The following is a 72089-nucleotide window of genomic DNA, read 5'->3' on the forward strand; positions in this document are numbered from 1 at the left end:
TCCTGCTTACTGGATACATTGAATTGCTCCCTCTAGAGGGTTGAAAGGTAACAGTTGCAATACAGACTGTAAAAAACAAGTCACTGGATTTTTCCATTCAAAAGCTGCTCCTGTGGGAACGACCTTGGGACATGAGCGGCTCAGCAGAAGAGATAGCAACAAGGTCTAAAGCTAAAGCCGCACAAAAGAAAAGGGGTTCAACATCAGGCATAACAGGAGCAGCTGGGCAGGAAAAAGGGATAGATATATTCATGGATTCAGTGACTCAGGCATTACTTAAAATAAATGAATCCTTAGAAAACTTGACAAAGCAGAGCACGGAAAATACCAAACAGCTGGCAGAACTTACAACAAAATTAGATTTGAACACCAAAAGCATTACATCCAACACAGAAACTATAGACAAATTGATTCAAGAAAATGCTACAATTCGAAAAATTGCTGAAGAAGCTAAATCCACTGCAGATACTACACAGGAAAAATTAGCACCAGTCTGTAAGAAGTTGGACGAGCATGAGGCCGCCTTGTCTTTGTGGGAGATGCAGAGGAAGGAGAGGAACCTAAGGCTAAGACTGGTCCCTGAAAGTGAAGGGGACAACCTAGTGGACTTTCTCACAAAAGAATTTTCAGAATTTTGGCAGGTAAACACAGAGGAAGAAGAATTTAAGATAACAGCTGCCTTCAGACTGGGTAGAAGGCAAAATAGAAAGATTCCAAGGGATTGTCTGATAACTTTGAGATCTAAAGAGGAAAGAGATAAAATATTAAATCTACATTACCAGAAAACTCTTGAGATTGAAGACGCTTTTGTGCAAATTTACAAGGACATCCCAAAATACATTCTGGAGGCAAGAACTCATTATAAGAACCTGGTTCACCTGCTGAAAAGGAACAACATACCTTTCAGGTGGGAATTTCCACAAGGTTTGTCCTTTAGTTACAAAGGAAAGAAAGTTAAAATAAGAACAGTACAAGATAAAGAGCAATTCCTGGATAGAAACGAGGAGGACCTGCAGAAAGGAGTGGTAGAATTGCCCTCTGAAACAGACCTTGGAAACCTGACATTTGGACTTAAATCACCAACGGAAGAAGAACAGCTGCTGGGAGCAGCAGGAGGCAACTAATTAAATAACAATGTCTCTGCGATTTATAAGTTGGAACTGTAATGGACTGAACCTTCCCAGAAAAAGGCGTGAGGTTTTTCACATTTTGAAAAAAGAACAGTTGGACTTGATTTGTTTACAAGAGACCCACGTGACAAGGGCTCACAGAAAATTGCTTATAAATAAAAGATTAGGACAGGAATTTATTTCATCGGACAAAGTCAAGAAAAGAGGTGTGGTGATCTATGCAAAGGAGAAATTGGCCCCAAAATTGATTTTTAAAGATGAACAAGGAAGATTTTTGGCAATTGAGATACAAATTCAAGGAGAAAAATTTTTGACAGTTGGTATTTATGCACCAAATGAAGGGAAGGCAGAATTCTTCAAGAAGTTGCACAAGACATTAATGGACTATCTGGACTACAATGTAATTTTATTAGGAGATATGAACGGCGTGGTTTCCACCAATATGGACAAAGCACAAAGACAGGTGGTCTCCAAGGATGGGAGATTACCTAAGACTTTTTTTGAAATGATCGAAAATATGGACCTGATCGATATTTGGAGAACAAGAAACCCTCTTGAGAGAGAGGGAGCGTTTTTCTCTGAGGCACAAATGACATGGACAAGAATAGACCAAATATGGATTACTAGTGGAATGGCTCCAAAGATAAAAAATGTGGAAATCTGCCCAAAGACATGCTCTGACCATAATGCTGTAAAGATGGAAATGAAATTAACAACAGCTGGTTCCTTCAGATGGAGAATGAATGACACCCTATTTAGAGATGATGAGATTTACAAAAAGGCCCAAAAAACTTTGAAGGACTATTTTGAGATAAATCTGAGGACAGACGTTGAAAAAAGAGTGATTTGGGACGCAAGTAAGGCCATGATGCGAGGTTTCCTAATACAACAGAATTCTTTAAAAAGGAAGAAACAAAATGAGAAGAAAGATAAGATCCTGGAAAAAATAAAAGAAGGAGAAAAGAAATTGAGATCGAAACCAAAGTCTCATGAGATTTTGAGAGAAATTAAGTTTTATCAGATGCAGTATATGGAATTGATGAATCAAGAGATAGAATGGAAAATCAAGCAAATGAGACAAAGGACATTTGAATCAGCAGATAAATGTGGGAAACTTCTTGCATGGCAACTGAAGAAGAGACAAAAATTGAATACAGTCACAAGTTTGGAGGTGGAAGGAAAGAACATTTCTAAACCAAATGAGATTAGCAACTGCTTTCAGAGTTATTTCAGAAGACTATATGCACAAGGGCCGGAGAACGAAGGAGATATAGAAGATTTTCTTAAGAAATATGGATTACAAAAAATTTCGCAACAAAGTATGTTGGTTTTGAATGAGAAAATAACAGATCAAGAAATAGAGGGTGCCATTCAAAATATGCAATTAGGTAAATCTCCAGGACCAGATGGATTAGCCTCCAGATACTACAAAGCCTTGAAGGAATGGTTAATACAACCGTTGAAGGAGGTCTGCAATGAAATACTAGAGGGGAAAAAGGCACCTGAATCGTGGAAAGAAGCTTTTATTACACTTATAGCAAAGACTGAAACTGAAAAAAATCAGATCAAGAACTACCGCCCTATATCATTACTTAATGTGGATTACAAAATATTTGCTGACATTTTAGCAAAAAGATTGAAGAGGGTGTTGGTGGAGGAGATTCATAAGGACCAGGCAGGCTTTCTCCCAGGAATTCCTTCCAGTAGCACCTTAAAGACCAACTAAGTCAGTTCTTGGTATGAGCTTTCGTGTGCATGCACACTTCTTCAGATACACTGAAACAGTGAACTTCGGCACCCCTGATGCCGCTCCGGAGCCTTTAAAAAGGCTCTTTTACAGTAAAGGGGGGCACAAATGGTGCCCACCGAGTCTCCTTGTTCACAGGCTTCCGCGCCTGTGATTTTAGGGGTCCCCGCTTCGCCGTAGCGGTCAGACCCAAACTCGTGAAGCAGTCCTCCTCCGGAGATCGAAGGGAGGACCGCCATTAAGCGCTGGCGCCGACCGGAGAGCCATCTTCAAATATCTAAAGGGCTGCCACATGGAGCAAGCTTATTTTCTCATGCTCCGGAGGGTAGGAATCGAACCCAATGGCTTCAAGTCACAAGAAAGGAGATTCCAGCTAAACATAAGGGAAAGCTTTCTGATGGTAAGAGCTGCTCAACAGTGGAGAATAGACTCCCTCAGAAGGTGGTAGACTCTCTTTCACTAGAGATTTTTAAGCAGAGGTTGGATAGCCATCTGTCTTGGATGGTTTAGTTGATATTCCTGCGTTGCAGGGTGTTTGGTGACTCTTCGGATCCCTTCCAGCTCTACAATTCTATGAATCAGATACGCCCCCCCCCCCCAATGCAGTAGGCTGCCATGGAAGAGGAAAATGGCTTTTTACAGCAGTCTGAACTGATTACTTGCAAAGGACTAAGGAAACTGGCACAGGACAAGTAAATACCTGGATCGATCTAGAAATATATTATTAAATAGCTCATCCTGCCCCCCCCACCCCTTTGAATATGTCTTATTAAACTACGAGTTTTTATTTTAAGCATTCATTCATCATAGTTAGAATGGGAAGGACTGTAGGTCAGGAATGCATTCTTTCTTTTGACCCGGGGTGGTGGTGGGCAGACATGGGGAAAAGATGCAGTTACCAGACCTGTGATGAAACATGCTGTGCTAGACTTTCTAATCCTTCTCTGGTTCACTTACAACAAATTAGGTTCAGAGTCAGCCAAAGATTGCGGCATTTTATCAGAATGAAATTTAAACTACACTCATAGCTGGAGCTGAAAAGGCAGGATTCCAGGGCTGACTTTAAATTGCATTGGCTGTTTGAATGTGGTCTGTTTCCCACTGTTTTCTTTGCGAGGTCAGATGGGGCCCCAGCGAACCAAGGCACAGTCTAGCCCCATATGTGGGACAGGTTTTTGTTTTAAAGGTGACACAATTGCTCTAGCAACAAGGGATGCTTATGATAGCACAGCAACACAGGTAAATTAATTTAATCTCTTGCCTCAAGTCTTACAGCTTGCTCACTCTGATTTGGAAGTACTGCTCCCTGTGACAGGGGGATGATAAGTTCTGTGGTTTTATTCAGTCATATAAATCCCTGCTTAACTAAAGCTCTCGGCTTTGCTGATTTCCTGCAGATTTGTGATCAGAACTGAGATTGTTCCACCATGGCTATGTATATCTTTTTTAAACAGGTAGGCTTTTCCTTATGCTCTGTATAGAATTAAAACAATTCAAAAGCAGAATATAGAAGATTAATCCTATGGCTTTTTCAAAAGCTTAGCAGAAGTACCAGAGATGCTATGTTGATCTACTCGTGTAAAAACACGCTGATTCCCGTACCATTCGCAGGCCGGATTTAGAAGGCGATTGGGCCGGATCCAGCTTCCAGGCCTTAGTTTGCTTACCCATGGTTTAAAGTGATGTCATAGTGCTTTAAATGTATGGTGTGGATGCGGCCTGTGACCACCAGTAAGTTCATGCAGACTCCATGTCTTTTCATACAACCACCACTGCCACTCCAAAATGTCCCCTCAACACCACAGTATAAAAAAGGGTGCAGAAGTTCAGGGAAGGACTTCAGCTCAGCCTTCTTCCACATTGCCATAGATAAGCCAAAAGGGGCATATCATTTCCCCTCTCATACGCATGGGCATGGGCAACCTTTGGAACTCTAGATATAGCTAGTATTGAAGATTAAAACAAAAAAAAAAAAACCTCACGCACATCTGGAGGTTACCAGGCTAAGGAAGGTTGTGCTAAAGCCTGGAGCTGTGTTGCTTCATAATAATGTTTAATATCTGAAATGTCAAGCCACCCTTTTCCTGTGACAAATTTGTGTCTGGTGGTTAACTCTCTGCTTTTTCTCACCAGAGCGAAAATATTCTTTTGGTTTCTGCCACTTACCCAATAACTGTTTCCTACAATAATGCAACGGTTTTCACTGCTTTATGCTTATGGCTAGGAAGGATTCTGAGAACTTTCTTCTCTTTTTTAGGAATAAAAAGATCCTGTAAGCAGGGATAGGGAACTTCGGGATGCTTCCATGCAGCTAGAATGTAGTCTACTGTGCAAGGTAGGATTTACATCCATTGCTCTGCCCATTTTTGCCTCTGACTCCACCCCTGTCAGAATGTGGCCTCTGGAAGGCTGCTCATGAGGGAATGTGGTCCTCAGGCAGAAAACAGTTCCACACCCCTGTTGAATGTAGTACATTACACAGCAAGGGCGGAGAAGCTGTGGGTTCCCATTGTTCTTAGATTCAAACTTCCACCAGCCCCAATCAGCATAGCCAATGGTCAGGGATGAAGAACCTGGTTGGGGAAGACTACCTTCATGGAACAGATTAAAGAAGGAAACAAACCAGCCAGGCATGTTTACAAGCAAGTAGATGCTGAAATGTTTCTTAAATATCTCCCACGGACGAGCTGGTGCATTAGGGAAACAGAGGGATATTATTGATCCTATTGCTTTAGCTCTTTTGAAATGGGAATCGTGTTTTTTTTTAAAAAGAGCCTCTGAACCATCTCAGCAGGATTCATTTTGCATGGATCCAGTGGGGTAATAATTGATGGAACTGGGGAACAAGTCCAACCACTTAGGCGGAAGGATATCTTGGGCTACCTACCTAAAAGATACTGGCTTGCGCTCAGAATTAAGGAGGCAAGAGAGGATGCAAAGGAGAATACAAAGGAGTAAAGATGGCTGGGGGGGGGCTCAGGATGTTACAGGGAAATGTTTTATGAAATAGTAACATGCCTTTATAAAATGCCTGATACACATTTTGTGGTGATACAGGAGCACGTCTTGAGGGTCTGTCCCAATCACTGTGTGTTCATTGTCTCCCTCTATGTGTGGGTGGGATGTGGCCTCATGGGCGCTGGTGCAGCTTCCAGGAACGCTGATGATGTGTCTGTCCTTATATCATACCTGTCTTTTCTGATTGTGTTTTTCCCTTCCTAGGTTGAATGCTGTCAAGCAAAGTGGCCGTGTGTACTCCCAACACTGTAATGTGAGTATTCAACTGCGCTCTCTCTCTCGCTCTCTCTCTCTCTCCTGTGTGTGTGTCTGTGTGTAGTCAACAAAATGAAGCAAATAACCAGCCTAAGTTTTTAAATGGTTAATGGATATTTTTAATCAATGTATTAGTACTGTTAATAAATTTCTATGGTATCCACGATGGGAATGCTGAATTTAATCATAATGAACCATGTGCTTTTAAACAAGTACTCCTCTCCCTGCACTATAGAGGGGAGTTGGCACCCCTTAGAGGGCTGAATTTGGCCCTGTGGCCTCTAGCTGCTATACCTCACCAATACAAGCCACTTAAATATCTCTCTTGTTCCTACCAAGAAGGTGTTGTTTGTCTTGTCATAAAATGAATTGCTATGAATTCCTAGCAAACTTCTTCAAATGGCAGCTATAACTGATTAAGCTGTCAGTTTCAGAAAGTAGAGTAACGAGGATTATTTGTATATATTTTCTCCATCATTTGACACAAGTAAACTTGGAAGTGTGCTCCTTAATCTTGTAAATGATGTGAACGAGAACGCTACTGACTGTCATTAGGGAACGCTTGACAGAATCCCCTGCTACTTAATGCCCAGCTACTACTGTTGAAATGGCAGATTACTTATGGTGCATTTAGGACATCGGTTTGGTGCCAACAGGAGGCCTGAATTTATGGAGAGCTTGTAGAGAAAATGGCAAGATCAGTCATGTATACAGCTGCTTATGCAAAGCTCTGCAGTTCATCATTTCAATGCAATGCACTCACAAGTTAAACATTTTATGGCCTTTTATTTTCATACTTGTTTTTTTTGCAGAGGGGGAGATATTTCATGGGGGAGGTTTTTTTGTAAGTGCACAGTAGAGTTAACTGTTTGATCTCTCTGTGGTTGCTTTGGTCTCTAACTGATTTTTTTTCTAAGGAAGAACATTGCTCCTTTACCCCACCATGCCTTGCTGCAATCTGCTGGTATACACACACACACACACACACACACACACACACACACACACAGCACCTATCACCCGTAGATGTGGAATCCTATACTTGAAGTCCGGCCAGCTGAGACTATATGATTTGGGGAGCATGTTTTCACCACTGACCCAAGTCTCCCTCTTCATCTCCTCAACAAAGTGGAGTTGGGGAAAAAAATGTGTATTATGATGCAAACACATGGATTTACATTTTTTAACACTTGCTCTTTCTTTGCATTATTCTATTGGCTAGGAAACACAAACACAACAACATCACATCAGATTCCCCCTGCCCAGCTACACACTCAAAGAGTTGTGGAGAGATGGGAAGCTGTGCTCATTTCATCCTCACTTTGTAATTTAATTGGCTGTGAAAAGGCAAAAGAATGCCATCTGATAGACACATACACACAAAATGTCAAACTATTTCATTAGCAGGTGACATTGTTTCATGCTGGAAAAGAGAGCTTTCATTTATAATAACAGGCAAGGTCACTGGTGCACCCATGAATCCCTAGAGCACAGAGTTGGGGTCTTATTAAACACTTTAGTAATTGCAATCATGTTTTGTAATTACATGCAAACAGTTTGTTCAAGGGCATAAATATTTGCATGCAATGTGACTAGTCGGAGGTGATTTGTTCTAGGCAGAGCCACCGTAGCTACAAAACTTAACTACTTCTTAAGAACTGCATGAGCCACACTATTTTTAGATATCTGCTGCCGCCTTAGCTATAGATCGGAACTGAAAACACATTTGAAGGCAAAGACAGTATTTCAAAGGGAAAAGCAATTAGCTTTAGTCAGATGCCAGACAACTGCTGTAAAATTTATCAACAATTGATTATGAAGACCATACATGGCCCGCCCTATTGTTGGGTAGAGTGAGATGACTGCCTCAAGCGGCAGATACGGGTGGGAGTTGCAACAAGGCATTGCAGAACAGAGTTGTTTGTACTGCATAGTGTGTCCTCAACCCCCTAAGTTGGCCTGCCACCCTCCAGTGTGGTGTAGGGATACTGTTTCATTGCCAGTCTTGAAGTAATGTTCATCTGCCAGTCTGCTTGGCTTCTGTACATGGAATACTGGCGGGGGCACAGACCTCCCTGTCATCATATCAGGGACAAGGGAAGGTTAGCAGAGCATTGCTGCATATGTCCAGACCATGCATGGCATCCAATAAATAGACCCATTATAATTAATGAAACTAAGTTAATCATGTCAATTAACTTGAATGGGTCTACTTTGAGTATGACTGACATTGGATCCAACCTCATGGATACAAATTTTTTAACTTAGCTGACAAGGGCAGTTAAAAACTGCTGAGTCTGTAGTTCAGCAGAGGCATCTCAGTCTCTACACAATTTGGGAGCGCGCACACACACACACACACACACACACACACCACAAACAGACACTCATGCCATCTCTCTCATTTTTTTTTAAACACCCATATTTCATTTCCTTGAACCTCCCATTTTAATTTGTGCACTATGCCCCTTATTCTCAGATTATACACCGTTTGGATCATTCTTTTTAAAAATCGTGTTCTATAAAGGTTCTAAATAAAAGGAAAAACTGACTTCCCATGAACCTTGAACCCAGTCTCTAGGTAACAAATTTGAGTCAACTGAAAATTAGCACATTAACAGCAAGAGTAAAAACAACAACAGCAAAAAATATTTTTCAGAACTAAGCTATGCAATTGGAGCCCAATTTTATCTGTATTTACTTAAAAGTAAACTGTCCCGAGTTCCATGAAAGTAACACTAACACGGGCACTTGGACTATATCCAGACTTGGTCACACTTATAGAACAATCCTAACTATAGAAAGCCGGTGTACGCTAGGGTGGCATAAATCACCCCATTTGAAACTCTGTCCAGGAGAAATTTGACTTGCACCTTGCTATGGCTGATGCAAATAAATATTCTTCTGTTTCTGACTTGCACCATTCTTTTTGTGGGTTACATTCCACAGGGTTGTTAGGTCCCATGACCAGACAGAAACGGGCCTGGAAGAGGTATAAGTTTTTCACGGTCCCATCCTCACCCCTTCCTGCCCCCGCCCTCAGAACACCCTTTTTGGGGAACTTAAATTACACTGTCTTAGGGTCCACCAGCTGAGCCAGGTTGATAGACTTATGCCAGCACATGTCTATCTCAGTCAAGTGAGGGACTTACATTGGCATAGCCCTGGCTGAGCAGAGAAAGTTCAAGTTCAGGTGACAATTATTTCCCGTCACTTAAAATTTAGCACAACATGGCAGCATATTGGTAAAAAAGCCACAGTTCCATAACACAACTGGTAAAAGAAATGTTCGACGCTGGCATTTCCAGAACCACTAACTTTATAACCAGCAAAACTAACACAACAAGCCCCATGTCTGAATGCAGCCAGTGTAATTATTTCTACAGCTTGGTTGTAGGGTTTGAATCTTTTGTCTTGGAATTATTTTGTGGACTAAATTGGCAGACAGACATTGACTTTAGCAATTGGTACCATGTAAGTATATCAGCTACTGACCTGTATCTAATCTGGAAAGCAATTCATCCTTCATCCGCAGCACTTAGGGGGACACCACTGTCATTTGAAGAATGCTGTATGGCAACCAGCAGCTCTTGACATGACTATGAACCTGCTGCTAATTATTCCTAGTTAATACAAAATATTGTTCCCTTGTGTCCGTCTGCAACAGCACATGTTAAATGACCTATTCAGCAGCTGCCATTTCAAAGAGATGGCTCTTTTCTCTTCTCAGTGAGATAAGCCTGCCTGTTTGTTTCCAGTTAAAGGCTCAGGGAACTGCTCAACTGATTCACACCCGCCATGTGTCAGTCAAAAGCCCATGGCATTTAGGCAAGGCTTATCCAGTTTAATTTAGCAACAGCTGCCCATCATATGTTGTATTCAAATTCTAACAGCTCGCAGTTACCTTTTAGCACTCAGTCGTGCAGTCATTCTGTGGCACCAATGATGAAGATTACAATGATGAAGAGGCCATATTTATTATGCTATCATGCCAGGAGCTGCTGGGGCTCAAACGTGGAAGCTTCAGGCCTGTGTGCAGCTGCCCTCTTTTGATAAGCCACTGAACAACAGGTTGCAGAATCCACCCAGGGAGCTATGTATCCTTAGGCCCTGGGCTGATCCTGCCCATCTGCACTGTCCATTGGACTCTTCTGCAGCAACAAGGCCTTTCTGAGCTCTGATATGGATATGCATCCTTCAGTTGCTCTTTGGTCCTGATTTTGGTGTCTGTTTTCTTGATCCTGTCTCCAGTTCATCTCAAACTGCTGTGCATGTCCCAATCCTGGCAGATCATGCTTTCAAAATCACTAGGTGGCCATTTGCTGCCAATCATGAGGCAAACAGCAACCTTGAGAGGAGATTATTTTCATTGGGAAAATGGAGCAGGGGGAAAGGTTAAATTGCTGTTCCCCCAGTGCCATGGTCCCGATCCTGTTTTTCCCCACCATCAGCTTCAGTGGTTAGAATAGACCATTTCCCTACCCAGTCAGATGCCAACCACCCCTTAGAAGGTTTGAAGAACGCCTCTCTTGACCTTGACTTGCTGCGTTTGGTAACTGGGGAGAAGGTCGAAGATGGAGAGGTTGGCTGCTGTGCCCAGCGGTCTGTGTAATCAAAGCAAAATAATCAGCCCAAGTGAACAAATTGATGTGACAGTTTTTTTATTGTAGTTTTCTTTACCAGCTTAGTTCATGCAGAGTATAATTATGAGGGAGAGAGAGGCAATCACAGTTCCCTGTCCACTCAGAAAATAGAAATAAAGGACAATATGTTTAATTTGTGGGTTAAGATGTGCAGCATTCTGTGCAATGCACTAGGGGCTACAAAGTTCTCTCCTTCCCCCACTGTACACCTAAGAATGTAATGCAAGAGACTGCCACAAATCTATTTGTGCAAATACATGTATTCTATTGCTCCCCATATTGAGTATACTGTCCGTGGGAAACCATGTTTTGGATTGCGCGGAATAGTCCTTGGAGACTGAAATTGAAAATTAAGCTTATGCAGTGCAGTGGCATGATCTGAATTCACAACGTCCCTTCCGTAGAGCACCACATAAAATAAATTTATGTAAAATAACATTTCCAATTATCTGAACTGTTCACTTTCCAAATGTATGAGGTGCACCCCACGTCATTGCAAAATAAGCAAAGGGTGAAATGTAATTGCATACAAAATCAAAGCAATTGACACCAAGCAATAGTTCTGCTTTAAAGGGAAATGGGAGAGATGATTTTTTTACATAGCTCTGGCAATGTCCTGAGAATGCTAATTGGTCACGAGAACTGTAGATCTTTTATGCCTGGCTTTGCATGATCCAGTGCCCAGGTAAAGAAGAGGGGAGGAACAAAGCAGATCTAAGAGGCGGCTGCTGAAACATGATGCTTAAGGGTGTGAGAGGGCAAGTCCTAAGTCATGAAATGGACTCATTTCAAGGGCCGGTAGCCCCTCTTCTTCTGATCCTGATGATTTGATCTTGCCCCCTTCAATCATATCTCAGACTAATCCACCATTTTGCCTAGCAGTGCATGCAACAATATTAGACTCTGATAGTCCAAGTTCATCTGAGGCTAGTTTATGACCTCTGAAGGTCTGAGGTGACAGTTTGTCCGCTAAAGGGACTAACATGCATTAGGAATGATATCATAAGGAAACAACTGCCCAATCTAAATAATTATGCTTAAGTACTCATCTATTCAGAGAAAGCAAATCCATTTTTTCCTGCAACTGTATTTAACTATCCAATGAATTATCAGCCCCTTGAAATGCTTGCTGTTTGTTCAAGGTACATTCCTTTTTAAAAAATTAATAATCTATCAATCTTTCACTTCAGTCAGGCAGTAGATGACTGTTTACAGCAATCATAGATTTGATGCAAAATGTCTGGAGCCGTCAGAGTTCTGAAAACTCAGAACATATGCATATATAACATATGCATGGCTTTGTGAAGGTTTTCAATTGCTCTCTGTCTTGTTTCACCCCCCTCCCAGTTGGAAATTCTTAAGAAAATATCTTAATATTTCTTAATAAAAAGACAACCAATTGCATCCAGCATGCAACTAGCAAATGTATGTGGGGGTGAGTAGTAATCATTTGAACTCTTGCCATGTATACGTTTGATATTTGTGTGCAATATCTGAATATATTTTGCATTTCCAATGGCTATGACGAAAGAGTCAAAGGGTGGGGTAGGGAGGGCAAAGAGGAAGAAGATTAAACCACCTATTTCATGTTGTAGCTTGTTGTACTTTTCCTGCAGATTCTGTGTGTTGCCTGTCTGTGGAATGCTTGCTGCAAAGAGGCTCGCTGGTTCCAAATTGGATATGATTTCAGTGCCAGCAAAAGACTTTTATATTTAGCTAGGTATGTAATCTAAGTTGAACTAGCTTTTGGTTTTATCCATTCTGATTAATTGCATGTTTTAATTGCTGCTTCGGCTGTTTTATTTTCGCAATATTTTATGTGTTTACTGAGAATCCTTACTGAAGGGTGGCATAGAAACATTTGTAAACAAACAAACAAATGCATGTGTTCCTCAGGACTGACCTATGACAAAGGACAAGATGGCACCCTGCCATGGCATATACAGAAGCCAACTTCAACGGACAGCATCCTTCGCTGTAACTAAGGACAACGGGGTAGTTTACCGGGTGAATGGGATGCTGCATGGCACAGACAGCTCTGTCCTCCAGCATCTCACTGCTATTCTTCAAATATTTAACTTTGCTGCCTGCCTCCACCAGCATCCAGTGCCTGAGATGGCTGCTTCACTCTGCCCAATGGTAGGGCTGGACTTGGTGATCCTCCAGGCTGGATCCAAAGTACAATGTGATTAGTTCTATGTGCCTAAGGAACTTGTCTTTCTCAAGCAGTAATGCCGAGTGCCTCTTGGCAAACATCTTTAGAAAATGAGTCTGTGATTTGGCATTTGAGGGGAGAGGTAGCAAATTATAGAGGCAGACCTAGGTTCTTCAGCGGCGTGCATGAAGGAGCTCTTTGGATTTCAGGGTCCCTATCTTATGGCATGATTGTGCCCCCCACAGTGTCTCAGTCTTGATAGTGTGGTAGACACACACACACACACACACAGAGAGAGAGAGAGAGAGAGAGAGAGAGAGAGAGAGATATTCTGTGCTGAATTCACACACACACATGCACAAACTTCTACCATGAACTAGGGAATAGATGTCAGCCCTGTGCTCAGTATTCCCTGAAGAGCAACTTTTTTCATTTTGTGAGGTCAACAGCTGCTTCAGAGTGATAACAGGCACCATAATGAATGCAATGTATTCATGCCAAGACTTCTGGGACAGCATGACAATCCACCATGTCTGTTCGAAGTTTGCTTAAGAGAACAGGCTGACTGTGCTTACTTGACTAGGAACTAAGAATAAAAGCAACACAGCAAGGTATAGAACCATATCTGGAAACAGTTATCTCTCTATAGTACCCATACTGCAGGAAATAATTTCAGACATGTTACCTGTATAAGCTGCTAAATTTGTGTGTGTGTGTGTTAGCATCTTTCTTTACAGTTACTCAAATAATTTAAAGATCACCGGTTGCCTACAAAACCAAATAAATAATACCATATACTATACAGTGGTACCTTGGGTTACAAACTTAATTTGTTCCGGAGGTCCATTCTTAACCTGAAACTGTTCTTAACCTGAGGTACCACTTTAGCTAATGGGGCCTCCCACTGCCGCTGCGCCGCCGGCGCACAATTTCTGTTCTCATCCTGGGGCAAAGTTCTTAACCCGAGATACTACTTCCAGGTTAGCGGAGTTTGTAACCCGAAGTGTTTGTAACCCGAGGTGTTTGTAACCCAGTTTACAACCACTGTATGCTTATAAGATTAAAATGTAGAGCACATAGAAAGCATGAAGCCCTCAAGCTCAGAAATGTTCCCTACCTCCTACTTAAAATATTCCACTAGAGGTGATGATTAAAACAATGAGAATAAGGGATCCAGTGATTTCTCTAATCTGACCTTCTTTCTTAGCACATGATTACATTCCTTGAAAACCTCAAAATACAACTAATACTGGGCATAACCTTTGGGTTTCATGTATGGGAGGAACTGTCAGCTCACAAGACAAATGTACTAGTTGTACTCCACACTTTTGCCTGTTTGGAATTTTTCTTTTATAATGTTTCTTGCTGAAGTGGATTGAAGGATGCAGTACATAGAAATATCTGGGAATTTGAACAGCGAAAGCATTAGGGAGATGTTTGGATAATGATCCCCACCCTCCACAAAAAACCTGAATGAATATAGTGTGGCTATTCCCCAGTAAATGCCTAGTGTGGAAGAATATTTCAAGTCCCGTTTCATGATAGAAAACAACAACAAACAACACAAAACTACTCTTGAGATCCTTTGTAAACAGAAGCCATCTGCTGAATTTTGTTCATCCCAATATGTTTTTGCACATTACTCAGGCGATGTTTTTGTCTCCCCAATTTGCTCTAAAGAAGCAGCATCTTTAACTGAACATCTATAAAGTTTGTGTGCAACTCTCTTGACTCCTGGGAGTTGAGTGTGTTGCCATTGGGATGATTTGTTTTAACATGCAGCATTGATAAGACTTAGAATGACAGGAAAATGACTCTGTGTGCTTGTCCAGGTAAAGATTTATGAAGAATAAAGTGCCACAGTAATGAAATGGTGACAGGTTAGCATTAGCAGTTGACACTGGTGGGCTGAAGAATGGAGAAACAATTGAACTGGAAGTGAAAAACAAAATAGCAATGCTTTAGTGTTGTCACCTTTACAAATGTGTTTAATGAAAAGTAAAGAAAAAAGGGCTGACACATTATGCTTTGCTGGACCACAATGGCTCACTGGGAGCTGTCCCTGGTCCTGAAAAGCCACACAAGTTTATTTGGTTCTGTAGTTCTATACCGCCTTTCACCAAAAATGGCCACAGGATAGTTTACAGAATTTTCTGTGGATTGTTTTTATTTACAGGGAACCAGGCAGAGGGCCTTCTCGGTAGTGGCGCCCTCCCTGTGGAATGCCCTCCCACCAGATGTCAAAGAGAACAACAACTACCAGACTTTTAGAAGACATCTGAAGGCAGCCCTGTTTAGGGATGCTTTTAATGTTTGATGTATCATAGTATTTTAATATTCTTTTGGAAGCTGCCCAGAGTGGCTGGGGAGGCCCAGCCAGATGGGCGGGGTATAAATAATAAATTATTATTATTATTATTATTATTACATGGCTTACAAATAAGATATTTAAGCAGTATATATAAAGGTCTTAAATAAATAAATATGGCTATATAAAACATGATACATCCTAAGCAGGAACATAATTTTTTTTTCTCATACAATGTATAACATAATTAGAAGGTATATAGAATCATAAAACTGTAGAGTTGGAAGGGAGAGTCTCATCCAGGTAGGATGATACAGGAGAAGAAGGCATTATTTCAGAAATGTTGTTTCTATGTCTGGCTCTCTCAGACTAGGGAACTCCTGTACTACTTTAGAAGCACTGGTGTTTAGGAGCACTAATGTCAGAAAGCTAAGCATGCTGCTGCTATCTATATAAATTCTTAAAAATCAAACCACCGTTACTTAAGCAAAACTAGTCTTCTCCCTAAAATGATACACATTTTCATAGACTCTTATGTGACTCTCAGAAAGTTGGCCCATATGTTCAAAATGTAATGTGAAAAGCGACTCTAGCAATATTTTGCTATGCCATTTTAAGTACATGTATATCTACGACAAAAATTCCTTAAGGCAAATATTAATGAAGTATTCAGGTATCATGCTGACTTGTGAGGCACAGAAACGGTTAATGCTGGACACTCTCCATTTTAAAACAAGTTCCTTCCTTCACAATACAGAAAAGATACACTTTGATAATAATTTTCTGTTTAATGATAAATGATTATGAGTTTTGGTCAGGAGAAGGAAGAGCCAGCGCTAAGTAAATGAGCTACCTCTCTCTGAAGGGCTGATAGGTTATAAACCATATCTAGCGGCTTGAGGGAGGTATAAATTGAAAACATTACAAGATTTGATTAGAAATCCTGAAGGCTCCAGCAATGACATAGCTTATTTGGAGAACTTTTCCTTCAAAGAGCGAGTGCAGAATGCTATATAAGCCATGGCTGAATTTAAAATGTGATCTATAAACTATGAAGAACACGAACCGCAACCAGGGCGGATCTACTATAAAACTAATGAAGCTTCAGCTTCAGGGCTTAAGTGACTTTGTAAAAACATTTCTCTAATTTTCACCCCCCACAATAGAATGACAGAATAGTTGGAAGGGACCACAAGGATCATCTAGTCTGACTATTTATCCCCGTGTGGGATTTGAACCCATGACCCTAAGATTAAGAGTCTCATGCTCTGAGCCAGTGTGGTGTAGTGGTCATCAACTGAGCCAGTGTGGTATAGTGGTTAAGAGCGGTAGACTCGTAATCTGGTGAACCGGGTTCGCATCTCTGCTCCTCCACATGCAGCTGCTGGGTGACCTTGGGCTAGTCACACTTCTTTGAAGTCTCTCAGCCCCACTCACCTCACAGAGTGTTTGTTGTGGGGGAGGAAGGGAAAGGAGAATGTTAGCCGCTTTGAGACTCCTTAGGGTTGTGATAAAGCGGGATATCAAATCCAAACTCCTCCTCCTTGTCATCATCGTCCTCCTCCTCCTCCTCTTCTTCTTCTATAACTCGAAAACTATAAAGCATAGGAAATTGTTGTTCACACCAGCGACTTTGACATGTGAGATAATCCAGTACAATAATTTTAATCAAAATCAGAGGAAGCAGCTATTTTTTAAAAAATGTGGTGCTCTGTTGTGGAACAAACCCACTCAATAAGATAACGGTCATTACCCAGACCTCATTGCTGGTTGCGAAGGGGCCTCCACAACAATTCAAGTTTCAGGGCACCCAAAATGTAGATCTGCCACTGACCACAACTCTGTCAAACATAATTCATTTTCCTGGACCTAGTTTGAATATCTGTAAATGGGAGCATAAGCTGTTCTCAGCACAACTTTAGACAGCTGTGAAAAGTTCTGAAGCTGTCTTACATAATTCTCTACAGTAGAACAGCATGCTTCTGAACATACAAATCGCACAAAGGTTTTTCTCATGTTGTGAGCCAACTAACACTTGTGCTTTTTATTTCCACTTCACATGATTGGCTACTGCACCAGGTGATGATACAACAGCATTGGTGGAAAGCATATTTATATTTTCATCAGACATTGGCTGCAGTCTGACATAATTATATATAACCATTTAGCATTATGAGGATGTGCTGCAGCAAGCCTCAGGCTAGCTTTGTCTTCCTCCCCTCTTCAAACACAGAGGAGATTTAAAGGGTCTAGATATAGTTTGTTACAAACTGCAGCTTCCCATTTCCTCTGGATATGGGAAATTGTAGTTTTACAAGCCCCAGTTAATTCACAGTGCAGGACAGCATACCAGGATGGTTTCACCTTTCAAATACATTTAAATAAGACCCAGTGAAATCAACATAAGCACTTAAACACACTAAATCTTTTCAAGGATTGCATTGAAGATGAAGTAAACCCACCTGTGCCTAAACAGATTATCCTCTCCCCTCTTCTTGTTGAATCCAAAGTAAATACTCAGCATGGACTGCCTGTCTTTAACATGCAAGTCTTCAATATCCAGCTGTGAACTAATCTGTCATTGAAAAAAATTAACATTCTGTGATCTCAAAGCTAATGACTCTGGATTTCCTAAGAGAAAACAGAAGAGGACAGTGCAGGAGAGGCTGCTGGCATTTGACTGAAAGCAGAGGCATATGAGCAAGGAGGTTGGAAAGGATTCTTGGCAATGGAATGAAGGCAGTGATTAAAGAGAAGCTGTGGAAATGGCTGCATGAAGATTTAATTACCTGTGGCTAAGGTAAGCTGGATTTGAGCACCTTCCAAAAACATATTGTGCTTGAAAAATACCCTAAGTGGTTATCCCTGATTTATCCCCCAATATTAAAACAACCTAGCAAAATCTGAACATGGTAGTCAATCTGACCTCACTGAAGGTCAACATCTGCAACACTGTAGTCAACAGGAAGGGGAAGAATCCTAGACAGAACCTAAAATGTAGCATCCAATTTCACACATAAGCCTAAAACAAATGCAAACTTCAGGCCTCATGCCCTAAATAGTTCTGCTATTTTAGCAAGGTATGTATGTCTGTTTGTGATGAGGTTATGGTCAGGAGAAGGGCAAGCAGAGCCACAATGTGCTGATACTCCTATGGTATTATTCTGGATAGGCCATCCTTGTTGGAGACTAGAGGCACCATACTATATCGCAGTGGTTCCACTTCTATCTGGATGGCCTGTTCTAGAAGGTGATGCTAAGAGGCCTACAGCTCAGCTCTATAACATTAATGCAATGGGACCGTGTTATTTAACATCTACATGTAACTGCTGAGTGAGAGAAATCATTTGGAAATTTGGGGCAAAGTGCCATCTGTATGTTAATGGTAACCAGTTCCGTTTCTCCTTTTCATCAGACTCCGGTAAAATGATGGAGAGTGCGGAATCGGTGTGTAGAAGCTGTAATGGATGGGAAGAGGGCCATCAAATGGAAGTTGATTCTAGGTAAGTCAGATGCCCTGGTGATAGGTGGTTCACCTGGCCGGCAGAGGGTGTGTGGTAGCCATGCTGTTATGAATGGGGTTGCCTTGACGGCTCAGCTTTTGTAGCTTATGGCTGCTGTTGAATCCCACATAAGATGGAACCAAGCCATTTCCACAGCACACAATGTCATTTATCTTCTTAGGCTGCTGCCTCTGGTTACATCCCTTCTCGCAGTTATAGTCTGGTCACTGTTATCCATGGGCTTAGAACTTTGAGGCTGGACTGCTGCAATACATTGGAGCTGCCTTTGAAGATTTCTTGGAAACATCAGTTGGTACACAGCGTAGGGTTAAGCTGGAACCAGTCACATTGAATGGATATCACCAGTTCTTAAACAGTTACACTAGTTCTAGAGTCTCTAGGCAAAATTTGAAGTGCTGGTCATTACCCATGAATGTCTTGGAACTCAGCTATTAGAAGGACCAACCTTTTCCACATGATCCTGCCTGAACCTTTCAGTGACCCACCCTCCAGCTCCCCACACCCTCAGTACCTGAGGCTAAGCAGGTGCTGACTAAGGAGAAGGCCCTAAGGAGAGTTGTGGTGACTCAGAGATTGTCTTTCCTGGTGAAGCTTGCTTGGCAAAACACTCAATGTCTTTTCAGTGCCAGGCAGTTATTCTTACTTTTAAAAAAATCTACCCGGGGCAATACAGTGTGTTCTATAAGGGATTTTAGTGTTGCTTCTATGATGCTGCTGGATTTTATGCCTTCTGCTCCTGTCCATTTAATGCAGCTCTGATTTTAAGTGGTTTGTGCTGTGGGATTCTTTTGGGCAGAAGGGCAGCCTCTAACAAGGCAGATGGATGGTCTCGATCAAATACATAAGCAAACAAGGAAGCTGCTCTCCAAACACAAGAGCAACAGTCTCACCAGCAGCTCAGTCAGCAGCAGCCTGGAGGCCAGCATGGGAACACAGCTCTTTCTCAGCTCTGAGAAACTAGCAATTTCCTATGTGGTTTTTGTGTGTGGTTCTGATTCTTTCCTACCAAGATTAGCAGCTCCCTGGTGATACTCAAGGGATTCTTTGCAGGGAATTCCATGTCCCCCTGCATCATTTTGTCCTATAGCACTATCCCATGCGAAGGAGCTATTTCAGGTGACCCATGGACCAGAGATACATGAGGCCATACAAATCTCTAGAACAGGGATCTAAGGAAGGAGATGCAGGTAGTTGACAACACACCAATTCAAAGAATTTGGTGGCCTCAGTGTCACTGACAGAGGAAGTTTGCTTGTCCAGCTCAGTTGGGAAGGCTTGATGAGGTGGGGCAGCCTGTTCCCTTGCTTTAGAAAGGCTCCTCTGGGCTGCCATATTCAGAGGCAGGTTGTCTCTAAATCTTTCTGGAGGCATCTGTCTGGTCATTGTGGAAAGCAGGATGCTGGACTGGGGTGGCCACTTGATCTTCTCAGAGAAGACTCTTCTTACATTAGGTGCATGACTTTGTGCACCTCTGCTACTAAAAGAAGGTGTTGCATTGTTGAAATTCAGAAATCTAAGTTAGTCATGTGTATTGACTTCAATAGGTTTGAGTAGAACTAGCACTGACTACCACCCATCCGGTCTATCAGTTCACTCCACTACAGGAGGATGTGGGGAACCAGACAGCTTCCTGCTATTCATCCCCCACTTTAATTTTTCTTTTTCCCCCCTTTCTCTTTTTTAAAAAAAACGCTTACTAGTTGAGTGGCTCCCGAGTAAGATATTTCACAGCCCCCAGAGAAATTAGAGACATTTATAAAATGTAGTAAAACCTTTAAAAGGTTCAGAAAACAATACAGAAATCTTCCATTCAAGAAGTGCTTGTGACACTTGAGCAACCAAATCCCACAAAGCAAGATGAAAGTGCTAGGAGTTATTCAAAATTAAATTATGATAATTACAATATATAAGCATGAAGCTGTTCGTATTTATTCTCTCTCTCTCTCTCTCTCTCTCTCTCTCTCTCTCTCTCTCTCTCTCTCTCTCTCTCTTCTCTCTCTCTCTCATAGTTATCTTTTGTCTCATTTGAGGCAATGGCTGCTGTTCCTGGCTGGCTGATACACCTTTCTGATTTAGTAGAATTTAACAAAGGGATCCAGCTTGTGGCAGACTCTGGTTTTTGAGAGCACGCTTTTGAGATTTGTTCAAAATCAAAGTACCCTTCAGTTTCAAGGCTTTTGAATAGCCAGTGCCTTTTGGAAGATGCATAGGATAAAAACAAAGGAATCGCTCTTATTTTATAAGACTTTCTGGGGCTACTAGTTGTAATGGCTATATGTTACCTGCAATATCGGAGGAAGCATGCCAGTTGTTGAGGACCATGAGTGGGATAGTTGTACCGCACTCAGGGCCTGCTTGCAGGCTTCCCAAAGGCATCTGGTTGGCCTCCATGAGAACAGGATGCTGGACTAGATGGGCTTTGGCATGGTCCAGCTGGGCTCTTCTTACTTCCTCCCATACATGCTGAACTGGAGCCCAGTCTAACAGAAAGGACCCATGCATACAGCAGTTGGAGTTGTACAGTACATTGTGGCTCTCCTTTGGTCTCCATTACTCTTGCATACTAAGGTGTGCATCTCCCATCTGGGGCCTCTGCTAGCTAGGCTGGGGCCAGTGATTTTGATGCTAGAACATATCACATATACTAACAGGAAACTTGACTCATTTGAGTGTTAATCCTTATGTGATCAAAATGGCACTAACTCTGCCACCAGGGGGGAGGTCTAAACAGGCCTGAAAGAATACCCAGTGTTTGCGGAAGTACAATAATCTTTAGAAAGCTAACTCTTAGAAGGAAAAGCCCCCCAACATCCCAATGAAAACTGAATGTGATCGGTAGGTATGCAATTCTGACTTTTTTTTTGAGGAGGAGAGAGAAATGGAATTCAGGATGAGGGGAAAGGCATGACACTCACATGCTAGCATTAAGGATTAGGGTTCAGTTGGTGAATCCTACTAGCAAAAGTCCACACAAGGACTTCCACTAGTGCAATGGGGCTTTGCCCCCTCTCCTCCCCCTCACACCCCACAAAATGCCTCTTGGAAGGTAGGAGAACACCCAGAACAGTGTGCAAGGGGAGGAGGAGGGGGGGTAATTGTTTTATCTGTCAAGCTGCAACGCTTGTGCTGAGGGACTAATTGCCACAGTGCTACATTGAATCCCTCCCTCTGTTGCAAGTCCCACTTGTTTTCCCCCTAATTCAGAGCACTGTAAAAGTGAAGAGCTAGGACAACAAGTGTCTCACGGTCAAAGTAAGACAGGCGAAAGAGAAGTGAGCAAAAATGGCCTGGAGTAGCTATGCACATACACATCTGCCAGCTTGCTGAAGAAAAGAAGGTACACAATCCCTCAATATAAGTCTTTGGATACATAATGGAGTTGCATTCATTTGGTAATTTTGTCATTTCCCACACACAGTAAGAAAGAAAGACAAACTACCTAAAATGAAAATGACTCACTCGTTCCCTTTTCTTCTCATTAGTTAATGACGCCATTATTAAGATGTCTCACACTTCGTCAAGCCAAGCAACATCATCTCCGGACCTCCCACCCAACCCCATTTCCCCCTTCACTAAAATAGATGTGAAATGCAAGGCAGCATCCCTGGTGAATTTCATTCACACGATGTCGGACTTGCTTGCGCCTTTCCCAGGGCTCGCAAATGCCTGCGATGATGACACGGAGGAAGTTGTGATGTTGTCCAAGTTCATAATGACCTGGATCAGAATACAAATTTGTACACCTGGTAATGCTAGGCCATATTAAGAATTGATCTACAGTGGACCCTCCAGATATGAATTAAATTCATTCTGGGGGTCTGTCCACAACCTGAAAAGTCCGTAGGCAGAGGCGTCGCTTCTGTGCATGCACACAGTGCGATTGAGCTCTTCTGCGCATGCACATGGGACAAAACCCGGAAGTATACTTCTGGGTTTGCCACGTTCCTAACCCGAAGTTACGTATCCAGAGTGGTACGTAACTAGAGGGTCTACTGTACTGTATTCTCAAATGAGACCCTGCACATTCACTGTTAGCACCCAGCAGACCAATCACTCAAGCCAGGTCTTTGTAGGCACACAGACTCAAGTTATTTGATTTTCATTCCTTCATGGTCCCTGAAACTCGCATCGATCGCTGTGATCCTCACTATCAAGACAGCCTCCTATGCTCATGCTCAGAAGATCTTTAATGCTAAGCCCCCAAATTGATTGGTGTGAAGTATGTGGCCAGCCCACTTCATCAACCACCCTTTTGTTATGTCCAGTTTATTTTGGCCCATCTATTATTTTGACCATTTCTTGAAAAAAAAATTATGTTGCGGTGGTTCCTCCATCTTCATCTGAAACTGTCTTGTTCCCCAGCGTGTTTGCAGAAGTGGCTGCTTGAGTTTCCAAGGAGCTGCCTGTCATGGCTTGTGCAGGCAATTTCAATTCCCAGGAAGCAGGTGGAAAGATACATGCATATGGCACCATCAGCATGTGTGTGCCAACATTACAAGCTAGGAGAGAACTTTTGGGAAATAGATTTTCCCCAGCCCTGAAAGCGTGCTAAAAAAACCTCGTGAATGGGTACATCTTTTTCCCAGGGACAGATTTCAATAAAGCGAGTGGCAGGCAGGAACACTTGTGGGAGTGAAAGTTTGATGAAATGACAGCACCATGGGAGATATATCCTGTTTCTTTTTCTACCACAATATGTACAAGAACCCAAAGTCTTAATTTTTAGCAAAGCAAAACAAAAGTATCACAGACAGGTAACAAAATGGGTCACAAGGTGTGGTCTGAGGCACTTAACGGAGCCACATTGCTGGAGAATCTAAGCAGACTTGGGCCTGGTCAGTGCCTGGATGAGACACTGGCTGGGAATTCCATGACCGCCACCTTGAATTCCATAATGAAGATATCAAAATGCACAAAAGGTGGAGCAACCAGCCCAACTGCTCCAGTCATACACACTGTACTAAGCAGTCCAGGATGAGGGATGCAGACTAAGCATCTCTAGATGGAAGCATCATTTGATAGGATTGAGCAAATCTATCCATTTCTGTGTCCCCCTTTTTCTAATCTTCAGTTCAGTTCTCCACATTTTGAGACCTGCTTGCAATTTTAAACAGAAGTCTTCATGCAAATTCAGCAGCATTTTAGTTCAGTACTTTTCTAATATACATCTTTCTATGCAATTTTTGCCTAATATATACGTTTTTGAAAAACACACATTTCCCCTGTATAGTGTACATTTGTTCCTGTTGTTTTCTCTATTACATGCATTTTATGGACACCAGGGGTGGCTCGTCCCATTTCTTCTCCTGAGGTGAAACAGGAATGTGTTGTCTCCTGTCCCCTGCGGTGCCCTGCTCACCCCACTACTTCTGCTGTCATCATAATGCCCCCCCCCCCCGCCAAAACCTTGCAAGAGGAACCTTGGTGCTCATCTTCTCCACCCCAGGGGCAGGGAAGACAAGTGGCAATACCATAGGCGCCGACTCCATGGGGCCTGAGGGGGCCCGAGCCCCCTCAAAAAATCGTTTGGGGGGGCTCTGCCCCCCAATAATTTAAGAAAATTATTAGTTATATTATGCTTTGTAAAATCACAAAATTATGTTGGTATTTTTTATTTTCCTTGTTTGACGATAGTTACCTTTTAAAATACATTCAGTAATGAGTTAAAACAAAGCCACTTCCGATCTAGAGAGGGGGTGGGGTTGCGGGCTCTTGACCCATCAACAATCTCGCGGGGCTGGCGTCAGCCCCGCGAGAAGCGGGGATTCTCCCTAGCTCATTAATATTCACCGCCCACGGCGGCAGCCAATCGGCTGCCGCAAAGGGCGGGCCCTCACAGGTTCACTTAAGGTCGGGGCAGCCCAGGGCTCGCCCCTTTCGTTCCCCCAGCAGCAGCAGTTTGGAGGTATTGGGCCCCCCCAATATTTTTTATAAGTCGGTATGGGCCCCCGCCCCCTCCCCAATATTTTTTATAAGTCGGCGCCCCTGGGCAATACCCACGTGTGGAACGCCCTGTGTGCTCATTGAAACTTGGCAACAGGGCGGCATTCCAGTGGTGGTGGAAGTGCTGGGGCAAGCAGGACCTCTTGCATTTCTGCCAGCTGAGGCAGCTGCTTCACTCTACCTAATGGGTGAGCCAGCTCTGATGGACATTTTGCCCTAGTAGATGCATTTTTGAATGCGTTACTTGGCTGGTGAACTGCACTGTAAAATTTGGAGAAATTTCAAAGGATGACTGTGTATTGGTTTGCATATTGCTTTGGAAAATGCAATATAGGCAGGTTCCCTTATAAATGTGAACTGAATTGAATTTCTCCCATCTCTACTTAGATGGATCCACCATTAGGGGTGTGTGTACGCATGGAGGTGGTAGTAGTGGAAGGGTGGGGGTTCCTGGGCTCAGCAGACCTGCTCCCTCTCCTCTGCTCCCATCCTATGTAACATATAATTGGCACTGAGTGATGTTTCCTAGGGAAGCCTCTTATTGTACCTATCTGCTACTGAAGGATGCAAGAGATGACACTGCACTGAGTCTGGTGCTGCCTTCTCTCTGCTTCGATCTCACTTAGCATTTGGTCCACTTGGTCCAAATAGGGCACTACTCTACCAGCCTCAGCCTGCCACCAACTCTGGCTGTAAGCTCTGTCCTCCGTAGAATCACTATTGCCCCTTGTGGAACTCAGCCAGTAGGAGGATGGGCCAAAATTAGAATTAGTTGGCTCTGCTTGACATTGGTTCTGACTTCACCTACTGTTGGTTTCCCTGCCTCCCACTCTGCCAGTCCTAATTGGCACTAATCACCACTGTGCTAGTGGGCGCCCCAGCAGCTAAATATAGTGGGTGAAAGAGGTTGAGTAGCCCCTAGCACAAATGCTAGTATTATTCTTATCCTTGGTGACAGTTAAGCTTTTGTACTACTGTTTGCTCTACTTGTTAGAATTCCTGCTCCATGATTGCAGTCATGGGATTGTTGTCTATCACATGACGGTATATCTTTTGACTCCACAGAGTGGGAAGTGATGGAGACAGGATGTTTGTGTTACTGTGTTCCGTGAAGTGGGACTATTGTCCTTTGTTCTTTCTCTTTGCTGTCTGATACTAGAGAGAGAGGGAGCCATGTTGCAGGGCTCCATGTATGTTTATATGCAAATAAAGTAGATTAGCCAAAATGCTGAGTTGCTGAGGTCTGTTATGCATGATGCGCAAACTCTGCGGATCCCTAAGTGTGCCGATGTTTGTTGGCATCGGTCACTGTCATGTTCAGGCTGAAGAAAGCTTTTGAAGCTCCCGAACTATCGACCAGGAGGGAGGGAACATGCCAGTCGGGCATGTGTCTCTGCCAGGGTCCTACTCAAGTGTAGGCTGAGCTCCTGACACTACCAAGTATCAAGGTTCTCGTACTAACGTTATATTGGATGTCACCCCAAACATGCAGAGTTCTCCAGACTGGGTGGACAGGCAACATCTAGCACTCTCAAGCTGTAGTTTTCAGCCAGTTCCTTTTCTTCAATGTGTAGGGTATAATATATTGGATCCTCTCCCAACCTCAGGCTTCCACTGGGCAGCAGGTGGTGGGCTTGAAATGAGATTTAAATTTTGTGGACATTGTCCAAGGGCTTAAGCCTTGCCAATGCTAAAAGATCCAGTTATTTTAACACTCAGTGCTACTTGTGTGCATAAATAGGTATTATTTTGTAGCCAAAAATTCTTATTAATTCAACATTTCCACTTGCTTCTTTTTTAATAAGTTCACTTTTTAATTTTTCCTCTAAAGCTTTTCTTTGATGTGCTTATCAACTTGCTATTTAAAGAAAATAATATTGGCATGTCACATCTGACAGAGCGTTCTGAGTATAGTTGAATATTTGTACTTTGTGGGTTTTATAAAAGTAATGTTATGTTATGTTCATGTCATGTTTCCCTGTCATGAACTTAATGTTTCACAGTCAGTCTTCCCCCCCCCTACATGTACCAAACACAACCAGAGGTTACAGTGTCAATTAGCAAAAGCTCATTTTTTGAATGTATCAAGTTAATAAACAAAGAGGATTATGCACAGTAGTTCTTTTCATTATTTAATGAAGGCAAATTCTTAAATGTCTAAATCTGTGCATCTGAAAATTTCAGTCTTCTCTTTTTTTAAAAAAATAATTTTTATTAACCGGCCAATCAAATCAAATTAAATCACATCACATAAATTCCGAATTACAAAGCCAAATTTTAAATTTTGTTGGGGGGACCCATATTTCAAGATCTGAAGGGGGATTCTGATCATCTTCTTGCTACTGCGTTAATGTCCAAATCAATCCAAACAGAGTTCATAATTCTATCCAGTCTTATCTTGCTGTTTCCACATCACATCTTGTTCATATATTTTCTCTTTTTTCTTTATGATCTCTTCTGATAGTCTCAAGCCGATAAACACCAATAATAATCCTGTGTGAATTTTCCGTTCTTCCAATCCTCAAATCGAGATGGTTTCCATATATCATCACCTTCATAGATAACAGCGCTCTTTCCATCATTAATTACAGAACTGTCATTCTTAAGTCCCACTGAGGAGTTTCACCCACAATATAAAAACAGCTCTATTTCTCTATTTCTCCTCTCAGACTTAAGTCCTCCGACAGAACTTCCCAATATGGCAACGGCATTTTTAACTGCGTCATTCCAAAGCTCTTATACATTCCACGCTCTTCTTAAAACATGCTTTGGTTCGAAAGTTTATCTCCACACAGCCTTAAATCCACAGCTTAAGTCCTTAAAACGACAATTCTGACTCGTGAGGGGAGGGGATTCTTGTTTAATCACATAAGGAAAGTTTTCCCCCCTCCCCCATCAGTCATTTGCCATACTGTATCTTGGCGTATCTTCTCATGTTTTATTCTTGTCTTGTTTTACCAGAGATCTCTTCTGTTAGCAGTCTTTACTCCCCCTTCTTCCTTCATCCAAATTGTTTCTTTTGAAGTTCTTGCAGCTAGTGGCGCGGATCAGGGATGGCGTCCAGGAGTGCCGGAATCCCACAGGAGGGCTTTGTGCCTACTGCCCCCATCCCCACAAATTCGGGGGTGGTATAGGGCACAGCAGGCAAGGGCAGTCCCCCCCACCATCCTAGGGGGGGTAGGGAGGCTAGTTACTCCCATCATAGCCTCCAAATTACCTCGTGTGGGTCGGAGAGATGTTATTGTCAGCCATCTTCCAATGCGCCCCCTAGTGGCCCCCCGAAAATGTCAGTCTTCTCATGTGTTTGGTGTTTGTTCCCTATAAACCCAAAGATCCTGCCATGTTTTTGCTGGGTAAGAGATCACCAATGCAATAAGAGATCACAAATGCAGCTCTTTCTGGACACATCACCACAAAAGTACTGCTTGAAACAGCCAAGATTTCCTTTTGAAATTTCATAGTAAAAAACATTTGTAGCCGCCAGAACAGGATGTCATGTCAAGCTGTCAACATATTTTTCTATATTTTAGCATGTTCAGTGCTTTTAACAATGTTAGTGTTCTGGTCAAACATATTATATATTTGTTGCTTCTAGCTGCATTGGTTGGTTGATGCTTCCCTGGCCCCTCAACCCAGCACAATATGTTCTGAACCCAGACAGCTATTAGAAATGAAAGAGCTGAAAATGTTGTTTATAAATTGTTCCAAGAGGTTGCTGCTAATACTCAGTGGTAGAAAAAATGCTTGTAGAATAGCAACAGCAATGCAGTGCAGTCATCAGCAGGAAACGGCAAGAAATTAATGTGGTGTGATCAGAAATAAAGCTGTCTAAGGGAACTCTCTTTCACAGTTTTGGAACAGGAAGAACTCAGGCTCCACACCCACCCTTACACAGGGCTGCTTTTGAGAACTGCTTTTCAGAAAACAAAACTAGTACAAAATACATAGGAACCATAACCAGGGCTAAATCTATTATTAGACAGAACAAGCAGATTTTGGATGTCATGAAATGACAGTGGATGATTAAAACCCAAATATGCATTACAGAAACAACATTTTCCTATAAATGCCCTGCTGTTTAAAATAGCATTTTCCTACACGTGACTGCTGTAAGAAAATTACATATATTCTACCCCTTCTTAGCCACTTCCAGAAACATGTTCCCTGGTACAGAGATCCTCAAATGCAACAGATAGTTGGTATCTTTTGCAATGACAGCACTGTAGTTAACAGAAGGGAGTGATCATCCCTCAGTTCATCCTTCAACATTGACACTTTCCCATCTGTATATACATTTTTCATATATTTTACAGGGCTTTTTGTTTAACACTGTATTGTGTTAAGATAGTTTTAATTCAGGTGTTAATTGTTATCTGATTTTTTCATTAAACCATACTTTGGCTTAAAACAAAACCAAACAAAACAAAAAAAACCCACAGGGGATCAGCACTACCAAGGTGAACAGTTCCAAACATTTTTCTAGCAGTGCATGTGTAACTTTGACCCCAGGGCAACTGTGTGTGTAGCTCTAGTTACTGGACATAGGAGCTTCTCCCCACACTCACAACATGCTTGTGTATATTTCACCCAAGTACCCCCCACTTCTGAGTTTGAAGGCCTACAAACCCTTTGGCAGAGCTGCAGAATATGACAGACAAATCCGACAGCCTGACTTTTCTGGAATTCAATCAATCAATGTTTATTATGGCAAACAGCCGGCATATTAAACCAGAATTTATGCCTAATTCTCTACATAAGCATAATTTCTACATAATTCTCTACCTGGAATTCTTCAGGTTCAATGTAGGTGCTGGCAAACTGGAATTACATCACTATTTGGAACCATCATTGGTTAATCTCTAAGCTTTATCTTGCAAAGGACTGCTTTTTTTGCTACATTATCACATGAGAATTTAGAAAGTGAGTAGCGGGAAGCAACATCTTCAGAGATACAACATGATCCACCAAGAAGAAACATTCCTCACCCATCACACTAAAAAACAGGACCTGATTTGGAGAATAGTGCTGGCTGCAAGGAGAAGTGGAGGCCACACCCAGAAGGCACAAGCCTATGAACTCCCATCATCCCTAGCTAACAGGACCAGTGGTCAGGGGTGATGGGAGTTGTAGTCCCAAAACATCTGGAGGGACGAGGTTGCCTGTGCCTGCCTATGAACCAAGGTAAGAGTCCTTACTCAGGTCTTGCCTACTGATGGCTCTGGCCCCAGCCATTTTTGGCTCAAGCTCTGCCCACCGCCAGCAAGTGGCCCCCAACATATTACCCACAAGGAAATGTGTGATTATGTAGTGCTGCCTTCACACCATGGAGAAACAATCACTTTGTGACTACTTCTTGCTGTCAAAAAAGATTGCTGGAAACTCATCCTGCACTCTTAAGCACGCTTATCAGGAACTGGGCTTCATCTACCCCAGTGAGACTTATTCACACATAAATGTGTTTAGGGTCAGAAGGTTCTGATAGGCATTACTTGCCTGGGGCTGCGTGTTGCAAAAGTTAATGATCTCTCTATATACAAGAGTCTCCCTTTGCATGTTTTCCAGCTGTCTTCGGTCATTAATTTTTCCTTTGGATTCCTTTGAGCCTATCCACCTCTGACCTTATCTCTGTTGCCATAAAATTATACTATGTTGGAAGGCCTGTACAACAATTCTGTGGCACCTCTAAATCCCATTACAATTTGAACCTGCCAGATTGACTGCCAGTATCAGATGCTCCACTCCTGCCTGCCACGTAGCCTCTGGGCCAGCTTCATGCACTGATGAAGCTTGGCTTTGATCTTGTAATATCTCAGTACTTCGCCGAAGGTCTTTATGAACCTCATTAATCGTGCCATCTCCTATAAATGGGCCCTTTGCTGCCTCCCCTCCAGCTGCTCCCAAAATACATATAACATTTCGGAAAGGTCTTCTCCGATATGTGTGAGAAAGCTGTCAAAGGTACTCCTGGAAGTGCTTGTGATGAAGGGGCAACCTTTTAGTTACCTTTTACAATGCATTTAAATATATGCACACGCCAACCTGCCTTGCACTGAGGTAGGGTGTTGCCAGGTAACCACAGCAATCTCCATTCCTCATGAGAGAAACCATTTTATCACACTCCATTTACCTGGTCTGGAGTGCAGCAACCAGATTATTAAAGGGATGTGGCCCATGGGAGCACATTTCAGGTGTGCTCAGAGCACTTGGCTCCCAGTTAATACCCGAGCCCAATTCAGAGCTCAGCTTTTGACCTTTATAAAAGTTTAAAGCCATAAATGTTCTTGATCCAGACTGAAGGAGCAGCATGACCCATGTAAGAACACAGGAAGTGCCCTCCTGGATCAGAGCAAAGGCCCATCTGCTCCACCATATTGTCTTCCACAGTGGTTCCGCCATAAGAAGAGCCTTGATGAATGGAAAAACTGGAGAAAAGGATACAAATTGCTTGTTGGCAGGGAGCGGCATATGGTGAGGTGCTGAAGCACATAACGTATTGGCTGCTGAGGAAGAGCCACAGTTTAGTGGTAAAGCTCAGAAGATCCCAAATTCATTCCCCACATAGGGCTGGGAATTGGGCCTGCCTAAAACCTGCTGCCAGTCTGTGCCAATAGCACTGAGCAAGATAGAGCCACAGTACTGACTTGGCAGAAGACAGCTTTATCTATTCTTATGTTCCACAGGCCCTCAGAAAGCACACACGTCTCTCAGGAAAGCAGCGTGCAATATAGGACAATAATGATGCCTGCTGCGCTTCCCTATTCTGTGTATCTTCAGGACCCGTGTACTGTAAGTGCTTTCTTTGTTTGCTTGGCAAACATTTTCTATATTTCACCTCCCTCTCTGCCCCTTCCAGGCCCTTCATTGTTTGGAATGCCTCCACCCCATCAATTCCTCTTGTGTGTTTACCCTCAGGAGCTAGGCAGCTATCACCGAGTCAATTCCCTCTAATTTTATTTTGCTCTGTAGACTGAACCAGATGAACTACTGAAATGACATTTTTATAAAAAGCAATGGCGCAAGAAACCTTCTGTGTTCAGGTGGATAATTAAATATAATTTCTTCCAAGGATTCCATTTACAGTTCTTCATGTCTGCATTTTCCAAAATGGAGACATCAGGCTTTCAAATGCAGAACCAGCACACATTCATTTTTAAAAAATGAATTTCTAGCTTTGATTTCATTTTCTTTACCAAGAACCAGCACACGTTCATTTTTTAAAAATGAATTTCTAGCTTTGATTTCGTTTTCTTTACCAAGTGAAGATGATGAGGAGAGTGTCAGTCAATTGTGCCAAGCATTCCAGGCAGTTGGAAAAACAAAACAAAAAACCTTTAGCTCACATTTTCCTTTAGCTCTGATTCAACGTCCAGATCCCAGATTCAGGGATCTGTGTAGAGGGGTTTTGTTGGGTCTCTGGAGCAAGTCCACCTACACAAATCCCCTCATCCAAATCAATGATCCCTCTACACAAAGAAGACTGCATAATGGAGGTACATCAAACTGAAATAAACTGGAAGTCCACCTGCACTGGATTTCTACATGCTTACCCACAGAGTATATAGGATGTTTGAGCAAGGAATTTTGTCTCCTTTCTAGTGAATGTAAGTCTGGAATAAAGCTGGGGGATGAAATATTTCTCTTCCAGTAAGGCAAAGCATTTCCCCTAATTTATATAGCCTTGGTTGGAGGAATTGACTGTTTTCCACTTAAATATAATCACTCAGTTCTTGTCTGTCACCGGGAGTCATATTACTGTAGAAATTGTTCTGGCACCAGCTAATGAAATAATGCAATTCTACTGCACTGGTGTAGACAGAAAACTGTCACTTTAGAACTGGCCAATAAAATTCACATTGTTTTGGAAAATGGTCACGAGAACATTTCAGAGAGTAAACAGATTTCCCCAAAAGCAACAATGGCTGTGCTTATTTGGGTTAGACTTGCATAGAATGGACTGTTAAGTTTTCTGCAGGTGGAATGTTGCAGCCTGACAGGATTCCTTCTCCCTGCCCCTTGCATCTATCTGCTCTGCTCTTTATATTCAATTTCACAGGTAAATATCACCATCCAAAATGACGCCTTAGCAATCAACACACCACAAAACAGCTGATATGTATTTTTTTCCTAAGAAAAGTTAGTGTGTAACATTTGTCAGGCATATCTCAAATTACAGTGATATGAAACTCAAACAAGCTCCCTCAGTCTTTATTACGCCAAGGGTGAGATTAATTTGCTTTCCACTCTTACTTCTGATAAGGTTCTAACAATAAAACATCTCTTCTCTTGATGTAGCTGCTTACGGTTCTTTCTTTCCTTAAAGATTAGAGACACTTCAGGATTAGGGACCACTTTCCTTTTCCCTTCCCTTTTAACAACAACAACAACAATTATACCCCACCCATCAGACTGGGTTGCCCCAGCCACTCAGGGCAGCTTCCAATGCATATAAAAACACAGTAAAATGCCAAAATGCCAGACATTAAAAACATTTTGAACAAATAAACAGATGAACTATACTTTCTTGTTGTTTTTTTTAATCTACCAACTATAAACGTGTCAAACAAATACGTGTTTCCCCTGAAGTATGTCACAATTTTAATGATAGCAAACTAGAAATGATCCATAAATTACAATTCATCTCAGGACCAGATACTGAGCACTGCATTTGGTTCCTAGGCCCAAGGTTCCCCAACCCTGCTGTAACATGTCAAAGAATCAGAACACAAGATGAGGCTATGCAGATCGAAGCAGCCTTGGTTCCATGGTTTCCATAGGCAAGGAAGCAGGCTGATCCACAACTTTACTTTCTCCCCTACACATGAATAGCTGCCATCTATTCCTGTGGGGAAATGTAAAGTGCTGCACTAGAGGAACTACACTAGTGGAGCCAAACCTGACCACCACCAACAGTGGGTGACCCAGAACCAGGATGCAGGAGATGGTGATGTTTTCCTGAAACATCTCCGCTCACCCTCCAAGACTCAAATTCTTGGGAAGATGGTCAGTACAGAGCACTTCCTCCTCCCATGCCCCAAACATCTTCTTGGTTGGAGGACGACGCATACCCTGACGAGATGTGAAGACCTTGGTTGGTATTGATTGTAGGGGTACTGTGGAATAGTGGTAGGTTTGGGGAAACCACACTGTTTTCAGTGATAGATGGATGGGTGAGAAAGGAAGAGTACGCGGAGAAGTGGAATTGATGAAAGAATGGAGATTCCCCCTTGCTTCCATTCTCCCACCTGTCACATTTGATGGACCTTCAGCTAGTCCGTAATCATTCAATCAGCTGAAACCTTAGAGTTAAGGATTTTAATGCATACATTAAGCTTGCTGATATGCAAGCTTCAAGTTTCCTCCGGGCTATATTTAGAGTCCAGGTTATGTTAGATTTGTTGATCATCAAATATTTATCCATTTTGAACTATAAAAAAATAAAATAAAATTCCCTCACACTAGTTCTTTATTGCTCAAATGAGAAAAACATGTTTGATCATTTCCCTTTTACTACCATTTCGTAGGCTGTAAACACTGTGCCAGTGCAATCCATTCCCCCACCTTTATGCACATTAAACTCATGACTCTTAACACAACTGCGCAATGAACATAAATTATCCAGACCCACCACCACACTGCGTGCTTACATATGTTTGCCCATATTCTGCTTACAACTCTATTTCTTTCTATGAATTAAATATATGTGAAATGCTTTCAAGTTCAAAATATATTCAGCATTTCAGTGTATACTGGGATCAAATCTTTACTGAATTTTAAGCAATACACGGTAGATTGGAAAAGGACACCTTACAAACATTTCCATATACACATATATATATGGGGGAGAAAGCAGAATGGAAGAAACAGGAGGGAGCCATGGTTAGGAACAATCACATTTAATACAAATGACATCAGCAATAACAACTAGCCTTTGGGGAGAAGGCAATCAAGGTTATTCTCTTTGTTTCACTCAACTATCTTATAAACTACTGTAGTTTTATAGAGCTGGAAACAAAATGAAATTTGCCCAGGCAGGCTCATTTTGTGATCCCTTGAGAGCAGTGAAATAACTGACACAGAACACCAGGTGTTGGGTGATAATTGGACCAAATCTTTATTGACTAGCAGCAGGTAAGCAGAGTTGGTGTGGCAATAGGACAAGGATCAGTTGCTCACTCCACTCAGCCCTCTGTTGGGTTGGAAATACCCATCCCTTTCCCTGGGAGTCGCCCAGTGTTGAACCCTGTTGTGGTGTAAACCAAGCATCTAGGGTCTTGCTGTGTGACCAAGGTTGGAGATTCCAGGAAGGCAGAGGCCCTGACCTGAGCTTAGGGCATGGGATGGCTAAGCCCCCTCCCAGGCCCCTTATATGGGATCCCTTTCCTACTTCTTCCCATTTCTGGCCACAGTTCTAATAAAATGAACCCAAGGAAGCCAGATTTCACTGAGGGAAAGGTGAAAAGCCCACCAAATAAGGAGCAGATGAGGTTTATAAGGGGGGAAATCCCTTGTTGACCTTGTCAACCAGCAACCCCAATAGCTTATTGAGACTCTAACTTGAGGGTGGGTGGGAAGCTCATGGGGGGAAATGGCTCCAAGGACTTGTGGGTGAGGCCTGTAAAGTCCTTGGTCATTTCTCCATCGAGTGAGATCCCACGGGGTGATTGTAATCTTGTGAGATCTCATGAGAATCAGCAGGGAGATGCAACTCAGTCTCTCCATTGCTTTCCAGGACCAAAGACAGTTTGCATCCCATAACCATGTTAAACTTTGTCAGTTAGCATTAGCAAGTCTTTGAACTTTAGGCATAACCTTGGACATGATTCAGTGCAAGTTAAAAGTGTGTAACTCCTACAGCTTTCAAATGGGTATAATTAAGCGTGTATTTAGCTCTTTTCCTGGGCTCAATGAGATCTAAAAGTACTTCACTTTGGTTGAATCATTATCTAATTCTAATTCTTATTCTTCTTTGGTATTCCCCTCCCCCATTCTTCTTCTTTTTTAATTTTTATAAATTGATCATTGCAAGGAAGAATATTTATGAAACCAGAAAGACATTATGAACTATTACAAGGGTGTTATCATTGGCCAGCAACCTGATAAGTAACAAAAAGTAATAATGAGATTACATTACAAATATAGTTTTCACTCAGACCTAATAACAGCATAGTTGACACTGAGGTTCAGACCTAGCAACCAAATTTCCTTATTGACAAGAGACAAAGAGCTATATTATATGTTTGCATAAGCAAAGGTCACTTCTGAAGTAAGATTATGTAATATGTCACTGATAAAAATAGCTTTTACATTTGTATTTTAAATAAAAAAATAACACATACCCGGCAAGTGTTCTGGGAAAAAGGGACATCCTAGCTTTTTGCGTGAGAGCACGGTGGTCATTCTCTCCCCCAAAAAAGCACTTTTGGGGGGCCGCTATCTTGCATGGCATCCCAAAATGTGTGTTTTTGAGCACTGCTCGAGCACAACCCCAAGAAAGTGTGTCTTTTGGGCTCCATGATCTCACACAGGAGCATGGGTAGGAAGACTTGTATCCCAATTTTGGGGCTCATTATTTTGGTAGTTAAAACCAAAGTTCTTTGTGTAAGGAATCTCTGAATTTGCTTCAGGTTTGTTTGTTTGTTTTTCCTTCAGCTGAGTGATACAACATGAAATTAGATTATTACTAACTGGCACATGTGTGTGTGGAAAGTAATTGGCATAGGAGATATTTTAAATTGACTTTTTGTGCAATAAACCGTCATGGTGTTGTTGTTGTTTTAAAAGATATAACTTTTATTATGATATTGTGTCTGCTGCTTTTTCTTTTCCTAACATGAACCTGGAGATTCTAGCTTACAGTAGAATCCTCTGCTGTTTATTTGGAAGAGTGTCCCATTGTGCTCAGTATGGTTTAGTCTCAGCTACCTGTTGATAAGATAGGGATGGAGGTGTCTGTCAATTTCAGCTTCTCATTTTTTTCAATCTTAAGTTCATGTTCTCCACATTTCCACCTCAGTTTGTGAATATCAGGTAAGGTTCACTGAACATCTCAACTGATGTGCTGTTTCGGAACACAGGAAGCTTCCTTATGTTGAATCAGACTGTTGGTCCACCAAACTACACTGGGGGTTTCAGACTGGGGTCTCTTTCAACCTTGCTTGAGATGTGGAGGATGGAACGCATAACCTTTTGCATAGAGAGCCTGTCCTCCGTCACTGAGCCATGATGCCCCCACTTATTTTCTTACCTTTTATGGTTTTGTTCAAATACATAATTAGACCCTCTGTTCTGTCTACCTTTAAGCTGCAGAAGCAGGCATCTCAAGGAAGCACAGGAAAATCTGCTGTGGCATAAATCTAGTGCTCTAAATCCCCAGCTAAAGTTGCTTTAATGGTTAGGCTGGCCTTGGATTATGCCTCTCCTCCAAATATGCTCCAGGATGCTGTGTTAGTCACAAACTCCAATAATTACAAAGGAGAAGGCTAGCCTCAAGATGAAATAATCATAGTAGATACCAGGGGTTGTTTTGTGGTTTTTTTGCTTTCTTTTGTAGATCAGAAAATGACAGAGAACAGCCGTTTCAAAGCTATCATTATACAGCCGATTATAAGGAACAATCACAAACCCCTCCTGGAATTACATTCAGTTGTGTGCCAAGTCATTAATTCCAATCTGGAGAATTTATCTATAACTGTACTGTTATTGCACATTGTCGGACTCCATTGTTCAGCTGGCTTTTGCAAAGCTGGTTTTGATGTTTTCCCTCCCCACCCCACCTCAAACACTTTTATAAAGGGAAATTGCTGCCTACTGGTATTTGAATTGGGAATGGGCAGCATTTTTTTCTTCCTTTAAGAGAACCACATGCAGGAATAAAAATTAATATTGGGGAGAGGTGCCTCATAGATCTGCTTGACTGGAGAAACACAGTTAGATTTCCTCTTAGACAAGCAGGATCTGTAACATAACCAAACCCTTGATCCTGTTCAGGGCTTGAGCCCTCTCAAATGGGACTCTGGCATGTGGGAAAAGAGAAAGTTTCCCTACCAAAAGTTGCAGGATTCCAACTGGTCCAATTCATTGCCCCTCCCTACAACAGGGAGGGCTCACCCACACTTCTGCTTGTCTCATACCTTAAAAACACAGATACAAGCTGTTTTACCTTTGTCCTCCAATTTCCCCCTCTGTCATGAAATGCTTAGCTAAAGTGTGGGGTTGTCTCCAACACTGCCTTTGCCTTAAGGCGGGGTTTCCCAAACTTGGTTCTCCAGCTGTTTTTGGACAACAACTCCCATCATCCCTAGCTAGCAGGACCAGTGATCGGGGAACTGTAGCCCAAAAACAGCTAGAGAACCAAGTTTGGGAACCCCTGCCTTAGGGCACGGCTGAGCAACCTGTGGCCTTCCATATGTTGTTGGACTCTCATCAGCCACATGGCCAGTAGGTAAGGGGTGACAAAATGTGCAGTCCAGAAACATCTGGAGGGCAGTAAGTTCTCCAGGCTTGCCTTAGGGGAACGCACTTCCACTTGGGTAAGTTGGGGCACCTGTTTTTCACGGATCCCTCCTACTTTGCCTACCCCAAACTCCTGAGAACTGTAGAACTCTCTGCAACAGAATGGGTGATGGTGCAACATACCAGAGCAGAAGGGGGCGGGGGGCAGAATCAGAAAAAAATGGATGCTGTTGCTTACATGAAACAGTTTTCACTAAGGCAAAGCCACCACCATTGTATACACCAACCCATTGTTGTGAGGCAATATCTTCACAGTATTAAAGATAAAGGGACCCCTGACCATTAGGTCCAGTCGTGGCCGACTCTGGGGTTGCGGCGCTCATCTCGCTTTATTGGCTGAGGGAGCCGGCGTACAGCTTCCAGGTCATGTGGCCAGCATGACTAAGCTGCTTCTGGCAAACCACAGCAGCACGCTGTTTACCTTCCCGCCGGAGTGGTACCTATTTATCTACTTGCATTTTGACGTGCTTTCGAACTGCTAGGTTGGCAGGAGCAGGGACTGAGCAATGGGAGCTCACCCCGTCGTGGGGATTCGAACTGACAACCTTCTGATCTGCAAGTCCTAGGCTCTGTGGTTTAACCCACAGCGCCACCCGCATCCCAGATCTTCACAGTATTAGGACATCCAATTTTATAACTGAAATCTTACCCTTTAAAAAAAAAAAAACACCACCCAACTCAATACATCTATTAATGTACATTATTCTGAGTCTCAGCAGGGCTCTGAGGCTCTGTTGAATATTTCAGAAGCAAATTGAATTTCAATTCCTGACATTCCGAGGCTAGCTGTTCTACCAGCCAGACAAGGTTGGTGAAAGGGGGATGTGATCTGATTAGAATGCAGTGAAAGAGACAGCTTTGTTAGTGGCTCATTGCACCTGTGTGACTGGCAAGATGTCATGTGTGAGCACAAGTCTGCATAGTCTGTCAAGCACCAGAAATCAGAGTAGACTAAACAAAGTGCTTTGTACAATGATGGAGTTGGGGGAGGAGACATTCTCTTGCTTATCCTCAGGTGGAAGGATAACGGTGCCATTTTTGAAGCAAGCAGAATTTTTTTGTATAAGCAACAGAAGACTGAAAGTTTATATGTAAATAGTTACAGCCATGCTTACAATCTAGAAAAACATTACATGTGTGGATTTCATGGACACCAAAAACCAAAGTATTCCTGGTGAGAAATAAATAGGGGCCCATCCACACAAATGCCCACTTCTGCTTTCCATTTCAGCACCCTAGCTTAGGTGGGAATAGTCACTTTGCTGAGGCCATTATTAAACAATTGAGTGTTGGAAACCCTGGCCAATCTAATGCAAATAACCTAAGGGTCTAATAGTAGATCCCAGTCTTCATTCTGCCCACCAATAGCACAGGGGTGGGAAGCCTTTTTCAGCATGAAGGCTGCATTCCCTCAACAGCAACCTTCTGGGGACCACATACCAGGGGCAAGTGTGGCTAGAGGCCGACTAGAAAAGCCACATTTGGTCCTTAGGCCTGAGGTTCTGCCCTCCTGCCTTAGCATAAACATACATGCTTTCCACCATATGATGGAATTCCTTCCAGTAGCACCTTAAAGACCAACTAAGTTATTTCTTGGTATGAGCTTTCTTGTGCATGCACACTTCTTCAGATACCTGAAGAAGGTATCTGAAGAAGTGTGCATTCAGGTATCTGAAGAAGTGTGCATGCACACGAAAGCTCATACCAAGAACTAACTTAGTTGGTCTTTAAGGTGCTACTGGAAGGAATTTTTTTATTATGTTTTGACTATGGAAGACCAACACGGCTACCTATCTGTCACCATATGATGGGTATATCTTGAGTTCATGAAGAGTAACAACAATTAGATTGCTACAATCATGCTGGAAGCGATAAGGAGAGAAAATGTTTAAAGTAAATAAGAAGTATTCAGCGAAAGATACGTTGTGTTAGTGCAAGTCAATTCATCACACACCAGATGCTCTGCATTTAAAATTCCAGCAATTAAAGAAGTAATGTAGCTCCAGTGCATCTCAGAACTAATGAGTACTCTTCCAATAACTGATGCTACACCTAGAATTTGCATGACAATTAACGAAATTATGGTGCACATGCTTTGGTTTTAATGAGTGGAATGTGTATACCTTATATTAGCTAAGAAATATAAACATATTGGTCTAAATAAAACAAACTTTGTACAGGTTTTTTTTTAAAAAAAAAAATCATAAGCTGAGTATGTCATTCCAAAACACAGCTCCCTTTTTTCTAGTACTAGATTGCCAGCATGGGGAAGAGATTGGTACATAACTCTCAGACAAAATACTGGGGCAACCTACAGTACTACAACTACTACTACTGATGATGATAATAATGATATGCTCGCTGGGTAGGTGTCCCAGAGGTGATAGGATAAAACAGATCTCCCTCTCCAAGGGCAGAGAGGTCCTTGTCGGTCCTTGCACCCTGCCATGGTGGAAACATTCACAGTCCTCATCTGACAAGCTTTGGAACCCCAACATTGATAGAAGTTGCAAGGTGGGGCATGTTAGGGTGGATCGGGGAAAGGCTTGGGTCTCACAAGATCTTGCCAGAAGCAGGAAGCCACCACAGGCACATCTCACTTCTTCAGTGGCAGCGGTGGGGGACAGGATGACAGGATGATGTGGTGTTATACCTCAGATTCTGCCACCTAAGGCAGTTGCCACAGTTTGCAACATGGCCAGGTCAGCCCTGGATCAGAGGTAGTTATTGGCTTTTTCATTGGGTTTTCTGGGCCTCTTTCTTACATGATGCCCCACCCTCTCACAGCCACAGATTGTCCTGTTCCATCCAATCTGACCTGTAACAATCTGTGGCTGTCTGGACCTTATTGGTCCAATGCCTGGTTCCCTCTGAAGATGCCTAGCTTTGCTCAGGCCTCAGACAAATCCAGTGCACAACCTTCACGTTTACAGACCTTACATCCTTTAGCATTGAAAATGCATGAAGGCAGGATTTAAAACTTCAGTTTAATAATATACATAGATGATATATTTAATGTGAAATGAGTGGTCACGACCTAGCCAAAGGGGAACTTTTTAAAGTTGCATCGAAGTCAACAGCAGAATTAAGCAACTGCGTAATTTTCTTCCACAGAACTCAATGGAACTTTAAAAGTGCTTTAACTTTGGCTGAATTCTGACTCATACATTTATGTTAATGTGAGTACATAAATTAATCCCATAAATAAGGTTTCTGCAAAATTAGAAGCCTAAAGGCATTTGTCCCTATTTTAATAAATTACCGTATTTTTCGCTCTATAACATGCACCCGACCATAACACGCACGTAGTTTTTAGAGGAGGAAAATCCGTAGGCATGCCACCCGTAGGCATTCCCTCCATAACATGCACAGACATTTCCCCTTACTTTCTAGGAGGAAAAAAGTGAGTGTTGTGGTGCAAAAAATACGGTATTTTGCTCCTGCTACTATTGGCAGAGAAACCAGAGGTGGGAAGTTGAGAACACGGAAGGAAGGAAGGAAGGAAGGAAGGAAGGAAGGAAGGAAGGAAAGAGAGAGAGAGAGAGAGAGAAATGAGATGAGATGAAATCTCAAGGGTGCACAAGAATGCAAAATATCCTTAGCGCTACATGTTTCAAAATATACTTCTTCTTTGGAGCACAACTAATAAGAACAAACAAGTTATGTAATATAATACTACTAAAGCAATTATACAATATAATAGGAAGGGTGAGATTTATATCACTGAAATATCATTAGCAAAAGGAAAAGAGCAAGAAGTATTTTTTTCTTTAACACCCCTCCCCCACAACAACTGCACTGCTGTTATTAAGTTATTTGATACTGATATTGGTGGAAATATTTGTAAGCTCCTCGCACTTACAAAGGTGGGGATATAAATTTTTTAACTAAAAGTGCAAGTACTCCAGGAGTTCACATCTGGGAGAAATTAACCCCTTCCATCTTACCAACCCTGATCGCAGTAATATATTTGAAGAGTTGGGTATGATTATAGCCTGTATGGATGGTGGTCATCTTTAGTAGGATGGGGTAGGATTTGTCCTTTTTATGTTATTGCAAGACGAGCATGTTCAGCTAATTTATCATTTTTTTAAAAAATGTATTTTAAATTCTATATGTATTATATATTATTATTTTTGCAAGTCGCTTAGGGACACTTTTGTAAAGGTAAAGGTAAATGTACCCCTGCCCGTACGGGCCAGTCGTGACCGACTCTAGGGTTGTGCGCCCATCTCACTCAAGAGGCCGGGAGCCGGCGCCGTCCGAAGACACTTCCGGGTCACGTGGCCAGCGTGACGAAGCTGCTCTGGCGAGCCTGCACCAGCGCAGCGCACGGAAACGCCGTTTACCTTCCCGCTATAAAGCGGTCCCTATTTATCTACTTGCACTTAAGGGTGCTTTCGAACTGCTAGGTGGGCAGGAGCTGGGACCGAACGGCGGGAGCTCACTGCTGACCATATGATCAGCAAGTCCTAGGCACTGAGGTTTTACCCACAGCGCCACCCGCGTCCCAGGGACACTTTTGTAGTAGGTGACAAATAAATGTAATAATAAAGAAGTATTTTATTCATTTATTAAATTTCTGTCCCACTCTTCCTTCCAAAGGAGCCCAGACTTGCATCCTTGGAATGCCTTGTACCTTATGCAGCCACAGAATCATAGATTTGTAGAATTGGATTGGACCTATCTGGAGAGCTGCCCTGCCCAAATCTGGTTTAAAGATGAAGAATTGTAAGAAGGGAAAGCTGCAGAAGCCTTGAAGTTGCCTGTAAACAATGAGGACACGGGGCCAGCCTTTTGCTATATGGCGTGATATACATACAGTATATCCATATAAATTATAGTGATTTTTAAAAAATACATCTATTCATATAAATCAGTATTTTTTTGTCTTTTTTTGGGGGGGGTGATACCTAAGTGAAAAAGCATCCTGGTACTGATCCTGATTTAGGTCGTTGCTGCAGGCGGAAGATTTTCAGAACAGCCATAGACCAGACAACAACTTGGCACAAAAACAATGAAAATGTTTTCCAGAAAGAGTCGTGCATAATTGTATGCTTAAAAAAAAAATAAAAAAATTAGCAGGTAAGTTTTGTGGTTTTTAAAACACATGCTTGGACACACACAAATGCTCATTAAGCTGCTTTTGTGAATTAGAAATCAAAGTTCATTGTTCTCAGGGTTGGTTATATGGTGGATTTCCACCCCCACACCCAAGGTGGTTGTTTTGTAAGCAACTCTTCACCCACCACTGCCATCTTTTGGCAGCCCGATAAATGAAAGCTGTCTCTGAGAGCCATTAAGTCTCCCACATTATTACAGAGCAGCATTTAAACTAATTAAGCCACTCAGCTTGAAGTGCCTAGTGGGAAAAGCCAGCCAACATTCCCTCAGTACCTGGAATCCCCAAGCCTGAATTAAAGGTTTTGTTGCAGAGTCTACCAATAGAGGACAATACAAGTCTTCCCTACTGTTTAATAATGCCTGTTTTTTCCAGACAGTAATAAATGCACGGGTGTTTGTGGAATGCTCTGGTTTAGCTTCCTATAGTGGAATAGCTGCACGATCAACAGAAAAGCTGGTTAGAAGCAACAATGTAAGAATTTTTTTTAAGTCGCTGAAGAAGTGGAGGAGTGCGACTCATGCAACACGTTGGCGATTAATATACACAGAACAATAATTACACATACTTTATCAACCTTCTGAGAAAAATACAAAACATTAAACAAAGCCACAAAGACTTGCGAACCACCCAGCCTAAAATGAACTTATAATGTCTGGTTTCAATAGATTTTTCAAATGCTTAAGTTCATGAAGATACCAACAAAAGATAAGTTCGGTGATATTCACAATACCGAGAGATGCTAGTAGAGTTGTAGACAGAGACAGGGTGCCGGTGTTTTGCACCTGTTTCACCCTGGCAGTCCAAGTAATCAAAAGGCCGCTCTTCACCCCCAATGGGGCCCTTTAACTGGGGCTTACAGGTAGCACACTCCCAAGATAGTTTTCTGGGCTTCTTCAGTGGTCTAATCTCAAAGCCTTGATACATACATTGATATTCAATCTTACAGAGAATAATCTTTCTTGGCTTAAGCGTAAGAGACTGATTTGCTTAGCAAATCAACTAACCAGCCTACAGCAGGGATATATAATTAGGACTTGTCAGCATAGTGCTGAACTGAGCAAGACTTTGGTCATCTATGGGAGATGCCAGTGCTCCAGCACCCTTGGTCCCCAGCTACCTCATGGTGGCAGTGAAGGGTGGCCGTTTAGATTTCCCACAATACCCCTTATGTAGCAGCCCTTTGGGCCACCTAAGGAGGCTGCCAAGGCCACAGGGCCAACCAGCATCCTGGATGTCCATCTGTGGTTTTACCTCATGGCAGTAATGGTGGACATTCATTTACATTTCCCATAATGCCCCGGCACAGCATTGCTCTGGGGCATTGTGGGAAATCAAAATAGAGAAGCAGGGCCCACCAGAGGGCACTTTGCTGAGGGGCCCATCAAACCAACCATGGGTCTGTGAAAGGCAGCTGCTGCTACTCAGAGTACGGATTTCAGGAACTTCTCTAATACAATCAAAGAACAGCATTTGGAGAGGATTGGATAATGATTCCATAGTGGCTGACCTTGTGAGGTTAACAAAATATAAAGCAAGTCATCTGGTTATAGTAGGATATGTGATATCTTAGCAGGCCCAGAGTCAGCCCACTAGGACATCATTGCTCCCCACATTGGGCATCTGCGCTTGCTGCCACATGCCCCCCCCCCCCCCCGCAGCACAGTTGCTAGCTGCCAGTCACCTCGTCCCCCTGGATGGGCCTACTCAACAGTGTTGGCAGTGGTGTAATGGGATGTGAGCCAAGTGGCGGCTTTGCCATGTTTAATCTCCCACAGTGCTCTGCTCAGTGGCCAGTATGTCAAGCTACAGCCTTGCATATTACATTATTGGTGTCCTTTCCTTCAGCATGCCGAAGATAGATCAGCAGCACAGCCCCACAAAATACAAAACTATACTCATTAGAGCATGTGCTGCTATCTAAGTGTTATGGATTACCAACTCCCATCATCTCTGACCATTACCCATGCTAGCTTCAGGCTGATGGAGAACACCACATCAGCTGCTGCTTCATTAAAGCATTGTCATTTTTAGCTGCTGGCTGAGAGTGCAAGCCAATGCAAGCTTATTCAAAAGTGGATCCCACTGTGTTTAGTAGCTTTTACTTAGGACAGCCAGGATAGCTCACTTGGTTACAGCGTGGTGTTGATAATGCCAAGGTTGCAGGTTCAATCCCCATGTGGGACAGCTGCTTATTCCTGAATTGCAGAGGGTTGGACTAGAATTGATGATCCTCAGGATCCCTTACAACTCTAAAATTCTATGATTCTATATATTAGTCAAGTTTAGAGAGACTACTTACTTCTCAATAAGAGACATAACACACAAAAATCATAGGAAGCAACTTTATCATTTCCCATCCCTGGCAAATAAATAAGATATCTCAGATTAAGGAAATTTTACTTTCATTATTGAAACTGTTCACCTTACTCCACCTTTTCACTGGTCCACAGCTTGCTTCGTATGACATTTATTTAATTGTCTTTGTTGCAGATGGTATCTTGATGGTTTTATATATAGGTTTAAATTATTATTATTTTTCTGTTACTGTGGATATGCAGGCTATGCTTTGTTTTTTTAAGAAAGGGTTTGCGTCAAAAATCACTACATAAAAAAAGCAGGTGAAAGCGTCTCTGCTGTCGCAGACTAAAGTACCATTTAGTCTAGCATCCTGTCATCAGTGGTGCCAACCAGATGCCTCCACTGGAGAGCCAGTGTGGTGTAGTGGTTAAGAGCGGTGGACTCGTAATCTGGTGAACTGGGTTCGATTCCCCGCTCCTCCACATGCAGCTGCTGGGTGACCTTGGGCTAGTCACACTTCTTTGAAGTCTCTCAGCCCCATTCACCTCACAGAGTGTTTGTTGTGGGGGAGGAAGGGAAAGGAGAATGTTAGCCGCTTTGAGACTCCTTCGGGTAGTGATAAAGCGGGAGATCAATCCAAACTCTTCTTCTTCTCCAAGGTGCTCAAAATGAACAGCTCTTCTGGCTCCTCCACCATGGTTTTGTCTCCCTTCAACTGGCAGTCAAAGCTATACTGTCTCTAAGCACAAAGGTTCCATTTAGTTACCATAGCTAAAAACCACTCCCCTAATATATAAGCATGGCATAAATCTAATTTGTTCAGCTTTCTCTTCCAAATTCTGATAGATGTCTTTTCCTGGCCTCTGGAAGGTGACATTTCCTCAGCCATCAAGGAATATTAATGTTATTTTGTTAAGTCTTGGCCACCCCTTAGTTGCCAAGTGCTCAGCTGATTCACAGTAATCAAGACAAGCAAATAGACCTTCCTTCCTTCCTTCCTTCCTTCCTTCCTTCCTTCCTTCCTTCCTTCCTTTTTCAAATGATACAGAAGATAGGTAGTAACAAAATGATGCACTACTGTCCCCAGTTAACAGTTCACATTGCAACTAGAAAAACTACACCCCCAAATGTAGCTAGGCATCCCTTTCAGGACTTGGATACCTTGAACCTCTCAGATTGGTCTTAAAGCATATAATTATAACACCAATTATGCTGCCATATCTGCTTCCCAAACCCTGAGATATGTAAAAACAAGTATAGAGCACTGTTTTGCTCAATGTTTGGCTTGGGCACAAGCTAAAAGAAGTGACTCTTCCTTGCTTTTAAAATTACGTCGGTAAAACAATGCCCTGTATAATCTTGATGTTCCAAAACTAAATATTCCAAACAAAGATGTTCCAACTTCTAAGTTTTGCTCACTGGACATGATTGAAGGGTTATGTGCATCAATAAAAGCCAAAAGAATTTCCTTACTACAACCACACTCACTGACAATATGGACAGCTTTTGTAGTGCTTCCTAAGAGTAATTGTTCTCTAATGAAGCTTGATGAGTTGTGGATATAGCTTGCAATTATAGTATTTATCCTTTTAGCATAAATGGCTGCCAAGACCTTATAATATTGATTTAATAAAGATTCTGGATGACATGAAGCTGTCAACTTAGGATCTTTATCTTTCTTATGAAGCATAATAATTACAGACTCATTCCATGAATCTGGCCTTTCAGAAGAGGTCGAAACATTCATTACAAAGAGTCTGTAGCAAATTCAGTAGCAGGTTGGCAAATGGTCTATAAAACTCAGCAGGAAAGCCATCTAATCTTGGAGATTTATTTGGCTTCAGGTTTTGGATGACCTATTGTATTTCATTCTTGCAAATGGTAGCACTTAACTGTTGCTGATCTTGTTTAGAAAGTTTAGGAATATGATGCTTGCCAAGAAACTCATTAATTAATTCTAACTTTTGAGGGTTGATCTGGAGATTTATGAAGTGCAACAAATTCTAACACAATTCCATTCATTATTAGTAGCAGTCTTTCTCCCCCTGTCCTCTCCACACACCCCCATGGATTGTTAGTATTAATCTACTTTTCTGTTCCCATGCTGATTTGTGAGCTAATAACATATTGGCTTTGTTGTCCTTTTGAATATATTTGCGCTTTGTAAATGTCAAGGCTTTATCGGCCTCCTGTGTATTCAGAAGATCAATAAGATTTCTCTATGTGTGCAGTTCTTATATATGTTCAGATTACTATGTAGTGAGTGTTTGGGTGTTATCTCAGGGGGGTATCATTCTTTTACAAAAAGTAGTTTTTCTGCTTGTTGAGTTATGAAAGATCTCACCCTAAAAGGCCCCGGCCCCCAAAATGAGTTTTAGTAGCATCCAATATCAATTTCATGTTGCATCAGATGTTCAAGAAAACACAAAATACTCCTGAATTTCCATCCAATAGCTGTTAATCATTTCTTAATCAAGAGAAAGACACTGAAATTTAAATTCTTAGCCTTTGCCAGGAAGAATGATATATCCAAGTTGGTGTTGTATGCCTGATCACTAATCAGCAGTCACTCAATTTTGGAATTCCAGACAGGAAAGATGGGGGACTAGATGTCTCTTCTTGACACTCTGTCAACAAAAGATAATTATGTGGTGATTAATGATAGCTAAGTTATAAATCTTGGTTATCACATTTTCTCTGGGAGAACAGAAAAAAAACAGGGGATTAAGATCTGATACTCTCCATGCTGGGATTCTGAGAAGCTTCAAGATGGAGTACAAACTGCAATTGTACTCAAACACCACATAATAGCCCTGAGGGTCAGTCAGAGAAGGCAACAAAGCCATACCCTCTAAGCCATTCTGAGGATGCAGACCCCACTCCAATAAAAATCCTTTTCTGACATCACATGGCAACCCCAAATCAGGGCTGAGTGAATAGGTGTGCAACCTCCTTAAACCAAGTGCTAAACTTCCCTGAATACATCAGACATGGATGGCCTAAATAAACCAAGCACCGTTCTGAATCTACTAGTCCCCAAGTAACACCTTCCCAGCATTGACCATCCCATTGGTTGTGTCTGCTCTCCTCGAATTCACAAATCACCCTCACCAGTGACTGGCGCTCTGGTGAAGGACCCCTGCAGTTAGGAAACTGTCCATTCAAAGCACAGCAGGCTTAATCCAGAGTTAAGCATGCGTAAAGAGGGTGTGGGGACTTCCCATCCTCCACACAGTAGCCTCCAACACCTCCCTCAATGCTAAGTGGGGGAAACAGATAAATGGAGAGGACTAAGGCATGGGAGATGACAGGGACACCCCACCCTAAAATCAGGTGGAGGAAACTCACACAGGCAGGAGGTGACATTGGGGGGGGGAGGCAAAGATGTCAGCTTCTACCACTTCTGTTATGCGTCCTTGACACAGGATCCAACGCAGTATATTTAAGCTCTTATTTGTCTCAGCTAAGTCAGTTACATAATGGTTTTATATTCACCGAAATCAAAAGTTGCCCTGAGTAGGTTTAGTCAATAGAGTCTAAGCTAAGAATAATTACTTTTCTAAAAGCTGTAAACAGAGATATCCCCCAGAAAGGCAATTATATTTATTGTCAGAAAGCTATTGCTCATATTTGTGTGGGTGGGTGGGTGAGGGGACTGCTATTATTTTAGGATTGCAGCTTCTTCTTAATACCACTCGGCTTGGAACATGCGAGCTAACTTGCTTCTTTCTGCTACCTTTGGTTCCCCTCCCCTGCAGTATACCAGAGCTTCGGTTCAGTGTGAGGGGTGATGTTGTTGCCAGTGGATAGGGAAAGTGCTCGAGAACATGGGGCGTTCTGCAAACAAAGCAGACGTTCTCAATGCTGAGCGCACACACACACACCCTGTATGCTGGTCTATGACCATAATAAAGTACTTGAACTTGAACACACCCACACCCTGATGAGCAATTTGATTTTCTATGAGACAGTATTGAGGCACATGGGTCAAAAGGTCAGAGAAGCTAAATAACTAGGCTGAGGAGGAAATCCCCTCTCGCCGAAATGTTACATGAATGATCTGACAGATAGAAAAATTAATCAGCTTGTGGGGAAAGCCAGAGGAACCTAAAGTACAGGAGGTATGAAGCATTAGAAAATGGTTTACTGTAAAGAGTATAAGAGTAAAGGGAAATAAGGACAGGGTAGAGGCGTCTAGATCTGGTGAAAAGGTCACCTGTGATTTTAGCAAGGGCAGTTTCAGTGGCAGAAGCTGGACTGTGGGTGGTCAAGAATGGAGTAGAAGGAGACAAAGGCAGGAATAAGCAGCATCTTCTAAGAGCCTGAAAGCAAAGATATCCTCCAGAAGACCTGTTTTTGAGCACTCATCCTGATTTGCATGCACAAAGCTTATGTGGAACTTAAACTATAGCCAGTCTTTATACAGCATTCATTCTGATAAAGTTTGTGTGGTGTTTGTAAGTCTTCTGATTAATATTTCAGTGCATGTCCATGCCACTTTGCTAACCATAAGAAGTTCATGTGGGGTGTTTTTTTTAGCGGATCTGTTGCATTAGGGTGACAAATGCACAAAAAAACCCCATGAACTTACCCGAATTGCACAAACCTAAATTACAAACCTAAATTTTGCCTCCTGCAAAATACTGACGGTCTGGAGGTGACCAAAGTCAAGTGAGAGATCATCTCACAATAAGAGGATTGGGGATAAGTCACTACAACTGCCTTTTATCCAGATGCAAGTAGAGGCTTATCTCTGATTTTAACACTATGATGCTGAGCACTGAAATTGGAGAGAAGAGATCTCCTATCTCCAATCTTAGCACTTGGTGCTTAGGTCAAGGCTAGGGGATTGGTGGAGGGACAATGAAGTGTGATCAGAGGGAGAAGATGACGACGGGAGGAGGTAGTGTTAGAAGCTGAAGGGTTGAGTGAGCAGGAAGAGTCTGTGGCAGAGAGCAATCTAGAGGCAGAGGCAGGAGCAGAGGCTGGAAAGCAGGAGGGCCAGGAGGCAGGGATGAGCCAGGCTGGTGAAGAAGCCAGGGTGTTTCCCCTTCCTGCTACAACCAATTCCCCTCTCCCCTGGTCTCCCAGAACAAAAAGAGGTATGAAGTGGGAGGAGCAATAACAGGCATGGCGACCAAGTCTCAGATTGCTTGGGAAGGACACAGGGGAGGAGGAGATTTAGGCAACTGTGGGAAGAAGCCAACCTTCAGTCCCCACAACTGCCTCAGAGGACCAAAATCTACTGGCACAGGTTGCTGTGCTTACTAAGCCAGGCCTTCTGAGCAGACTTCACTTCCTTCAATAAAGAATTAACTTCTTTGACACCGTGTGAGTTATTGCTGACCCGCTCCTGACACCTACAAGGCAGCCCCTCTTCTGACAGAATGAAAGAGAAATGGTGGAAGACAGAGCTCCCCCCCCTCCCCGTCGCCTCTCTTTTCCCACACACCCTTGTCCAAAGTGCTTTTTCTGTTGGTGTTTGAAGCCCAGCAGTAAAGTTTTAATATTCACGCTGGAGCACAAAATAGCAACAAATAAAATAAAATGCATATATCTTTGAACATATTCTAAGCATGTAGAGACATAAATATGAGGAAGCAAGAAAACAATACCTTTAGACGCTTGAGTAGATATAGAGGAAAGCTTTCCAAAAGTTTCAGTGTTTTTCCAATTCTATTAAGTAATTCAGAAGACCATCTGCCATAATTCCATAGTTTCAGCTTCAAGTCTGTCAGAACAAATCAAAACGTAAAAGGTACATCAAAAGTGGTGACTAGTGAGATATAATAAACTTAATATGGGGTGTGAAATTCAGCCCCGCCCCCCTTTTCAGGCTTCATTCCAGTCACTGAATAAACTGCTAATGTGGAAATTGTTTTGACATCAGCTGGTCTGGCCTTTGTTAAAGACTGCTAGGTATTCTGCCAAGCCAGGGCAAATTTGTTTACTGTCTAATACTTAACTGAATTAGGCTAGAAAGATAGATTTTATGAAGCACCAAAAGAATTGATTTGTTCTGAGCAATTTCAGTCACAACTATTCCAGAAGCAACTTGCAACTCAAAAGACAGTTCAGAAGCTTTGGGAAGACTATATATGTGGGTAATATTTGCACTATTTAAACAGCAGTGGTCAGTAAAAGGAAGAATGCTGCCAGAATGTCACTATTTTCGGGTGGGATCCAATCACATGCTGGCAAATTCAGGTTGTGCAATTGGGAGGCCTTGTGCAACAAACCCACTTCCCCAAAAAGGTCAAGCTTTTTGTGACAAGGTAAGTAATGGGTAGGGACACGGGTGGCGCTGTGGGTTAAACCACAGAGCCTAGGACTTGCCGAACAGAAGGTCGGCGGTTGCTCGGTCCCTGCTCCTGCCAACCTAGCAGTTCGAAAGCACGTCAAAGTGCAAGTAGATAAATAGGTACCGCTCCGGCGGGAAGGTAAACAGCGTTTCCATGTGCTGCTCTGGTTCGCCAGAAGCAGCTTAGTCATGCTGGCCACATGACCTGGAAGCTGTACGCCGGCTCCCTCGGCCAATAAAGCGAGATGAGTGCTGCAACCCCAGAGTCGGCCACGACTGGACCTAATGGTCAGGGGTCCCTTTACCTTACTAAGTAATGGGTAAGGAATGTGTGGGGTAGCACTTGCTTTGATGCAATGTCACCTAACTTCCCCGCAAGCACATCAGAGTGCGTGCTCATTAAATAGCCAACATCACCTAATCTCCAAACCAGGATGCATCCTCAATTAAAAGGTCATCTGGAAGTGCCATTAACTTAATCAGGCACTTAATGAATTAGAAATAAAACAAAAACAAAAAAACCCTGCACATTACTGTTAGTTTTCCATAAAATGTTTGTTTGCTTGCTTGCTTTTCAGGAAATGCATATATTGCTCTTTGCCAAAAGGTCGGAAGGCATTTAATAACATAGAAAAAACAATACAAACAATGGGTTGTATCTAGAGAAGGTGTTCCATTTGCTCAAAGGCTTTTGTTTGCACTTCCCCTTTCTCTGATCCCCTTATGCAGTCACCAAATCCATTCTAGGGGTTACCCAAGATTCTGAAGAAAAATTGGGGTGTGGTGTGTGTGTGTGTGTGTGTGCGCGCGCACACACACACACACACACACACGGGGTAAGAAGAGGGAATAGTAGTTCAGTTGTGCAAGTGGAAGTCCTTGCCCCAATGGGACTATGCGGAATGCAACCCAATTATAACTCAATAGTTGCGTCAAAATATTAATAGATTACTAAACAGTTTCCCTCATCCAAAAGCCTGATGGAAGAGGTACATTAATCTATATTATACATTCCACTATTTACACAACCCCCTATTGAACCATAACATTTCATAAGACTTATTCAGTTTAGGACTTAATCTTATCACTGTAACTTCTGTTATCATACGAGTTGCTTCCAATAATCATACACCACTCAATATTCACTGGGGCATGAAATAAATTTAATATCAGTTTTGCTTGGAAACCTTGGAAAGGCAAACTGTAGATACAGCTGTAGTACATCTACAGTACCAATACATATATAGTACATAAAGTATATAAATAGTACATCCTTTAATATGTGTTACTTTTTATTGAATTTGAAATATAATCCTTTTTATTAGGATTCATATCACACCATATATTTATACCTTTTACAACAGATTTATACTTATGTGAATCCAAAACCATGTTGAAATCTCTTGCCATTATCATTTCCCCTCTTACAAATTTCTAGGTATCTTTGGTTAACTAGTAGGGGGGAAATGCTACTAAATGATTTGGTGCATACACAGCTACAACAGAGAAATTCATAAACTGTGGGATAAATTGCAGTCTCATATAACTAGCACGTGTAACTCCAGTTAATGCATGAAGGGGTTAAGACCACAGAGTAAACTGTTGTCGCTAGACTTGACTAGGTCACACCCGCTTACCTCCAATGAAGAAGGAAGTGAAACTTCTTTGTTCACTCACAGTCTACCATGTAAACTCACCAAGCTAGGATGTGCCTGAGGCTGATCGCTACAAGCTCAGACCGTGTACTTAGAGTTATTTCGTTATATTTTGTATCCCAATATTTTTGCTTGTGTTTACTTGCTGCTGCATGAAATAACACATGAATCTGACCTTTGTAGTTTGCAAGTAAAGCATTTAAACTTACTAATGCTGTGATCTGTTGCTTGTGAAAGGGGTAGAGAAGGGAAACACTGTAAGGGGACTAAAATGGCATATTAAAAAGGTCTAACAGCCAATTATTCCCATGCTACATTGCTGCTTGCTTTTCTGACTTTTAAACTCTGCTGGAGGGTTCTCTCTTGCTGGAGAGTGTGTTTAGCACCACACTTTGAATTTAGGGATCCAGCCAGTTCTTTTATTAATTACCCCAGACAGGTGACTTGTATCGATTGCCACCTTACATGTGCTCATGATACTATTGGTGTGGTCACAAACAGTGTCAATACTGTTTGGTTCTTTTGACACAGGTCACACTGCTTCATTTTTAATAAGGCAATATCCTTTCTGCTGTATCCTGTAACTTTTTATACCACAAACGTTCTGGTTTATTTTTGTCCCACTTTTGTTGCATCATTGGCCCCCACCCCCCGGAGGGCAATAATGTGGAAGCATTGGGGCAGCATCACAGAAAAACTAATAAAAGCAAAATAAATCTACCACTAATGCACTCTTATTGTGTCAAGAATATGGGTCAGAATACACCTGAAATAAAACACAGTCTGAAATAGCCCCAAGAGTCCAGTGATCCTTTCTTTTGTCAAATATCTTCCTTCAATCTTTCTGTATTGATCTTTACATTCCCATATCCTGCTCCCGCAAGACCACAATAGCAACTCCTTTGGTTTTATTATACGCACATGAATGTTATAGCTGACTTTTATGAATCTTCCCAGTAAATGACTGTCTTTCTATGCTATGTGTATTTACTCTGGACGTACACCACTTGCTTCTTGTCTTTTTATCTGCCAGGAGATCTTGTTCCTCATGACTGAATGATGTAAGCCGTTCATATTAAGAGAGAAACATTTGCCATTAAGACAATTGATTGTTGTTAGCCGCCCTGAGCCCGGCTTCGGCTGGGGAGGGCGGGATATAAATAAAATTTATTATTATTATTATTATTATTTTAATCATAATCTAAAATTATACAAATATTAAGCTTCCCCATGCTATTGTTTTCCTTCATATACCTTCACTTATCATGTATGATTCAGTACATATATTTACCAACAGTGCCCTTTGAAATGTATTACCCATCCAATGCTGGCATGTCCTCTCCCCCCCCCCCCCCCAGTTATTGATATATTTTGTTTTTACTTGCTTTTTTTAACTCCTTTTGGTTCTAACTCAGCTTTCAAATTGTTAAGTTGTGGGTGAACATATAAGACGACACAGCGATTCTTCAAACAGCTCTTGTTTATTCACAGGCCAGAACAGAACTGAACTGAAGGGTTCAGCCAGCCTGCTTATATAGAGCTCCACTACAGCACAACTGTAACAAATTCCTGTAACTATCCAATCACTGAACGTCACTTTCAATCCCTTATTTGCATAAGTGGACCTGAGTGAAAACTATCTACAGTATCCCCCTGCTGGCCCAGGGTGAGAAGTTCAGCACATAACACAAATCTTCTTCTCCTTGAAGATCCCAGGTGAGAGCTCGGAAGGTTCACTTCTTTCTGTGTGGGACAAGGGTAAAGATCTACCTGAGAGAGAGGACTTTGCATTTTTCTTTTTGCTCAGATTAGTTTGTATGGTATTGCAATGTATTATGAAAAGTGCAAATAAAATCCTTTTTAAAAAATCATTCCCTTCTCATGACTCAGTCCTAATGTTTTCTCTAGCTAGATCGAAGTATGATTTGCCTTTCTCCCCCACCCTCAATTTTTTATTTTATTAATACATATCAAAAACAAATTGTACCATATACTTTAATTTCATTTACACTATATTTATGTCTTAATATAATTGTCAGGGATTTTGAAGCTAAAGTTTTTGAAACTATCATGTTTGTACATATGTTAGTTCGTGGATGTATATCCCTGACCTAAAATTATCACAAACATGACCAATTGAATATTGGTACTTAAATGGAGGGCTGCCTGGAGACATTATTTTCTTATTCCTTAGTTATGAAATCAGAAATGTAAATTCCCTAAATTCTGTAAACACCAAGTGTTTTCAGATAATTAATTGGATTCAGTATCTGGATTTTATTATTTTTTACTTTATGCTTCCGATAGCTCTTTTATGCGACCTTTAATAAGTAACTTCTTTCCTGCCCAGTATTGAAATTTAACAGCTTCCTTTAATTAGCAGTGGCTGCTGTATATGCCTTGATTATTCAGGCACGTATGATGAATTAATAAAAACCCGTATTTCCAATGCTTTCTGGCCAGTGTACAGATAGCATGGAATCAGCATCTTTCCTTTTCACAAAATGCACACATACAGTGTATCAATTCAATACTCCTGATGTGTGGGTGTGGGTGTGTGTCTATGTGTATGCATATCAGAGAGAAAGAAACAGATATTTGTGTTGTGGACAGGGTTGCATTACTGCAAAAAGCACAATAGAAAGCACAGGTTCACATAAAACTTACATATACTAATTTATATGATTGCCTCCTTAGATTTATTAGTCTGGCCCCCCACAAGGTCTGAGGGACAGTGGACTAGCCCCCTGCTGAAAAAGTTTGCTGACCCCTGATTATAGTCTGACAGAGCGAGAGAGAGCTGAGTATGGATTCTGTGAGCTAAAAGCATTCTGGGATGCTGGCTACATCCTCTGGTCTGTGCCTTCACTTAGAAGCAATCGGTTTATTTGCAAATTAACTAAAATACTACATTTACACTGTAAACTTCCAGTGACCTCCTTCCAAAGAAAAGACAAACTTGGGCAACTGCTGCATCCCCAAATCTTGCCAATGCTTGTAAAATTGGAAATACCGTAAATTTCGGCGTATAAGACAATTTTTTAACCCGGGAAAAGAGGATAAAAAGTCGGGGGTCATCTTATACGCCGGGTATCCGCCCCCTGCTGCTGCGGCAGCAGCAGCGGCTCCGAAGCAGCCGCAGCAGCGGTGGGCTCCGCTCCGCGCTGGGAGAGAGCCACCCACCGCGGAGCCCGCCCACTGCTGCTTCGGAAGCAGCAGCAGAGGAGGCGGGCTCCACTCCACGCCGGGCGGCTTTCTCCCGGCATGGAGCTGCCCAGCTTATTAGGCAACTGGGCTTATAAGACGAACTCCCAAATTGCAGCTGCCAATTTGGGGGGTCGTCTAATACGTCCAGTTGCCTAATACGCCGGAATCTACGGTAATGAGAATCTGCATTAATACAAGAGAGCACAGAAACTAGGAAGTAATAAGCTAGATAAACAAGTTGGAAGATAGATGCTATGATGAAAGATTGCCTGCTACTACTTCGAAAATAATAAAACTATTCTTTCTGTGTGTACAACTGTCACATAAAGATTGATTTTTTTTATGGAGGGATATAATGACTGAATGGAAGCTTTATTATTCTGAGCATTGCTCCGAGTTTTGCTTCAGCAAAGGTGGTATCAGCTGTGGGCGTTTCACTAGTTTAAAAAACACTTTTCAGCAGGATTTAGACAAATCAGAGCTTAGTCTGCCAGAGTAGAAAAGCACATTTCTCTAAAAGCCTCAAAATATGATAGATTGCCAGTTGCCAAGCCTGGCACATGGAGCCTGAATGCAAAACTGCTTTTAAAACAAATGTTTTTGCTCTGCCCAACAATACTCACTTCTAATCTTATTGCTGGAAAAGAAAATCTGTTTTTTGTTACTTTTGAGTCTTCAACTTGAAAGTGCACAGAATTCCCTCCTGTCCTTTGTGGAACAGCATGAACACGAATAAGGTCTGCCTGTGGCTTTCTTCCTTTCTCTCTTAGGTAAAAACAAACACCTGCCAAGTCTCCATGGAAATAATGGGAATCTGCATTAATACAAGAGAGCACAAAATAAGCAGTGTTTATTCCCAGGACAGGGGAGAATATGGTAATAAAAACCTATACTTTGCCAACCACAATAAAGAAGAAATTCAGACAAAGTTGTACAGTATTATGAAAGGTTTATGTGCATTTTAATAGAAATAACCAGGGACAGTTAGACAACTGGAGAAATGTACGTAACAATATCAGCCAATGGTTGCTTCACATGTTAAAGTTTACCAACGCCACAGTAATTCACATGTAGGGTTTTGCATGAAATTTGTGCATACATCACATCAAATTATGTGATGGTTTTGTTTGCACATGTGGAAAGTTCACTTGGAAACCCAGGGTCAGTTATAATATTTAGCATGTATATAGACAATTCTGCACTTCTTATGACTTGGGGTGGTGGGACCTATCCATTTTGATTCTCTTATGGTCTCATTTTTCCACTCTTATATCCAGTTCTCCACATTTCTGCAGCTATTTACAAAAAATCACCAGCACCTTGTGTGAATTTCTTCTAATTAAACCTCTTAAATGCAGTTTTAAGTAAGGTTTTTGCAAGCCATTTTCTTTAATAGAATGCCTTTTAATGCTATTTTCACTAGTATGTGCATTTTTATGCACACTTTCCCCTAATATGTGATTTTTTTGCAAACACTGGTTGATGAGAGAACTGCATCATGAAGTTCAGAGAAGTGTGAATTTTGTAAAATGGCTTTGTTTCAACTCCCAGGATACTGTAAGCCCGCTCACCTTTTCTGGTGGGCGGCGTTGCTGGTGCTGGGTGGAGCCCCACTCAGGGATGGTTCCATTGTCCAATCAGTGCCAGTGGGAGGTGTGGCCAAGGGAAATATAAACCACAGTGTGGCCGGAGAGCCCTCCTCTCAGTAGTTAGGCATTGGGTAAGCCTTTGTTTGCATGGAGGGGAGGTTGTAGCCTCTGCCTGCTCCTCCTCCTCATTAAGGGTATCCTGTTAAAGGGATCCAGGAGTGTGGATTCTGTCTGATGCCCAGACGTGGGCTAGGGCTATGCCATGACCCCAACGGGGACCCCACGGAGTGCCCCTATTTGATGTCATAGGGCTCACCCTATCGGTGGTTTACCCTTAGATGGACTCCCTGCAGAGATGCAGAGTCAAAATATAGCCTGGCTTCACCCAATGCCTAAGCCAAACCACTTACATCTGTATCCAATAAAGTTGTGGCATATTTCAACCCATAAACCTAAATACTCGTGTGCGTGTTTGTTTATTATCCACTAGGGAACTTTGGGTCATCGGGCCTTGGCACGCAAGATGTAAGGCACTCAAACAGGTCATTCCACCTACTATCCCTACACACAGTTTTGTACTCAACTCCCAAATATGCTGAATCCTCATTGACCTTTGGTCCTCTTAGTTGTTGGCATTTTAAATTTTTATTTTACACTGGCAATCTCAGGGTTCTCTTGAGCACCCTGTTACCTCTCTCAGTCCCTCTTGTTTTTTCAGTGGCACTATTTTGGCTCTGTTGGCATTCAGCAACTGAGTTCACTGTTACAGGGACCAATTGCAGAAGGAGACTATGACTGAAAGACAATGACTTGTCTAACACCCTCCATTGAATTGTCGTCATCAGTGGGATTTAAAACAAGTACTTTTCAGTTCTCAGCTTAGTCTTTTAACTACTAAGACACTACACTAATTTCCTAAACCAAGCATAGCCTTCCAGCACAGGTACACAAAGTCAGATATATGAACAGGTACACTGAACAGGTTTGTCATGCCGTTTTCTCAATGGAAGCTACATGTGAAGGTCTGAGGCTGCAGTCAGTGAGGCCAGAGAGATGAGGATGGGGAGTGGGGTAGTGAGCATGGTACCATTTCTTCCTCTGCATATTAGAGATGAATGCCCAGTATGGGCTCAGGAGTCCATACAAATGATCAAACTACCCTGGAATAAACTCTCTTAACCTAAAGTAGCATGGTCCTTGTATATATTCCTCTCAAGAGTTAAGGAAATTCTGAAAACACATTAGCTGCCAATGCATGCTAAAATTGTCAACCAGGCTCCATATCAAAGTAGACTCTGTCTTGTTGCTCAAGTGCCTCTTGGGCTGCCTGTCCCCTCCCCCTTTCCTCTATCCTGTCATTTGCTCTGCAGAAGAGAGATGGTTCCCCTATTATCATAATGGAAATTGGCATGTGATCAAAGAAAAGACATGAAAGAACAGGCTGTTATTCATTCTCTTCATCAAAAGACGATGCTGGAAACGTGCCTACGGTAAAAGAAAACAGCTTCTGCAAAGAACTGGCCTCCACACTTTTCTGCATTTCTGTGGGGTTTTTGTGCTATGGATGGTAAACAGAACTCCCCCTTCCTTTCCTTGCAAGTTCCTGCACCCAGATTGGGGAACCTGTGACCCTGCAGATGTGGTTGGACTCCAACTCTCATCGGCCCCTGACAGGATGTCCAATGGTCAGGGATGACAGAGAGTTGTAGTCTAGGAACAACTGGAGGGCTAAAGGGTCTCCATCCCTGTCCAACAGGAAAGGAGACCCAAAGGCCTTAAGTCGAATATTGTGTTCACCCAACTGTGAGTGAGAAAGGAAGAAGGCATACGCACATTGGAGTGCCAGTTCCCAAAATATGCCATTGTAGCTAAGAAACAGGCAGCCACCACATGAAAAATTTTATAGGACAATAATGACTGCAATGACCTACGCAGGTTAAGAAGGGAGTAGGGGCAGGGCTCCACAGGGAAGTGGAAACCATGCCTCAAAGTAGGATTATTGCCCAGGAGCAATAATCCTGGGTATGGTCAGCCATGTGGTGTTAAAGAAGGACAGAACTTTGTTTTTGTATGCCACAACAGCAGCAAGGATCCTTATTGCAAAGTATTGGAAGACACCAGATCTACCCACTCTGGAAGAATGGCAGATGAAAATGACAGACTACATGGGACTCGCAGAGATGACGGGCAGAATCCGAGACCAGGAGAAAGAGACAGTGGAAGAAGATTGGAAGAAATTTAAGGACTATCTTAATAAATACTATAAGATTAATGAATGCTAGATTGACATGGGTTTAAAAACAATGTGGTTCTCAGAGATGTGGACTAAGAAAAGGAATGGAATTAGTAAAAAACTTTTGAGAAATAAGGGAATGGATTTGCTCATTGGATAATGAAATTAGAATACAAAATGGTGAGGTATGAGGAAGTCGGGGAAATTAGATTGAGAAAATAAGGCTTGAAATTATACTTGTTGTCCTTTGTTTGTGTTTGTTCTTATTGTTGCTGTTTGTATTTGTATGTTTTTATTGGAAATTTTAATAAATATCATTTAAAAAAACAAAGTAGGATTATTGCATTTCTTCCATGCAGCTTCCCACCTCTTCCTTTGGAGACAGGGCAGAAAAACTCAAACTTTCCTGATCACAGAGTTTCTAATGTGCCCACAGAAACAGGAAAACTGGTCTAAACTTTCTCAGAGAGAGGTTCTACTTTATGCCCCCCACCACTTGTGGAATGCCCATGCTTGTATACTTTGATAGCAATTATTTTTTTCCTAGGCTTATTAAAATAGCATGTTTAATAAAGAAAGACAGGCAACAACAAGACTCCCATGTCAATCTATCTGTGGAGCCAATAAAACAAAAGCTGCAACACCTTCAGCAGCTGTGAGATCTTGGAGGATGGGCAGGACAATGGGGGGGGCTGTGCCCATGGGACTGCCACTTGGTTAGCAACCCTGCACATCCTTGTAGGCAGGGCAGGCTTGCCCACATATAGATGGCTGGGGGGGGGATGGTGGCCCAAAGGACATTCAGAGGGACAGTCCTCACCGGGCTAAGCTGTAGGGAAGGGTTGGAGGTCAGCAGGTGAGAATCTGCTTTGCCTGCCAAAGGTTTTTGGTTTAATCCCTGGCATCTCTAGGTAGGTCTTTCTGGGAATGTCCTTGAGAGTTTCTCCCAGTCACTGTAGACCATAGGTTCAAGAACCTGTGGCCTGTCAGGTGGGTCTAATGTAGCCTACAATCAGCTGGTATCACTCCAATGGGTGGGTAACAGCAACTGATTGTCAGAGTTCAATTCTGCAAGTTCTGCGCAGGGCAACTGTGCCACCAGAAGAAGCTTATCCTTTTTCTTTGAAAGTGCTATTAGTCTAGGGCTGCCATATGTTTTCCTGGACATTACCAGGATTTCAAAAGTGGAATTGATGTCTGGAGGGAATTTCTGAAAGGCGGTGCTTTGTCTTGTCTCAGGCAAGTCAACTGAAAAATTGCAGCGGGGTGGCGGCGTTTTTGTAAAAAAAAAGGGGGGGAAAGGATCAACAATTCCAGTGGTTCCCTTAAAAAAAAAGCTGGAAAAACAGGTTTTTCCTAAAAATATCTCAGCATCTTTTGAGGCGTCCTGGTTTTTACTTTTTGAAATATGCCAACCCTATATTAGTCCAATGTTACATGTAATATCTAGGGTTGCCTTCATCAGTCGCTTATGGTAAGTAATAGGACATTTCTTTATGAATCTATGAGACATTCCTAAGCAAAACTGAAGCATACTAGATAACTTCTGGATTGCTTCAAATGTCATGGGGAGGGGTGGAGAGAAAGGAAGAGTCTTGAGCTCTGCTAAATGGCATCTGTTAAATATAGTATTATTGTTTCAACAGAGTTTTCTTTCTTTTTTCCATCAGTGGCACGTGTCCCCGTTCCTATTGATTCCATGAAACTGCACAGCCCCATCGGCTTGACAATCACGTTAAAAGTATTTTGAGAGCTCCCCCCAACACACAAACCATGAACAGAGCCTGTAATTTAATTTTGGCAATGTTGTAGCAGATGGTACACAGTCTGCTCTCTTCGCCACTGAATCTCGAGAATCTTGTGGGTGTTGATGGCAAGTGAGTGAAACTGTAACAGCTTCAAAATATCCCCAAACTTTCAAAGAACATTCTCCCATTCACATTTTTAAAAAGAAAGATGTCAAACGACCCCTCTCATTCTTCTCCAGAGCTACCACCACAAACCCAAGAGGAGACAGACATTGTGAGGTGATTGTAATGAGCGGCGGACTAAGCTCACCACTGAAGTTAGTTAATTAATGCAGATGCATGCAGCATGCTGTGAAAGTCTGCTTCTTTCTTCACTTTACTTCGAATGTTTTCCTTTCTGCAGATTCCCTAAAGATTCCCTGAAGGAATTGAGCTCACAAGTACTTGTAATTGTTTACAGAAAAACAAGACACATAGCTGTGTGTTTTCTATTAAGGAAAACCTTTCTTTGGCCCTTAGTGACTTGCATGAGTGGCGGCTAGGAATGGGGGAGAAGCTCGATTCAGCTGGCATTTAAAGGTGGGCCTATCTAATCCACACTTTCTAAAATACAAACTGAAACACAGCCATTATTTGAAATTCATACTTTTTTGAATTTTGCACTGCAGTTCTCCAGCCAAGTAATGTGTGCAAAAATGCAAATAATAGGGTAAGATGTGCAGAAAAAAATCCAGGTATTTGAGTAATCATAGCCGGGTAAATGTCTTTGCAAGAAAAATGTGTATTTTAGGCAATATTGCATGTAAAAATGTGTCTGTTAGGAGAAACCGACACTCAAATGCTGGTGATTGTTTTTTAATTAGGACTTTAAAAAAACACACCAAACTGATGTGGAAATGTGGAGACTGGAACTTAAGATTGGAAGAATGAAACAGAGAAACTGAAATTGACAGATTCACCCACCCCCAGAGGGAGCATGCATAAATTGGGTTGACTTTGATTTTTTAGGAAACCAACGTTTGGCTCCTGAGTGATGCAGCAAGAGAGCCCAGATGGAAGCTGGTGTGTGGCTGATGAAGATTGGCAGAATCTGGTAGGTTAGAGAGCAGAACCCAGGGAAAGGCAAGATGGAACCGGGTCATAGAAAGAGTCAAGGGAGGGAGGGAATGAAGCAGCAGGTCTGTTTTGGACCAAACTGAACCTTGTTGGCTTTTCAGGTCCCAGTATTTTGGGTCCCAGTTTGCTGGTGTGACACTTTTAAAGCTGAGGTCACTAAAAGAATATTTGCTTGGCTATCCTACACATGAACTAGGCCCAGAACCACCAGGTTCAGAAAACCACCTGGACAGAGATGGAACTGTTTGTTGCAGATTTGTATAATTACACCTGAACCTCTAGACATGTCCACTTTGAAGCAAGTCTCACTGAGTTCAATGAGACTCCCCAAGGAGGTTTGCATAGGATTGCAACCTAAACCTCTGTTTCTGTATGCTGCTTCTCCACTTACTCGAGCAGGATTTTTTTGTATTTGTACTCACTAAGTAATTTATAATCCCAGTTTCATCTCAAGAGTTGTTGGGGCTTTCCAGTTTGATGGTTTGTTGCTTTAGGGAATCAATCACTTCAGCTCAATGTTTTTTTTCCAGTTCATGGCTCAGATGATAACAATCTTTAAATACATAGAAATATATAAAAATATAAAAAATTGTCCAGTAGCACCTTAGAGACCAACTTAGCTTGTTCTTGGTATGAGCTTTTGTGTGCATGCACACGTCTTCAGATAGGTACCTGAAGCTCATACCAAGAACAGACTTAGTTGGTCTCTAAGGTTCTACTGGACATTTTTTTTATTCTTTTTATTTATTTCTACTGCGTCAGACCAGCATGGCTACCTACCTGAATTTACATACAGAGAGAGAGAGAGAGAGAGACAGAGAAGAGAGAGAGAGAGAAAGGGAGAGAGAAAGGGAGGGAGGGAGGGAGGGAGGGAGGGAGAGAGAGGGAGAGAGAGATAGACCAAATGACTAGGAGGATAACAAATAATGTGGCTATTTAATTTTTCATGGGACTACTTTGTGAAATATCAAACTTGGGGCATCAGAGAGCATTGCTTTCAGGTGCTCACTGGAATCTATGCTGAAAACTGGATTTCTGTGGTGTTAACTGGGGTTCATTGTCAAGTGACTTTTGATCCCAGTTGGACCAATGCAGCTTAAAAATGCAGGTATCCTCATGCAGCTTAGAAATACTCAGATCTGCAGATCTCTTTCTGCTTGTGTTGCTTTCATGGAAATGGATGCCACTGTATGCACATAGCAGACGTATCCTTTGAAACAGGCTTCCTCCAACTTCTTGTAGTGTTGATCATATGAAGGCAGAGGAAGCCCATCTAGCTCAGTTGGTACGCCATGAGACTCTTAATCTCAGGGCTGTTGGTTCCAGCCCCACATTGGGCAAAAATATTCCTGCATTGCAGGGAGTTGACCCTTGTGGTTCCTTCCAACTCTACAATTCCATGATTTTATGATTATATGAAATCCATCCCCTTTAAGCTTCAAACTCTAGTGTTTGAGTCACACCCCTTGATCTCATTGGCAGCATTAGCAGTGAGGGGAAGCTAGCCAAATGTAGAAGAGCCTAGCAAGGGAGTCTGCTCCATGAGCTACAAGGGAGCCTCAGGTGACGCAGCATCTCTGTCTCAGTGGCAAAGCTGGGTTTAGGTCAGGCAAAACCCAAATGGCAACAGCCAATCAGCCAGGTGGGGAAAATTCCTGCCGTGCCCCTATCCCAATGACAGACGACACACACGATGTTCCTCCACCCTGCCCTGCCTGCCTCCACAAGAGGAGAGTCTGCCCAAATCAGGTCCTAACTTAAAGGGGGCACGTATTGTGGTGAGACCTGGACAACCGACACCCTGTGTTGTGGGTGGGTACGATTGGTTAGCCACAACACCTGAGTGGTAGGTCCCTCGAAGCTGGGTGCAATCTGGCCAATGGGATGCAGTCCAAACGGTTCGAGGGACCTATTTATACCCATGCACGTGACCCAGATCTTCCTCTTTTGGTGCGTGCATTCGGAACACCCGCCCACCTCACCCTACTTTTAGGGCTTGTTGCACTTGACCTAGCTATGCCGTTGTGTGTCGTGTGTCGTTGGGACAGGGGCACAGCAGGAATTTTCCTCACTTGGTTGATTGGCTGTTGCTGTTTGGGTTTTGCCTGCCACGTAGCAAATCGACACAACTTGTAAGGTTGCGGATAGGCTCTGGTTCAGGTGATAGGGATGGGAGAACACTCTCACCATCCCTATGTGAAGGGTATTCCATTAAAGGAATCCAGGGACTCGATGATTTGGTCAACCCCTGTGAGGGGGTTGTGCCCGTGCCTGAGTCCAGGGGGACATTTTGGTGGCAGAGAAAGCCTGTTCCCGGCTTTCCGCTTATCCAGGTGTTCACCCTTGGCTGACCTATGCTGGAACCCTGTGTCAGCGCTACCTACATGGCAGGGAGCTAGTCGAACCAGAGCCTATGCAACCAGTCACTTTCTGTAATCAATAAAGTTGTGGCCTAAATTCTGCCAAAAACCAAAACCAAAATTTGAGTCAAGCATGAATTTATTTAGGGGGGAGGTTTCTGGGTCTGAACACGCAAATGGCAAATAGAAGCTACAGTCAGCAATATCCCCAATGATAGCGGCCACAAGAAACCCCTGAAATGGGGTGGAGAAGGGCCCTGAAATGGGGTGGAGAAGGGAGTGGAAATGAGCTGGCTCCGGATCTACTGGATTCTGAGCCAGCCCTGCTGCCTTCATGTGATGGCAACATGTTTGGAATCTGGCATAACCCCCAACACTCACACAATCTTTCACCCAGACCGGCACAAATGGAGTGGATGCAGCAGTGGCCAATCTGCTAAACCCTGCCATAGCTGGACAAAGGTTTGGATTGCATTCTTAAGCAGAAATGTATTTTCGCCATATTAGAGGCCACTGTGGCAAGGTGACCTGTCTGTGCCTGCTCAGTCTGCTGTTGATAGGCAGCTTCAAGGACCCTGATCTCCCTTCTCATGGTTCTTTGTCTTTAAGCCAGATTTGGACAGGAGAGCCCTTCAAACTGAGGACACCTCAGTTTGAAGATTATCCTCTAAAAGCCCTCCAACTAGAGTACTGCCCTCTACAAAACTGGACATGAGCCACCATAATTGAACCAAACACCTTTTGTTTCTGACAGGAGATAGCTGACTGTTCCCTTCAGTCACTGCTTGCTTCTTTATCTGAAACATTTCTGTTCTGAGAGGCGCTGGAAGTGGAATTAAAATGGCGGTTCCACACAACACTTTGTATCTTTCTATATTTATCTAACAATGCCCTTCCCAGTGTGTGAGATTCACCTATCAGGTTTACTCATTGTATATCCCATTCAGGAAAGGTCCTTCCAATGTTAATTAAAAGCTTCAATAGTGCTAATGAGCTGTGTAAAAATAAAGCCAGTAATTAAAAGCAAGTACAGTCGTACCTTGGGTTAAGTACTTAATTCGTTCCGGAGGTCCGTTCTTAACCTGAAACTGTTCTTAACCTGAAGCACCACTTTAGCTAATGGGGCCTCCCGTTGCTGCCGCGCCGCCGGAGCACGATTTCTGTTCTCATCCTGAAGCAAAGTTCTTAACCCGAGGTACTATTTCTGGGTTAGCGGAGTCTGTAACCTGAAGCGTATGTAACCCGAGGTATACCACTGTAGCAGCTTTCAGAGGCAGGAATTTCTTCAGGATTACAGCAGGGGAGGAAAGAGTTAAAACTCCCCTCCAAACCTGCTTGGAACTCTCACTCGCACCCCTGGTTCTGTCTGCAATTTAGATGAAAAGACTTCTCTGTAAAGTAAGAAGATGTTTGCAAGGATTGGCAATAATAGTGAACATAGCTCAGCTGGGGGCTATGATACTATTTCTAGTACCCATGGGAAATATCTGTCAGAAATTACTGATCAGTTGTTCATTTCATTCTGTTTCCTTGGCGGTGTACACACCATATATCTAAAGCATGTCCCCACTCAAGAGAATCTGGGAACTGTAGTTTGTCAAAGGCGCTGGGGAATTGTCAGTTCTCAGAATTTGGGGTGGGGGTAGGGTTGTGCTATAACTACGCTTTAAATGCATGGTGCGTACATAGCCCTAGTTGTCAGAAACAAGACTGAATTGGAGAGACAATCTCTAGTGCTTTAAATTGTTTTATACTGTTTTAAACATTTTATTCAATTTTTTAAACTTGCCCTTGGTCCTTATTGGAAAGGGAAGGTAATAAAATTGGAAACGGGTTACTTAATTTTTCTGCAGTACTGTATTTCTCTAGATCTTTTATTTTATGATGGATTATCTGTCATGATGGATGACGATTGGTTAGGATCTTGTGCATTTGGGACTCTAGGATAAACAGTGGCAGCTTATCAAAAAAATCCTGTTTCAAAAATTATTTCAGATAGAAATAATTAATGAATGATGGAATTGCACATGTAAAAGAAAATGTGACTGAACATTGGTACCAAGCAAAACCTTTTTGAAATGAAACAAACCATGAAACTGTTTATCTAAAAATATCAGTGACCTTCATTAGTTAAACTGTTAACAGGAAAGACATCTGTGGTGAACTGGAATTACATCATTGAAATGATTTTCCCTAGTAAAAAGCACAACAATTATAACAAGGGAGCAATTAAATCAGGAAGTTCAAGTTCAGGGGTATGCATACATAAACATGTGTGTCTTTAAGAACGGGTGGAATGCCAATACTGATGGGGCCTCTTGTAGGTAACTACACATTTTGTATGTTAACTTAGGGCCCCGCCAAATGTCATTTTATTGTGCATTCATGATTATTTGTGCTATCAGGGAAGTCAGATGTGATTGTGCTTTCAATTTTATCTGCACCTGGAATTGTTTTGGAGCTGTCATACTGCTTAATTTCCAATCAGTGCATATCCCATAACTTCCCACTGCAATCCTGTGACTTCTCATACCACAAATATTTGGACAGGGTCTGTCCCATTTTTGTTGCATTGTAGCTCCTCCAGAGAGCAATACTGTGGTAGCACAACAGAACTAATAAAGAAATATAAATGAAGCACCAATGCACTATTGTGTTAAATGCATGTTGCAGAATATACCTACAACAATACACCAGTCTAAAATGGTCCTTACATTGTATTTATTGTGAGTTTTACAATAAATACAGTTTCCACTAGGGAAATGACCTTTTGATGATGTGGCACATGATAATTGTGACCAGATTATGTATTGCTGTCGATCAATGACCGCTTAATATTCAATGTCCTCTTTTTAAAGCATTAAACCTTTTTGAAAGCTATAGTCTTGGCATGTTTTCAACAAATGACTCTCCTTGAATCCTATTCTGCCAAACTTGGTTGATGTGATCACATGCCAATCTCTGCTTCTGTCCATATGTTGTGGTATGTATCTAGCAGATGTAGAGACATCCACTGGGTATCTTCCAGCAATTAGATGGTCTACAAATTAAAATTTTAAATACATCAAGCATCAAAACTGTCCATATGGTGACCTGTCTTTGACACACTGTTCCTGTAAATGGTGATAAACTTGGGCATGTTTCTTGGTTAACATCTGAACTGGCCTTATTAAAGGAGCCTCTGTGGAGCAGATAGAAGTTTAGCTACAGTCTTCCATGCACTTCCTTGATTCTAGCTTTATGTTCAACTAACAGCTTTCAGAGTCTCATGCATACAGAAGGAATACAAACCTGTAGCTAAGTGATAAAGCAGCATGTTCTTACATATTTACAAAGGGGGGGGGGCAGAATAAGTGACAAATTAAAAGAAGAGTGGAGGGAAGAATACAGAGGGAAGGGAAGGGTGAACCTATTAGTAATTTAGTGGTATAGGGTTTGGGGAAACATTAACGGAGACAACAGGTAGATGGGCATTATGGGAAAGCGAACAGAGGGACTGCCTTCTTGGTCCAGTAATAGATGCTGATGCTCAGTAATGCCTGTGGCTTCCATTTCCCCTGTGGCTGGGAAGGTGTGTCCTACAGATACATTTCTTTCACCTCTCTTCTAGATGGAGTTATCGACATCCCCTCTCTCTAAAACAACAAGTTCATTTGTCAAATTTGGGACATGTTTAGCTTTCCAGGGTACCTAGTGATATAATCTCAGTATCGATAGAGGCTAACGTATTCACCATGTCCACATTTAAAAGGCCATGTTCCTATGGCAGTGGTATCAGGGAGAACAAAGCTACCAATGTCTTGTTTAGTGTTATATATATGCTTTGTCAATATGAACCACTGGGCAGGTCTGAGGTTATATGCACCGTAGGGCCACTTTGTTATCACACGTATAGCAGATTCTTGTAGCGCACATGTGTTTCTGGTGCAGTCTGTGTGTGGCTCAGTACACACTCAAAAGGCAATTGCTGCTGATCTAATCATCATCTTGTATCAAGTCTAGAATATGTAATTATTTGGAGTACATTTTTTCCCATTATAAAGTGTGGAACTGCCCTTTAAAATCCATACATGCCAATTAACACTTCAGAATATTACCCGTGTCATATAAATTATTTCACTTATGTAAATATGCAACACCCTTATATCAAGTGATTGTCCACATTATATCAGTATTGTCCACATTTGCTGTAAATAGCTCTTCGGGGGTACATAGTATTACATTTGGACTTCCAAGGGCCTCAAAGCAACACACACATCTTTCTGTGTATATGTCTGTATAAACGTAAATCTTATGAGGTAGACTAGGTTGAGGGAGAAAGACTCTGACCCAAGGCCATTCGGTGAATTTCATGGTTGAGTGGGTGTTTGAATCTGGGCCTTTCATCCCCTCCCTATTGAAGAGTGGGAGATAGGAAAGGACCTTCCACCCTTTTCCTTTAGTTCTAGATTTCTACCCTGATGGTCTCCTCAGAACTGCTCTGACACCATAAACATTATGCCCCCCCCCAGTTTCTCCTGGAGGTCTACAGATCTGGATTTGCAAAATGGTGACAATCAAGAGCCATATACCTAATCTCTAACAGACTGGCCTAGTCCTAAGCACATTTCCTGGTAAAATAAGCTTAGATCAGAAATAAGAGCCATTGACTGAGCTCAGTCAGATACAATTTCAGATGATTCCTGATTATGCAAAGCACTTAGAAGAAACATCTCCCAATATATTTACTCCAAAATTAATTAACAGAGTAAACAAAGGACTGTAAATGACCAAACTATAGAGGGGGGAAAGTGAAAAGTTATTTACCCAGTCTATGTCATTAACAGTTTGTTTGCAGTGTATTTAATTAGGCTGCAATCCTATACATGCTTATTAGTGAACTCAATAGGCATTATATCTGAGTGGGCGAGTAGAATTGCACTGTCACTGGACAGGCTACCAAACAATTGTATAAGTATCCGAGGCACATAATTGAATGCTGCATATTTGCTGCTTAAATCAATATTTACTCAAGGGGGAAATGGCTCTCTAGCTTTGAGAGTATATGGTTTACTGCTAGAACATTGGTGTATGATTGGTAAAGTAAATGCTTCTAAGTGGGCTTCTTTGGAAGCAAATCCAAAAAGCTATTATCATTTAGTCTAGTCTCAGTATTCATTAAATGTGCTTTGTGAGAGCATCTGTGCCTATCTGGCTGAAGATTTAATTCAATGGTAAAACGCAGGATCAATTTATGCAATGACACTTTTGGTGCTACTGTCCCAAATACCGTAATTACTGCAAGTAATGGGTTCTGCTATCCCTGACTGGCAAAGAAACAGCTTCTCTTCCTGTGAGACCATCACCTAGCTTGAGTACGGCATCATTACCTCTTCCTTTATTAAAGCAAGATGCAAAATCTGGGCAAGGTGCCATTGGCCTTGATGAAACTCCAGCTAGTCTCAAAGGCCACAACTCATCTTCTGGTAGATAGAATATACTGAAAATAGCATGGCTGTCATTTATTTGCCACTTTAAAAAATGTGGCTAAGTGCTTCACAGCTTTGTCTTAAAGGTAAAGGTACCCCTGACCATTAGGTCCAGTCGCAGACAACTCTGGGGTTGCACACTCATCTCACTCTATAGGCCGAGGGAGCACAGCATTCTTACACCAGGGATGGGTCCCATAAAAGATACCATCTCACTGATTCCTCCCTGCTCTTTGAGCTTTATGCTCCTCAGCTAGACAAAAACATGTGCGGGATCATGAACTCATAAGGCTGAATGCCCTGAGTAATTCTGCTGCCCCCTGGCATTCATGTGTACACATGAAAATCTCCAGGGAGGAACCCTTCATGCATACATGATGCTTCTACGTGATCTGCAGGTAGTGAAACAAAGCTTGAATAATCTGAGCAAAGTGTAGTATTGCCCATGCAAACACTCCCCCTCTACCAATGCTTGCCCTCTATGCATGAGTGCCGGGGGTGGGGCTACTTGACATGGTCCCACCCCCATGTTTATCATACTGGTTAGTATAATGCCTCTTTCTCTCTCTCCACTGAACAATGCCCAAGTAGAGTTTAGCCAGTCATTAGAATTTTGTTATCTAACTTTACAGCCTTTTAAAGCTGATCCGGCTTTGCATAATTGTTACTCCCCAGGTTTTCATTCAAACCCAATGAAATGGTCACAGCTGTGCTGATAGGACTACAATGGGGCCCATTGAGAGGAAATTCTCTC

General features: G+C 42.2%; 1 long non-coding RNA gene across 2 annotated transcripts; it reads left to right on the forward strand.

Moving 5' to 3' along the window:
• The first annotated feature begins 18238 nt into the window (after positions 1–18238).
• LOC309339424 lies at positions 18239–43019 on the forward strand. 2 transcript variants are annotated; one of them, XR_014155331.1, is made up of 6 exons: positions 18239–18336; positions 18672–18759; positions 28056–28141; positions 31404–31509; positions 41350–41414; positions 42841–43019. It is a non-coding gene; the product is annotated as an uncharacterized lncRNA (long non-coding RNA). The 2 variants fall into 2 exon arrangements; XR_014155332.1 differs by lacking the exon at positions 41350–41414.
• Positions 43020–72089: the final 29070 nt, after the last annotated feature.

This window comes from Podarcis erhardii (genome assembly GCF_964252035.2).
Source record: "Podarcis erhardii genome assembly, chromosome: 3".
NCBI classification, from domain to species: Eukaryota; Metazoa; Chordata; class Lepidosauria; order Squamata; family Lacertidae; genus Podarcis; species Podarcis erhardii.